Here is a 71,256-nt window from a genome sequence, read left to right as displayed (position 1 = left end):
CTAACAACACCCCAAAGGGTTGCAAATTAAAAATCCTGCATTGATTGTAGATTGGGGAAATGAGTTTTGTTATGGAAGAAGAGGTTCCTCCTTTCATACCTAATTATCTCTGATAAATTTGCACCCTTGTGAACAGGAGATGTAAATTGTTGAGAGTTTATAGCTTTGTGTAATAACCACGAGGTGATAATTTGGCAGATGTGCAGTCCCGATCCCAGAAATGACCAGGGAAGGAGAAAATGTTTCAGGAACAAAAACAGAACACTTGGCTCACACCACGCAGTAAATCATGGTTTTCTTAACTATGGTTTATCAGATGAACTACAGTGGTAGGGCTTCCCATAGCATATTAGGTCATTAATCGTGGCTTACAGGACATAGAGGCTGTGTTTGTAGATCATAAAAAGCTAAATCCCAGCAACTATTAATCCATCAAAATATGCCAAAAGCAGACCATAAACCTAACCCTTGAAAGCAATTGCAGAAATAGAGATGCAATATTAACTTTTGTTTTTTAAATTGCTTTCCTCATTTGCTGGGTGTTTAGCTTCGATCACTTGGCAGTTGGGTTTGACTACAGCTCCCATCACTCTCAGTGAAACCTAGTTTCCATAATAGGGTAATAATAATGATATGGTAAGTACCCAACTCCCATTCAATTATTATGAATGGAGGCAAGTAACAATGCCAAATGACTGTTTTTTGCAGTCGAAGACCAGAGGCCATCTAATAATGAATAGTTTTGACCAGATGCATCATAATGATAAGACGATAAGATAAGATGAAAAGGCTGTCAGGCCTGGAAGCCATCTTTTACTACTGTGAGAAACTGGGAGGGGGGGGGTTGTATGGAGCAGGGGTGATATGTAGTCATAATAGCATTCCTTTCTCAGAGAGTCAAGGACATCTTGCCCTGCACCTGGAGTGATGTGACTGGGAAGCATCTCCAGTTGGGAGGGTGCTTTGATTGGACCATGTGATGGACATTTGGGTGCTGGGCAGGGACATGGACTTCTGGGTTGGGAAAACCTGGAAGCTTTCAGATTCGGGTTTTCCCAGATGTGCCAATATGACATCTCTAATAAAATAGCCTCTCACCGACCAGTATGCTCCCACAGAGAGGGATTCCTCAGGGTGCCGTCGGCCAAACAATGTCGACTGGCGGCCCCCAGGGGGAGAGCCTTCTCTGTGGGGGCTCCTGCCATCTGGAACGAGCTCCCCCCGGAGATACGGAGGATCCTGGATTTGCGCACTTTCCGCCATGCCCTCAAAACATTCTTATTCCAGCAGGCTGGTCTGGCCTAACCTCCCTTTTAAATTGTTTTAAATTTGTTTGATAAATTGGGGTGTTTTAAATTTGTTTGTGGGCCAAAGCATTTAATGTATTTTTAACTGGTTTTTTAACATTTGTACTATCTGTATTTTATCTCTTGGCTGTTCACCGCCCTGAGTCCTTCAGGAGTAGAGAAGAGAAGAGAAGAGAAGAGAAGAGAAGAGAAGAGAAGAGAAGAGAAGAGAAGAGAAGAGAAGAGAAGAGAAGAGAAGAGAAGAGAAGAGAAGAGAAGAGAAGAGAAGATTATTGTCTATTTTTTTTCTGTGAACACATTGGCAGCTATTAAAAAACGAAATTTTGATGCACACCCATGCACATACATATGCTATATATATGCATATGTATATACACGCACACACACATTAATCACAGTCCATTTTGAATGCCTAGTGGAAAAAAGAGTTTTTAGAATTCACAAGGTCGATTCTAGATGGTACAAAGCTATTACAGAATCCAGATGTTCTTCTTTGGATACCGTGATGCCCCCACTTCCCCCAGAAGGTAACAAGGACAGTCAGTCATGGAGAGGATATGTAGCATCGCAGACTATACTCGGGGACCCTGCTCAAGCATTGCTTCTATGCCATGCCCTGGATGGCATAATGCAACTGAATGTCGGGGCAGAAAAGTTTGCAAGCTTCTCAGAGCTTCTCTGGGGCTTTGCTCATCTAACAGAACTTTCCCGGTTCTCTAAGCCTGAAATTTGCAAAACCCTTTCCGAGAGCCCAAGCGTGAATCAGCCCATCAGCAATTCTGATGCATGCCTGTGACAAGCCAAACTTCGGGCAGTTGTAAGCAAACAAGCTACAGGCAGCAGATATTAATTTTTGCAGACATACCAATGGCTGTGAAAGAACCTCAGCCTAGGAGGGGAGAAAAAAAAAATTGGTGCAGACACTGAGCAAATATGGGAATATGCATTTGGAGAAGGAAATAGACCAGCTAGGGATACATAAAGCAATGAAAACCCCCTTGGATATTTTTTCAAGGGGGGAAAAATATCATTATTTAATGCTGAGAGGTAGTAGCCTTGCTCGATTCTTGCCTCTGAGCGAGGGGGAAGTAATTCACGGGGATTCCTGAGAATATTCATCAAGATGCCGAGGAAACGGGCTTTGGGCTTCTGTTTCTTGTTTGCTTGGCAAATACAGCAAGAGCGGCGGTGAGATCCAGGGATCCTTCGTGAAAAAGCAGCCTTAGATTAAAAAGTGGCTCTAATTTTACAAATCTGCCTATTGTCAAGGGGCCTTGGCTTCAACACACAGTGACAGCAGCATGGCCATCAGGAAATGTTCCCCTCTTTATCTCAATAAAAGAAAGGTGGGAAGGGATGGGGCTGGTTGGTGTGTTCCAGGGTTAATTTAATCTGCGTTCGTATTTCCAGAATTCGGCTTGGAGTCCTGCCTTCTCAGGGACTCTCCCCGCCCCTAAATGCTTCGTTTCCCTTTGCAAGCCGAAAGCATCTGTAGGAGGACGAATGCAGAGGCCGACTGTTGGGCCTTTTGCTGCCCTTAATGCAGGAAGCGTTGCCAGCTGTTGGGTCTCCGGAATGGTCTCCTCTGCCTTACCTGTAGACCATCAACAGCCCAGATCTTCTCTGCTGATCATCCTCCAGGTAGCCATGGAAAACGGGTTTCTGACATCTGGAAACCCACTTGCCAGATGGAGGGTCCAGCAGCATCCTTCCCCCCCTCACTCCAAGGGACTCTAACTATGGCCAGGCCAGATAGATAGATAGATAGATAGATAGATAGATAGATAGATAGATAGATAGATAGATAGATAGATAGATAGAAGATGGATAGATAGATAGATAGATAGATAGATAGATAGATAGATAGATAGATAGAAGATGGATGGATAGATAGATAGATAGATAGATAGATAGATAGAAGATGGATAGATAGATAGATAGATAGATAGATAGATAGAAGATGGATGGATGGATAGATAGATAGATAGATAGATAGATAGATAGATAGATAGATAATAGATGGATGGATGGATGGATGGATAGAAAATGGATGGATGGATGGATGGATGGATGGATGGATGGATAGATAGAAAATGGATAGATTGATAGATGGATGGATGGATGGATGGATGAATGGATGGATGGATGGATGGACAGACAGACTTCTTTCTTCTCAACTTTCCATTAATCAGGTTCTGTTTTTCTTCAAAAGCTGATGGGAAAATGCGGATGTTGTTTCCCAAAGTCTTCTGTAGGCCTCCATCGTGCCATCCAGGTAGGAAGGAGACAGATGGCACTTGTGAAAAAACCAACCACAATTATTTCCTAGAGAAACTCTGACCTAGAGAAGTTTTTTTCCCCCCAATTCTGAAGAAAGAAAGCAGGCCGACCGAAAAGTTTTAGTCAGCAGAGCAGTGGGAAAATCAGCACAAAGTGCCCCAGGCGGGAAACCAAAGTTTGCAAATGTAGCATGTCAGCGATTTAATGATACAGCACCTTCGCACCTTACAGCTTCCTTCCTTTCAGGATTATTCAAAGGAATCATTTGCTAGGCAACTGTTACTGTGTGTGTGTGTGTGTAAGTCTGCATTTGTGTGCTCAGGTATTGGTGAAGGAGGTCCAAATAGACCAGGATTTTCCAATCTTGGCAATGTCCAGGTATATGGACTTCACCTCCCAGAATTCCATACTCAGCATAGCCATTACTGAGAATTCTGGGAATTGAAGTCCACTCACCTTCAATTTATGAGGTCGGGAAACTCTGAAACAGACCAATCCTTGACTCATGGCCAAATAAGAGGATAGACAGTTTACTTATCTATGCTATGATTAGTATTAAACAGAGATGGGAAAACTCATTGTGTCTCATCACTATAGATTTTGAGATCTCCAGTTTTAGAATTCCTTTTCTTTTACTTCGTATTTTAATAACACAACCATAACTGCCCAATGCCCAACGTGACTCTGGGGGCAAAATGCCCCAAAGCATCAGGGCCACCACAAAGAAAGTCCACGCTCTGAGTTCTAAGTTCCTTCATCTCTTGGTGGTTGGAACTATAAGCAGTAATTTGATGATCTCACATCACGGGGAGAAGCACTGTGAAGGAGATAGCCATTCAAACACTACGATGTGGCACTAGATGGATTATGGTTTGGTTATTTTGTGTCCTAGCATGTTGTTAGGATATGGTTTGAGCCTAACAAGTTGTCCAGGCAATATATGTATAACTTTAATATGTATATGTATTTTGTGACTTAAAGTTTTCCTGCTGATTCATTGTAATGCTGAGTCATACTGTAATTAATTGTGAACGTATTTAAGGAAGGTACTGTAAAGTATTCAGTTGATGATAAGCTACCATTGTGTGAGGAGTTGCCATGATAAGCTACCATTGTGTGTGGAGTTGCATTGTGCTATCATCATTGGATGGATCTGCTACCATCGTGGTTTGTGAACCAGAGTGAGTTTGTTATTCTTACCAACTACTGTTTGTTTGGTAAGAAGCTTTTTGTATCACTGGACTGATTTAACTGGCAAAGACTTGGATTGATTTAAAGACTATGAGATTGTTTTTTTCACTATAAAGTAAACTTTTGATAAACCAGTTTGCACATCTCTTATTCATTGCTCTCAGCAACGTTTCTCTGTGCTCTACACTCTGCTGGTTGGTAACACAACAACAATATCCTTAACACATGTGATGTGAACCTAGCTGTTTAGCATGGGTTTCAGTGTAACACTGAATGGGTTTTAATTGTTTTTAATGTTTTAATGTTTAATGTTTTTATATATGGTTTTTGAATCCATTGTAAGCCGCCTTCAGTCTTCGGAGAAAGGCGGCATACAAGTTGAACAAACAAACAAATAAATAAATAAACACATCAGTCTAAGAAAGAGCCAGTCAGTCAAGGGTTCAATCCTAGGTACACGGCGTCTCTTTGCCCATTGAGTTTTGTAGGGTTCCTCTGAAGGGGTGGTGTGAAATTGATTTGGAGGCAGTCTGTCAAGATTGAATCCCTTTGCTTCTTTCAAACCTTAATGCTTTTCAACTTGCCAATTAACTGAGAGGAGGGAAAGGGGAAACGGAATGTGGAGAATGCATGCAGAGATTATGAGAACGTGGAAATCATCAAGGTCACCGTTGCAGAGAAAGAGACGGACTGTTCCCATAACAAAAGAACATCTCATAACTGGACAGTGTGATCATCTCAAGGTGGAGAGAAGGAGAAAGTATTGTTTAACTTGGCAAGCCCTTGCGCAGGAAACCAGGACTGGTTTTGTTTCTTCAGTACCAACATGGTGCATCCAATAAAGTTTTACTTTTGGGAAGTCAGTTTTCCCAAGACACTTCACTCCCCTTCTGCCCATTTTTAATAGCTTGGTGATAGGCAGGGCTATCTGTGCGAACGAGGGGATGAATTGGTGGTAAAAAAATGGTGAAGTTGCTTTCTGGTCTGAGGGGCTTCCAACTCTAGAATGGACTTCCTGTCGCCGCAGTTCAATAGGGCAGGCTGGACTCAGGGATTGACCCACCGTGGACTTGTCCAAGTTCTAAGCCACGTTGACCTCTGTGGAAAGTCAGCCGCTCTCGTCATGCCGAAATCGGTTCAAAGGGATACTAAATTTGGGAGCCTTAATGAGGAGCTTCTGGCTCTTGAATTGCAACACCTCAAACGCTAACCGTGGGAAGTTGTCATCCAATTTGATCTGGCCACAGATTCCCCAGTAGATTTACCTCCAGATGTATTTTTCTGCTTCTGACAACTTCGTTTTAACTCAGGCTCTGGCAAAAACCCAATGGAAAAAAAATTCAATGAAAACTGTGTTCTAATTGTCATCTGGGCCGGCCCCCCTGAGGATGTGTTCAACAGCTTTTTCTATTGAAAGTTAACTGCTGCAAGCTTCATGTTACTATATTCTCTCTCTCCTCCCCCCCTCTCTCTGTCTCTGTCTCTCTGTCTCTTCCTGTTTCTCTCTGTTTCTCTCTGTCTCTCTCTGTCTCTTCCTGTTTCTCTCTCTCTCTGTTTCTCTCTCTCTGTTTCTCTCTCTCTCTCTCTCTGTCTCTCTCTGTCTCTCTCTGTCTCTTCCTGTTTCTCTCTGTTTCTCTCTGTCTCTCTGTCTCTCTGTCTCTTCCTGTTTCTCTCTGTCTCTCTGTCTCTCTCTGTCTCCGTCTCTCTCTGTCTCTTCCTGTTTCTCTCTGTTTCTCTCTGTCTCTCTCTGTCTCTTCCTGTTTCTCTCTCTCTGTCTCTCTCTCTATCTCTCTGTATGTGTGTCTCTCTCTCTCAGTCTCTCAGTCTCTGTCTCTCTCTGTCTCTCTTTCTGTCTTTTCCTGTTTCTTTCTCTCTCTCTCTCTCTCTCTCTCCCTCCCCCCCTCTCTCTGTCTCTCTATCTCTCTCTCACACACACACACATACAAACACAGTTGTAGAGCACAGAGAGTTTTTTGTTTGCTGAAGCCTCTGGCTAAAACAATCTGTTTTTTGTCAAGGATGGAGGAAGAGGAACTGTTAGTACAGGAACAGAGGCTGTCAATCTCCAACCCCCTCCCCTCCCCTCCCCCCTTGCAGTCAAAATCCTGGGATCTGGGAGATGAGAAGCTGCAAATGAGGCACACAAGGAGCACCAGAATGGATGCACACTCTGAGTAACAACCAAGAATTGCTCATTAGAGTGCTGACTTGCCACACAGCAAGGGCTGCGATGACAAAACATCAACCGGGCATCCAGGACTGGACAGCACTTTTCCCATGCATGGCCAAGTGCACCCATCATGCTAAAGTAGCATTTCAAAAATTAAAACCGAGCCCTGGTTTTCTCACTTAATGCTAAAGGAGCATGGTCAAGAGATGATGAAAAAAATTGAGCATGGTCAAGAGATCACGTCAAAATGAAGCAAGGCGCAGCACAGCTGCACACTGTGTTCACTTATTAACTGCCTCTTCTCAATGGCCATCAGGGAGCCTCAGAACCAACAAGGGAGTTGTGATCGAAGTCCCTCCACACAGAGGAATTTTGTGTTGTACTGAGTCTTTTGATTGCGTACAACATGTTGGAACCTCCTTTCTCTTCCCTAGCTCTCTCTACTCATTACCAGTCTCTGTTTATGGAAGTATTAAGATGCGTTAGGAGCCCTACAATCACTTCTCATTTCCCTCTCCCCACCTCTCCATCCCTCCCCCAGATTTTTTCCCCCCAAGATGGTTGTATTCTGAGGAGGACCAATTTCCCAACCAGCTTTTAAAATTCCATTTAGCAATAAGCTGATTTACCGACTTTTTCCAGCACTTTTCTAATTTGCACTGGGCTGGTACGTAGGTGCAGCTCATAACCAGAACTCCTGATCTTTGCAAAACATTCAAAAGCATAAACTAACATTTCGATTTGCCAAACATGAGTCAGCTCAGGTTGAGAATTCCTCAGGCGAGGATTAGGAACAACTGGAAGAAAAGGAGAGGAAATTCCTCTAGAATTAAATCGGAGCTGGCTGGTTCTTACCGTGCATTTGTTGATTTACAAAAAGCCATAGAACAATTTAAAAATAAATCTGCTTTCCCTTTGGAGAATCGCCTTAAGATTCTCATTAGCAACTCAGGTTTATCCTTAGCCAATCATCTTTGAATTCCCAATGTGAGCAATTTTAAAACTTTGCTATAAGTGAGCAAGGAGGAAAGAATACATCAAAGAGCCTAGGATCTGTATTTAAAGTTGGATCTTTTTGTCAAGTCTTTTAATTGATTTAGAAATAATTTTTCCTTTTCAAAGAGCGGCAGTACAAAGAACCCCGTTTAACTTTCATAACGAAATGGTGAAATGTAGAGCTTTGGAGGGAGACCCAAAACGGCTATTTAGAAGAAGAAATTCAAATATCCTCATCGGATTATCCCCTTATTAGGCAATTCAGAGATCTCACACACCCATTTTGTCTAATCCTAGACCCAGTTCTTGCAACCGTTCTTCATATGTTTCAGCTTAATCATCTTTGTTGCTCTTCTCTGCACTCTTTCCAGAGTCTCAACATCTTTTTGATGTTTGCTTCTTCTTGTTTTTCCCTCCTGGAGGGATGGTCCAGGCTCCTACCTCCTCCTGCGGAGGAAATGTGGCAGATTGGTTCCCTAATAACAATGGGAAAAGATTTGCATTGCAGGGCAGTCAAGTTGGGGATTTATTATGTGAGATAAAGCAGATGTTTATCCACATTTGCCAAGCTAATTACACGAGAAGAACTCGCCTTCCTGGTGGGTATAGAAGGAGGGGATTGTCATAAGCTCTTGATTAGATAAAGCTGGCACTCTAGAGCAAAGGCAGAATACAGCAATTATTTCTGGGAGAATGGAAAGTTTAGATAAATGAAATTGGATTTCCCCCCCCATCCCGTGTTTTTTAATTATTTGGGGATCAAACCTTCTCAATCTTCTGAGCCAGTTTGGCTGGATGGAGGCCTTCTTCACATCCCTTGTGTGACTTGCTTCAACCTGCTGTTCCTTATTCTATGCTGGTTTGGGGATTTGCACAGCTCAAAATCCCATCCACGTGAAGGTACCAATGCAGAGAAAGAAATTCAGTTGAGTTCCTTGTGTTTTGTTCTCAAGATCAGAGAGTAGAAATATGTAGTTTCAGAAAGTCTCCTGACCTTCTATGCTTGCCTTAAGGCACAAAGTCCACAGTTGCTTTGTGCTGGGCTGAGAGCAGAAATAAAGCTTAAGAAATTGCTGTCAAGATTGTAATCCATTTTTCAGCTTTCTTCTCTCCAGAACGGCCCCACAGCCCCTGGAAAACGAGATCCTCTGCTTCTTTAACCCTCCCAGCTATGGGGGAAAAAGAAAGGGACGGTTACTTTTTTCCATGGGTAGGTTCTGGTGGGACATTCCTTTTGTATGATCTCCCCCACTATTGATCCCTTCTTGTATCTGACACTGTCCCTCTGGACCAGTGGGCCAGGAGAAGAACCAACTTACCAGGGTTCCCCCCTCCCAGTGGCTTGCACTGGAAGGCGAAATTGACAGAACTCTTGTCAATTTCACTCTGGAAGAAGAAGTAGTTTCCATTTCACTAGCCTACCAGTGAACCTGTTTTAAAATAAAACCCACTAGTTCACCACTCTTCTCTGAGGATCCATTTTCCCTAACTTTTGGTACACCTATGGCATATGCCAGGGATCTCCAAACTTGGCAACTTTAAAACTTGTGGACTCCCAAAATTCATGGCTAGCTGAGGAATTCTGGGAGTTGAAGTCCACAAGATCGCTAATTTGGGGACCTCTGGCATATGGGAGTAGTGAAATGGTGCTTCAGGGCCTCCCTGATCAGGAATATAGAAGAAAGTGGACTTCTGGTTAACAAAGCAGATAGGAGTCCAGTATTTTCATCCGTTTGATTCTCGCAGATCTATTTGGCGCTATCTAATTCTGATTTAATCAAATTTTGACGGGCAAAACATCAACATTTGAAACTCAATACCGGAGTATCAACAACTCGTTTCAATTGGTTTCTTTAAAAAAACAAAACAATTTGGTTTCACAGTTGTATAATTTTATTGACTTCAACAAATTGTAATCAGCAAAGAAGAGCTGTCATTAAATTGTCCTGTGGATACCTAAATGCAGCCAGCAAGACTGACATGATAACATCGCTACAATTACATTGCATACAGAATTAATCTTCTTCACAATCAGCTGCTCCTCAAGGTATTCTTTTACCATGAGGAAGAGGAGAGTATAATTACAAAATGAACGTCTATTTCACCCCCAAAATGCTGAGCAGCAGTATAGTAACTTCTCTTAGAAAATGTCAGTTCCTCCTCCAATTGTTGCTACATATAAATACATCAGTTGTGGTTCCAAAGTTATAGGCCAGTTCTGTTTAATATTTGTAAAACATGAAGTATTTACCAAAACACTTTGGATTTTATTTTTAAATTGAAAATGTCACTTACTATAACATTTAACATTTGGGAGTTAGTAATGTAACCTTGGCTGAATTTTATTTACAGCTGCCTTCCAGTCTCCAGCGAGGGATTGAAGTTACAACATTCTCAAGATTTGACCAACGTCTTCTTATCTACTGCCATTTAACAAGTCTTGTTCCCAAGTGGTAGTGAGCTGTGTCAGTTTGAGTACTGTAGTTGGAGGCACAATTGTTTGAAGGGAAGTTGTTGAGTGTTCCAGAGTTGAATTCTGAGCATCTGGAATAATAACTGAAATACAAGAATAGTTCCCTTCAGATGTATTAAGATTATGTAGGCAACTGTGAACGAAAAACAATCATAGAAAAACACATTAGAAATGCAGAGTTGGTTGAAGATTTTTTCCTGGATGGGATCCAAAGTTTCTAATGAAGTGCATCTCAGGCATATTAAAATGCTCTGGGTGATTTTGTATATTAATTAGCATTCAGCAATTTATTAATTCTTCATTAGAATATAAACTGTGCCCTGCCGAATGAAACTCCTGATGCATTGAATCTAGCAGTTGTTCTCCCAGGAGCCAACCAACTGCAAAAGGAAGTCCACCTGTTTCTCAGCATGTGATCTTCAGAAGCAGTCCTGCTGCCTCTAGGACAGTGTTTTTCAACCTTGGCACCTTGGAGATGGGTGGACTTCAACTCCCAGAATTCCCCAGCCATCATGGGGAATCAAGTTGCCAAGGTTGAAAACCACAGCTCTAAACTAATAGCTACAGGGTTTTCAGGTTGTCCATGATTTGTTCCAACCTTCTTCTTGCTGGTAGCCTATGCCACAGCTCCTGTTCGCAAACTCCAAAGTTGAATTACTGCATTGTGCAAAACATATAAATCCTGCCGTTATTTCAAGCCTGTATATAGGGAAGCATGATTTTAAACCCATCTGTCAAATGGGATTGACTTCAGGGAGCTGTTCTCAGTAGGACAGCAAGAAACCATTTAAAATAGGAAGATAGTTCATAAATCACATTCAGCCATGATTTATTCAACTGAGGTTTATTCAGTGAATCAGAATTGACTAGATGTATCCATCATGGTTGACAAGCCAAAGTAGCTCGGGTTTGCACCAGGGGTGAAATCCAGCAGGTTCAAACAGGTTCTGGCGAACCGGTAGCAGAAATTTTGAATAGTTCGGAGAACCGGCAAATACCACCTCTGGCTGGCCCCAGAGTGGGGTGGGAATGGAGATTTTGCAATATCCTTCCCCTGCCATGCCCACCAAGTCACGCCCACAGAACCGGTAGGGAAAAAATTTGGATTTCACCCCTGGTTTGTACCACACATGACCAGAAGCTGTAGTAAACATATGAAGGTTTAGCATCAGCCCAATCAAGGCTTGGCAAATCTTGATAATCTCCCACTGTGGGGAAGCTTGAACCCTTGGTTTCCTTCTCAAAACACCAAAGGTTAGACATTATCTCCTCACTGTTCTCTTCTAGCTCTGATTCTTGGACAGTGGAGGCATTCTTCCTTCACAGCATGTCTTGTGACTCTTCTGGGGTTTGAACCAAACCCAGTCAAAGTTCTAATAACCCTTTTGCTGTTTATTCAAAAACAAAACAAAACAAAACAAAAAACCCCACAATGATTAAAGTCCTTAAACTTGGATTTAAAACTTCTTTTGCTAAGGGTGAAGGAAACTCACTCAGTGGTGTAAAACGTGCCAATCCAAAGGTTTGGAAATAATTGAAAAACGATCAACAAGGATTTTAGAAAGGTTATTAGAGAAAGAAGTCTTCAAATCAAGGGTCCTTTGAGACACTGACTACGGCTTGAGCAAAAACATTCCTTCATCTCCCAGAGCTCTAAATCTTAGAATAGAATAACAGAGTTGAAGGGACCTTGGAGGTCTTCTAGTCCAGCCCCCTGCTTAGGCAGGAAACCCTACACCACTTCAGACAAATGGTTATCCAACATCTTCTTAAAAACTTCCAGCATTGGGGCATTTACTGCCTTGCAGTGTCCTCACAAGGAGCAATTGTATGGAGCATTTGTGGGTGATCTCAGTTCCTCTTCTTATCCAGAGAGAAGAATTAAAAACAGCCATTCTATTTGCTGTTCTTTTTATTCTGCTGCAGTTGTCTAAATGCAGAACTGTCTTCAACCGGCTATTTCTCCCCCCCCCAAAATTGCTGAGATTTCATTAAGTCTAGCGCAAAATCTTCCTTAGTTCTCCTCTGTGCTTAGGGACAGCGGGTAGCAAGTTGAAAGGCTTCAAATTAATCAACCTTACTCACCATCTTCACAAGGCAAGGTCCAGGATTTAATTAAACCCAGTCATTTTTCTCTTGCAATTAATTGCGCAAAGCAACGGGAAATACAAGAATAGACAAACAGATTTTTATCTTCCCACAAAGAAAACAGGAGCCCTTTTTGCTGGGAACTTGTTGGTGTTTGGTCACAATTAATTACTAGAAGAATGGAAGGTCTCCAATAGAACATATGCTGAACATCTGCACGAAGGGCGAAACAAAAACTCACAACGCCATTCGAAGGATTGATAGGCAATGCACGGATCTTGGAGGTTTATATTAAGTTGAACGAAGCCTTATGGATGTAGTTGCCAATGCACCGTCTGTTACTGTGAATAAGTTGGGTTGCTACCAGCTGTCACTACAGAATAGCAATGCAGCCCAAATGATGGTTAAATCTGTCATTGCTTGAAGAAAATTAGTATGCCCTATGGAATTATTTTCCTTATTGCAAGAAAAGAAAAGAAGAAGAAACCCAGGTTAATTGGAAGCTTAATGCTTCCACCTTATAGCACCTTCGTGGCTGGTCTTGAGGCTAAAATGTTTCCTGGGTTTATAGGAAGCTAATGAGGTTCGTGGTTTTTCCTAATCGTGAGAGATGGGGAACAGGTGCCCAGTTGCCAAAATGGTCTTGCCAGCAGATGCAGAATTGCAGAGAGTCGGTTAGAGGAGGGCCCGCTCATGTTTCACCAGGATGAGAAATCCTCAGCATTTCCCCTTTGAAAGAAGTTCCTGAAGCAAATTTCCTTTCATCAACCTGGACGGGAACGGGAGCAGTTGATTCAAAGTCAATAAAATAAACATAAAAAGCCATGATTTATTCACAAGGCTTCCTTTTTCTGGAGGTAACAAGAGGAGGGATTTGGAGTTCATCCTACCCTAGGAGTCCCCCCAACCCCACCGCAATGTCTTCTCTGAATATAAACATCAGCTGCCAGCAAACCAAACGTATCTCAGAGTACATACTTCCTGTTCTTCCCAATGGATGCTCTTTTTAACCTTGTTGCTGGTATACTTAAGATTTATATTGACTGTTTTCCTATGACTATCATTAAGTGTTGTACCTTATGATTCTTGACGAGTGTATCTTTTCTTTTATGTACTCGGAGAGCGTATGCATCAAGACAAATTCCTTGTGTGTCCAATCACACTTGGCCAATAAAGAATTCTATTCTATTCTATTCTATTCTATTCTATTCTATTCTATTCTATTCTATTCTATTCTATTCTATTCTATTCTACTCTACTCTACTCTACTCTACTCTACTCTACTCTACTCTACTCTACTCTACTCTACTCTACTCTACTCTACTCTACTCCACTCCACTCCACTCCACTCCACTCCATTCCATTCTATTTTTTTTCCTATTTCTTTATTTGAATCAAATCATTTTTTTCCTAATTTTTACACAACTATGTCCAGATTGGAGGCAAACTTGGAGGCTTTTTCTTCTCACAGTCATTTCTTTCTGGGGGAACCTGTCAAGGAGGCCCCCCTGCCATGCCAGATTTTGGAGCTTTCCTTTCGCACAAGCTGGACAGGTGGTCATCTCCTCCTTTCATGTTTTGGAATTGCTCTTCCAATTGATGGCTTTGATGGAGACCCACACATGGGGACCTATTTTGGTCAGCTGCTATGGTAGTTTGTGAAGTTCCAGCTATGACACGTCCTGACGTTTTGTAAGTATGAAGCACAGACCCTTCTCTCAGCCATAATCTGGTTTCTTGATGTAAGTAGGTTGGAAGGAAGGAAGGAAGGAAGGAAGGAAGGAAGGAAGGAAGGAAGGAAGGAAGGAAGGAAGGAAGGAAGGAAGACCTTTCTCGCTTCACATAAGAAACTGGCAAACGGATTCAAGGCAATACTGTCATGGTGTCAACAGAGGGACAAGAAGACAGTCAATGTGATGCCTAGGAAGAAGAGGAAAGATTTGGGCTAATTTAATTTTTGATGTCCATTTTGCAAACACGAATGGAACTTCTGGCAGTCTTAGAAAGGAGATAACCTCATGGGAGTGAGGCTGTTTCAGTGCTACAGTAATAGGTGAATGCGGAAAACCAGTGGGGCTCAGGCAGTGGCGGGATTCAAATAATTTAACAACCGGTTCTCTGCCCTAATGACTGGCTGGGTGGGCGTGGCCATGGTGGGTGTGGCCAGGGGGCCTCCTGCACCCCCCTGGGAGTAAAAATGGGCTGGGGGGGATATGCGCCGCTCTCCATGCCCCATTTTGGGCCTAGTAGGCCTCCCTGCACTTATGTACCTGGGAGCCAAAATGGGGCGCGTGGGAACTCCTGGAAGAGGCAAGGGGAGGGGCCACCCAGCAATTTAACTACCGGTTCACGTGAACTGGCTGAATCCCACCACTGGGCTCAGGTGAACATTGCTTTGTCCCATCCCTTATCCGTCAAACAAGAACCTCCTCACCTAGCTGAGCCTTGCAACTTTCTTAGACTGTCAGGTTTCGTTGCTATCTTAAATAAACTTCATTCTCAAACGCAAGGTCTCTGATGAATCTTTTTTTTATTTAAGAATAGGAGAACGACATCCCTGAACTCTGGGTGTAGCCAAGACTGGCACCTCCTTCCAAACCTCTCCCTTTCCGTTCTTCAACCCCAATGTCTCATTGGCCATCATGCAGATCCATCTCTTCATCCCAAGCACTTTCTTTTCACAGGAATTTCCCCCCTCCCTCTGTCACCCAGGTAACACTATCTACTGAAGAGCAGGGAACTAGGTAAAAGTTCATCTCAGCATTAAAGCAAAGCTTCTCCCTCTTTCATTCATTCATGTCAGCGCTGAAGGAGAACATAATTTGGAACGCTGACATAGACCTTGTTTCTTCTTGCGATTTGTAGCCACCGAAGGGTCCAGGAAGGCTGGTTTTTCACAAGAGAACAGCCTTTTCCCATTGTTCAGCAAAGCAGCTCTGTGGCTCTCCGTTCTCCAAAAGCGATTGCTGAGTTTTGTGTACTGGGCCATCTCATTTCTCCCGAAGACTCGGACTTTATCTGTCCTGGGAAGACTTGCACAAGGTGAGGAGAACATCCATCTTGCTCGATAGGAAAGCCAGCAGAGATGGGGCTGCTGGTATCTGTTGCCCTTGTTAACATCCAGACGGGCTTTATCACAAGAAGGAAATTAATTCCCATGTTAGATATATGGCCGTGTGCAGCCTGGCGACCCATAAAAGAAAAAGATGGGACCCACCATCCAAAAAGGGGGAGAGAAATGCCCGCTTGGCAACTGACATTTATCACTTTCCACTTGCCCTTGAGGTGGCCCTAAAGAGAAGACCTCAAAGGCAGCCACCGTTTCTGTTAAATTAGTCCAGTTAATTGACCGGGGAAACGCAAAGCACCTGCTTTGGTACAGGAGAATTATTCACAAGGAATAATAAATTGTTCTAAAGCAAGGAGTTATGGATTTAAGGTGGAGGTTTTTTTTTTTTTTAAAGTCTGTACGTAGAATAATGTCAACTTAATTCATCATTAGACGTACCTTCAGGCTGCAGCAGGTAAGTTAACATTATCGATTCCCCCAAAAACCCTCAATTGTTTATAGCAGGAGAATTGAATGTGTATGTTTTATCCTAGTGATGTTAGCAGAAATGCCTGTGTCTGTGAGGAAGGGGATTCTTAATACCTCCCCTCCAGTGGTGGGTTTCAAATTTTTTTTACTAATGGTTCTGTGGGTGTGGTTTGGTGGGCGTGGCATGGCATGGCTTGGTGGGTGTGGCAGGGGAAGGATACTGTAAAATTTCCATTCCCTCCCCACTCCAGGAGAAGGTTACTGTAAAATCTCCATTCCCTCCCCACTCCAGGGGAAGGATACTGTAAAATCTCCATTCCCTCCCCACTCCAGGAGAAGTATACCATAAAATCTCCCTTCCCACCCCACTCCAGGAGAAGGATACCATAAAATCTCCATTCCCTCCCCACTCCAGGAGAAGGATACTGTAAAATCTCCATTCCCTCCCCACTCCAGGAGAAGGGTACTGTAAAATCTCCCTTCTCACCCCACTCCGGGGAAGGTTACTGTAAAATCTCCATTCCCTCCCTACTCCAGGGGAAGGATACAGTAGGGACTTGGGACTTGGGAGGTAGAGAATAGATGGGGGCAGGGCCAGTCAGAATTTTTACTACCGGTTCTCCAAACTACTCAAAATTTCCGCTACCGGTTCTCCAGAACTGGTCAGAACCTGCTGAAATCCACCTCTGCCCCCCCCCTCAAAAAAATCAAGAGGTGTCTGTTGGCGCCTCTGCAACCAAACCGTTTCATTAGGTTTAGATTTTTTGATAAATTTTTGTTAGTCTGAAAAAGCTGCCACCAGACTCCTGATTTTTCTTTTGTTGCAAAAAAATTAACGTGCCTTTCCTCCCACAATGTTATGAAAGCCCAGTAAAGTGTTACAAATTTTGATGCAAATGCAAATTCCAGAAAGTACTGCTTTTCTTTCTTTTCTTTTTTTTTTGTACTATTTGTATTTATTTTTAGGGAAAAAAAATATGCGGTAAGACAGAACAAAAATAAAATAATAAAAAAAGAAAAGCATGTATTAAGAATTTGCAAACTATAAAAATTGCATGAGACTTTACAAGATGTGAACTGAAAACAAAAACAAAAGGTATTATTATTTTTATTATTCTTGTCCCTTGGAATTGGACTTAAAGAGAATCATGTATCGGTTTAGCACATTTAAGAACCAATATTAAACTCATGTTAGCAATAGTCAAGACGGTAAGCTTTCAATCAAATTAATAAGATTATATCAAGGATTAAAAAGGATCTCTAATTAATTTGGAGGAAATCTAATGCTTTAAAACCTTAAAGGAAATTCAAATTTTGAATATGGCTGTAGTCTATGTTTCAAATTACAACACAGGCAGTTCTCGACTTATAACAGTTCAGTTAATGGCCATTCCAAGTTACAGTGGCACTGAAAAAAAGTGAATTATGACCTTTTTTCACACTTACGACCATTGCAACATCCCCACAGTCATGTGATTAGAGTTTGGATGTTTGGCAGCTGACTCATATTTACGACGCTTGAGTGTCCCCAGTGGGTCCTGCAATCCCCATTTGCGTCCTTCTGAAAAGCAAAGTCAGTGAGGAATCCAAATTCACTTAACAATTGTGTTTCTAATATAAGAACTGCAACGATTCACTTAAGAACTGTGGCAAGCAAGGTCGTAAAATGGGACAAAATTCACTTAACAAATGTCTCACTTAGCAACAGACATTTTGGGCTCAATTGCGGTCATAGGTCAAGGACTAACTTTAAATAAATGGTTTCCAACTGAAGTTAAAGTTAGTTTCGGGTTTATTTTGTAGGTGTGAAGTTGCACATGGAAGTCCTACTTTCCTGTTGAATTAAAGATTGACCCATCAACCATGTCTACTAAAAAGTTCTGGAAGTCGGTCAAGATGAAGATCTTCCAGAAAGTCTTTGGGAGTTAGTATAGTGTCAACATCTTAATAATAGTAATAATAAAGATGGTAGTACATATTGTATCCATATATACCCTCTGCTGGTTGCCAGAAAAAGAAAAAAAAAGCTCAGAAACTAGTGAATTGTGATTTCACTGAACTAGGGCTGCATAATATCTTAGTTTATGTAGGTAGAACCTGGCTAAAGAGACATACACATAAAACCTACGAAAAAGAAAGAAAAACAAATATTGTACCTTTACAGGGAGGATACATGAGATGAGGGTGTGGCTAACTGATGAGGCCTTATAAGGCCGAAATAGATCTATCTTTTTTTTTTTTTAATTTGATTTATATGCCGCCCTTCTCCAGAGACTCAGGGCGGCTTACAATGCATTAAGCAATAGCCTTCATCCTTTTGTATATTTTTACAAAGTCAGCTTATTGCCCCCACAAACTGGGTCCTCAATTTGCCTGCCTTAGAAAGGATGGAAGGCTGAGTCAACCTTGAGCCTGGCAAGATTCGAACTTACTAATTGCAGACAGCTGGAGTTAAATTACAATGCATTAGTCTGCTGAGCTATCCAGGCTCCTATCTTAGTCTCCCAATGGGCAGCAAAGGGTCTGTTGGCTGCCAGAAAAAGAAAACAAAGCCCAGAAACTAGTGGCTTGGCTTGGAAGACCTTAGAAGACCAGGTCACAGAGAAAAATCACCTATCTATCTGGTTAATAAGAGCCAACAATGACTTGAAGGCACACAATTAATCAATCACAGTTTATGGCTTAGCATTATCTGCCAATGAAGTCCCCCGAGGCTTGTTCAAAAGCCCCGATGAGAAAATGTGGGCTTATGCATTCTGTGGGAAGACCCTGCTCTCTAAATATTCAAGTTGCCGTCTATTTTGAGTCGTTCTACTTGGTCTTGTCCCCATTCCTGGTTCTCCAGTGCAAAATCCGAGGACCTTGGTGGTGCCGCTTTGATCGATCTTTAGATGGAGGAACTGAAATCTTTGGACTGTACCAACTGCTCCCTTTTGGGCATGACATTTCCATCAATACAGCTGCAACTAGAACTAGGTCAGTGGGCAATCAGAAGCTTTGAGAAGGCTGCAAATTGTAAGTGCACGAATTCCCCAGTTAACAGCAGTAAATTCATCTGCTCACCCAGAACTCTCGGCTTCAGTCTGCCTAGAGATGGGGCTGATGGTGGGCCAGGAATGCTCATCCCGAACATCTGGAGGACAGCAAGCATGGAAAGGCGAGTACTTCCATCTTCTGGAAAAGCAGGATGGGAAAGCAGAGGCTTGGCCCCGGCATCCCAACTTTAAAAGTCCTCCTTAGCCAGAATGCTCTCTTTTGGTGGCCACTGGCCAGATTAAAAGTCTTCACTTCACCTCAACATTAAAAAAAGTAAAATAAAAACCTTTAGGAGTTGCTTGGGTGTTTATACCCCTAATTTTATTACAGTTAATTTTTATTGAATCGAATGTAGATGCGGTGCATACGTTCTGAAATTCCCCTCTGTGTGTGTGCGTGTGTGTGCATGTATGTGCGTGCATGTGAGTTTAAATGAAAGTGCAGCCTACACACTTTAAAAATAATAATGATAAAAGAAAATTCTCCCCCACTGTTTGCCTTTCTCAGCAACTATCTCTGTCATGACTAATTAGTCTGTTGCTTTGCCTCATTCTTTTTAAAGGAGAGATTTTTAAAAATACGAGCATCTCACCCCAATAATTGAGTCTACAAATAGAGCAGCCCAACACAGGAACCCTTTGCTTCTTTAAATCTCAGCCTCAGTGCCATAATTAGATTCTCTCCCATCATCTATGGAAATTGAGCTTCCCCCATCTGGATCCTCTTCTGCTCGGGAGCTGGTCCACGTGGACGAAACAGGTCGCTGGTCTCCCTTGTTTTCGATGCAAGCCCCTCGGGGAACTGGCCAGATCGCAATCCATTCCATCCAAAGACCCAGATGATTGCTCCTAACGAGAGAGGAAAAAAATCGGATGAGAGCCAATATAAATAAGGCTATTAAGGGCGGGCAACTCCACACCTCCCTTGCATTAGGAAAGCTTGTAAATCAAAAGAGTCATATTGACTTGAGTGTCTTGGCACACGAGAACAAATCAATTGCAAGACAAACCACCTTCCTGGGCCGCACGGTTTTTGCCTCTGCCTCACCCCTTTGTTTTTCTTCTCAAAAAGCAGTTTTTCTTTTCTGGCTCTCCCTCTTTTACTCCAGGACTTAGAATGCAAATCAGGGAGATGCTAAAGGTTTCTGTGGTCTAAAATAATTAGGTTGATTTTTCTGAGCTTATGAGAAGCTGAAGAATCTGAAAGCAACAATTGTACCGTGCACAGCTGATTGCTCACTGGAAAAAAAAATTATGCATTTCCTTTGTCATGAAGCAGAAAAGGATATAATGTTCCAGATATTATTATTTTTTTTAAATAGAATAAGGGTTGACCTATAACTATGCAATTTGCTAAGGAAGGCAGATTATCTTAGACAGATGGAAAGGGCAATGGGAAAATGTCTACGCCTGGGAACCTGGACTCAAGTTAAATAAAGCACAGGAGGAGATTTCTCTCTTAGCACATGAAGGGCCCTCTTTCTCCCCACTCCTGTAAACCATGGGAAAATTGCTGCAGGGCTTACAGACTTAACAAAATTTATTTTATTGTGCGAATCAAAGCACAAGGTCATCGTTTAATAACTGTGGTCTTGCTTTCCCAATGCTTCTTTATAACAACCAAAGATCAATCAATTCTGTTGATCGGTTTGGTGACTAAGGTCAAATGGATGAAGTACAGTTGAAAAACCAGTGTGTCTTCTTCACTGTCCTTCACCATTCTCCCAATGCCCTTCCCCCCTCCCACCCCTGTTCTTTAACCGTCTGATGCAACCTGCCATACCTACCCATTTTCCTTGGCAAGTAGAGTCTGTCAACGTGATTGTGTGGCTGAAGAGTATGATTCATTGTCATTATTTTTCTGGTCTTCCTATCAGGGACATTTGGTTCTGCTTGAGTACAGTCCACTATTCCAGCTGGGCACCTAATGACTGGAATTGGCCAGGTGTTAATTGTTTTAATGGTATTTCTTCCATTGAGTTTGAATGTTAAGATCTTCTCCGCTCTTAGGATGTAGTCACTACTAACCTTCTTCTTAGCTTCAGTGTGCTTGATGTTGTCAGCTTGAAGGATGCCCAGGTATTTGTAAGGATTGGCTTCATCCAGATGCTTGAGGTCATTTCCACGGGGCATCTTGATTCTTTCAGTTTTCTCTATTTTTTCCCCATGTTTGATGCTGACCGTGACACATCTGTCCAGTCAAAACTCCATTGCAATGTCTTGGATGTATGTGTGGACAGTGTTGAGCAGTGATTCTATTTCAGATGATGTTTTGCCATACAGCTTCAGATCGTCCATGTAAGTGAGGTGAGATAGCTTGGCAGATGTTTTGATGTTTGATAGCCATGGCCCAAGTTATTCTGTGTTGTTGACAGAGGGATCAATGCACTCACAAACAGTGATGGTGATAGCAAGTGTTCGTGAAGGATCTCTCTCTCTCTCTCTCTCTCTCTCTCTCTCTCTCTCTCTCTCTCTCTCTCTCTCTCTCACTTCTCATCCTGCTTTGCTAGTCCAACTCTTTCTTTCTGTTCCGTGCCATCCTTTCTCCACCTACCTCCTCCTCCTCCTCCTGGCATTTTCTCTGACAAATGCCTTCTGTTCCTATCTGATCCTTTTTTCCCCTTCTGTTTTTGTTCTCTAGAAACATCCCCACCCCCCAAAAATTCTTGACTGAACAATTCAGGATGTACCCATGCTACTGGCAGAGGTTTCATCATCAGGCCTGATTGATTCTATCTTGACATCCCTTGGCATTTGTCCAGGGTCTGAATTGGGATCCAATCTCTACTCTCAATCTGGTCCCAACCTCTTGCTCCCCACCCCCACCCCCCGACCTTCCGCCTGTCTGGCTTCTGCATCTCCTTCTTCTGTGGTGCACATCTGCCAGACACAGACACCCAAGTCAGCTGCACGGGGATGGGGTGGGGGGTGGCAGGCTCTTCTGCCCGGGGGGTGGGGGTGGGCAGGCGGGTGGAGCAGAGCCAGGCAGCTGCATCCCATAGGAGGCTACTGGCTGGGTATGGTGGGGACAAGAGGGTCAGGGACGGATTTTCACTCGGGAGGCCACTCAGCACCGCGCAATGCAATCCAACCCAGCTGACATCCAACCCAACCCAACCCAACCCAGCCCTTCCCCTCCCTCCCCTCCCTCCCTCGCTCCCTCCCTCGCCTCCGCCCCCTTCGCTGCCTGGCGCCGGCTCTCCCTCCATCCCCGCGGAGCTGTCCTTCCTCTTGGTGCTGAATCGTCTCCCAATCCCGCCGCCAGGACTCGCTCCGGCGACTTAGCTGCTTCGTTCCAAGACCCCCCACTCACGCGCCACCTCCCCCGTGTGCGTGTATTTTAACACTGCTAGAAAATAAAGCGTGCGGGGTGTAGGAGTGGGGGAGTCGGAACAACAGGATGGGCAGAAAGGATTGTCATCCCCATTTGGGCTGAAGACTCCAGGGGAGAATGAACCCTAGTTATTGGACTTTGGCCAGAATCCCCTCCTCCTTTTCTCTTCTTTTAGTTGCTTTTGGAGCGGCGCAGGAGCTTCTGCCCAATCCTTAGACCCATCCTTTTTTGGAGGAGAGGGTGAAACTGGGGAGAAGGGGGGGGCATCTCTTCTCCACGGGGGTTTAATCCATGCTTGGTTGGCAAGACCCAGAGCTGTCCATCTCTCCAAGATCTCGCTCAGAGAACCAGAGACAACGGGAAGTCACTTAATAAGCTCAGAAGAGAAGAACCCGAAAGGCGGAAAGTGATAGTTAGAGGAAGTCTGCAGGAAGCTTCATTCTCCGGACTCTTATGGCTTGAAGGTAAGGGCAAAGAAGGGCAGGGTTTAATTATCAAGTTTTGTGGAGGAGTTTGCATTGCAGAACAGAAAATGTCTAGAGTTTGGGCTGGCTGGCTGGAGAGCAACAGAATATCCGGGATGCATAGATTCCCCCTCCCCTCCCAATATATATATTGTACAATAATTTATCTGCAGACAGCCACTCAATAAATGTCAGATGGAACCATTTCCCAAAATAGGTGGAGAAATGCCAATCTATCAAATTTCAAATTTTAGAATGGCAAACCTCCTGCCTTGTCAAGTCATTTCTTTAACTGTGTGAATAGATGTGAGGATAGATTGGCACCTTGGCTCTGATATTTATAGAATGCTGATGCTTTCACTTGCCTTAGGGTTTCTGTAGTACCGATATAGGAGAGGATCCCAGCTCTTTCTCCCTGTTAGGATTTGTTGCCACTAATCTTTTTGTTTCACGGGAATGAGGTAATATAACCATTGGGCCAGCCCAAACATCTTTAGACAGGCTGAATGCAATCCTATTTAAGCATTTGTGTCTATTCTCATTAAATTTTTATACCTAACAATGCTGCTAGATTTCTCCAAGGTTTTAGCTGTTCAGTTTGCTTTGCTCAATATTCTCCAGAGGTCATTGATCTTTGTTCCCATTCTGCAGAGGGATAACTTTATCACCAACCCATCTCTCTAGTATTTATATCTGCTCTACCGGCTGCTTCTTTCTCTCCAGAAATCAGAAGAAAGTTGATTGCAGTTTTCATCTAGAGGGTAAAATAAGACTGGCCCAAGTGGAGTGCAGAACTCCCTTCGCAAACCAGTCAAAATATTGCAGTCCTTTTGAGGTGGTGTGGGTTTTTTGTTATTCATTGTATTTATTTTTTAAGTAATTCTGCTTCGTGCCACCAGCTTTTGACTTATTCTGGAAAAGCCCACCAGCACAGACAATGTCACCTCTGAGCTGAGTGGCCATGAGACTTTCTAAAGCTGTGTTTGTTGAGAAAGGGCCACCTGATTGCAATGCCATCTGTAAGTCCTGTCCCATTCTTCCAGTAGGGTATTCATCTATGGGGCTGGGAAGATTGCCTGAGGCAGAGTGTAGGATGCCTTAGCCCAGCGACCCTTTTAAAATATTCTGTTATAAGATGAAGTGGAGAAAATGTGCTGGTAGAATTGATGAGTCTAGTTCAGAAGTCACAGAAGTTCTGAGGGGAGTTGCTAATCAGAAGTAACTCTCTTCTTTGCAGACACATAGCCATCTCTGTGGGAACCTCTGTAGGTATCTAATTTTTTCCCCATGTAAATATAATCACCAAAGACTTTTTACAGCATAGCCATCTCCCATTTAAGGACGTTTATGGGCTTCAGACGAATCTTTGTGGGTTGCTACTGGCAACCTAAATTGGTGGTTTTTGTTTTGCCCTTTTGTTCGCAAAAAGGGAAATATTTGAAAAATGTTAGAAAGCCTAAAACAATGATTTCCCTGGAAGGCCGTGGTTTCCTGCACTACATACAGCAAGAGACAAGATTTGTTTCCATACCTGGGTTTTTTTCGTATTATTTTTCATGATGCTTTAAAGGAGTCCTGTCTTAAATACCAACCCAATCAGCTGTTGTTTCACTTAGCAAGTAGCTAAAATTATACAGAACAAAAACATTGGAGCACAGGAGAAAATGGAAAATTGGACTCTTATCGACCTGCTAAAGTTGATCAGTTCTCTAAAAAAACAAAGCTTCACCTTAGCCAACCATGCTATCTGAAAGAATGGCAACTGGGAAAGATGAGATATAATTTGAAGACTCTGATGGGCGCTTTTTGGTGGGGGCTGGATATTTTGACTTCATGAATTCTCGGCTGCCTTCACCCAAGTTAGTCAAAGTAAAACAAGGTTAATTGTGGCACAGCATCTTGTGCATGTTGTGAAACACAGGTATCGTTTTGGCATGTTGAGCAAATAAGGCTATTATGTTAAGCCATAACCGTGTTGATTTGGCTATATTTGGGCAGAAGTGTATTTTATTTACCTGGGCTTAGGTTTTAGCATATTGTGTAAGCCCAGCCTTCAGTTGTGTGGCTTCAGTTTTCTGGGCACCGGCTGACTTGATTTGACAGGACGTGTTTTCTTCCCAAGCAAAGGAAGGAGACGAAACCTTTTGGCCTGTGAAAAAGGACAGCTGATGCGAGTTTCAAAAAAGAAAAGAAATGTCAACTTTTTAAAAAGCCAAAGAAAATGGGAACTCAGATGCCAGGTGACTTAAGGCAAGCAGGCAAACAAGCACCCCCATAAAGAGGATTTAATACGATGATGAAACAATGCGACTCTAGGGTACCAATGCAGAAATGATTGCACGAAGCTGAAAGTCATATAACGTGGCTTATGTAAGGACCAGGAAAAACCAGAAGCTTTCCTTAGCTTTGATGCGATGCTAAAGGCTAAAACTTATAAAGAACGGTTGCTGGAATCAGGTAGGACTAGGAGTGACATGATAGCAGTCTTCCAATATTTAAGGGACTGTCACAAACAAGAGGGGGACACAGTGGCTCAGTGGCTAAGATGCTGAGCTTGTCGATCGAAAGGTCGGCAGTTCAGCGGTTCGAATCCCTAGTGCCACATAACAGGGTGAGCTCCCATTACTTGTCCCAACTTCTGCCAACCTAGCAGTTCGAAAGCAGGTAAAAAATGCAAGTAGAAAAATAGGGACCCCCTTTGGTGGGAAGGGAACAGCGTTCTGTGCGCCTTTGGCGTTTAGTCATGCCGGCCACATGACCACGGAGACGTCTTTGGACAGCGCTGGCTCTTCGGCTTTGAAACAGAGATGAGCACCGCCCCCTAGAGTCAGGAACGACTCGCACATATGTGCGAGGGGAACCTTTACCTTTACCTTTTACACAAACAAGAGAGGGTCAGAAGGAAAGACAAGAAGCAATGAATAGAAACTAATCAAGGAGAGAAGAAACCTAGAACTAAGGAGAATTTTCCTTGTTAGAACAATTAATCCGTGGAAGGACTTGTCTCCAGAAGTTGTAAATGCTCCAACACTGGAAGTTTTTAAGAAGAAGATCAGACAACCATCTGACTAAAATGGTAAAAGGTTTACTGTCTGAGCAGGAGGTTGGACTAGAAGACTTCCAAGGTCCCTTCCAACTCTGTGATTTTATATCTCAGATGACAAAGATTGTGGGTTGCCTTCAGAATCATAGCTAAGGGTAGATAGACCTCCACCTCTGGAAGCTTCAGCATATGACTTTCTTAGAACTCTTTGTCTTTCTGTAGAGTTTCCCTAACACCCTGGCCAAGCACCCAAGCACATGTCTGTCCCCCACATTTCTAGATCCTCCCTACTCAATACTTGTTTCTAGAGGTGCTGGTTGGCATCCGTCTACGCAGTGAAGAGGACTATTGGTCACCATGTAGGATTCTGGTGTCCTCTGTACCTTCTGCTCGAGAAGCTTGTGAAGAGGAACAGATGGCCTTGAGTCAGACTTATTCTCGGTGGCTTACATGGACAAGCCCGTACAGCTTTCGTAGCAATTGTGTGGAAGTTGTCGTTGCCTTCTTACCGGTGATTGCCTGATTTCCCCAGTTTGGCTCACAGCCCTGGTCTCCTGGTGGTGACCCATCCTGTTATCTCCCCTAGGCTCCAGACCAGATAAAAAAATCAAGCTGCAATTAATGAAACGCCACCAAATTAAAAATCAACCCTTGTTCCTATTGATGTGTTTTGAAGAAAGGGGCTGCTCTAAAGGTCTACTTGTCTTTTCACGGAGTTAAAATGAATCTCACCGTAAGTCACACTTCCTCACTTAGCCCCAGAAGCCTCCTTATTACCATAATAATGGTTTCAGGTGCCTACTGATTGCTCTTCAATAATCCAAATACATTATTAATTAAACAAAGGATACAGAACTACTGTACTTAGCCCGTTTTCGGGAGGAATCACCCGCTGGCTGAGGACCTCACTCATAATTGAAATAATTCTAATTTGCCAATTGATTGCTTCCCCTAATACCAGCAACAAAAAGCTGTTAATAAGTTCCTCGGGCAGGTGAAGGAACTGCTGTCGAAGTAAAACAGCTCTGGCTGATAGTTAGTAAATATTTAAAGAGAGCTGTTCTAATAGATCAGGTTTAGCGAAATACAGCAGAAAAAAAATCCACTTCTTGCCCGATAGATGTTAACAGCAGGCTGCTGGAAGAATCAATGGTTGCGTTAGGGAGCTCTACACACAGGAGAATTCGTGGGCACAACTTCGACATCAGGACTCAACAGAATAAGTTGGAAGGGACCTGGGAGGTCTTCTAGTCCAACCCCTTGCCCAGGCAGGAAACCCTCTACCATTTCAGACAAATGGTTGCCCAATCTCTTCTTAAAAAGCTCCAGTGATGGAGAAGGAAGGAAAGAAGGAAGGAAGGAAGGAAGGAAGGAAGGAAGGAAGGAAGGAAGGAAGGAAGGAAGGAAGGAAGGAAAACAGCATAACAGAGTCGGAAGGGACCTTGGAGGTCTTCTAGTCCAACCCCTTGCCCAGGCAGGAAACCCTCTACCATTTCAGACAAATGGTTGTCCAATCTCTTCTTAAAAACTTCCAGACTCAAAACAAGGCCAATGTAACACTATCAAAACACTCTAACTTCCCCAGACACAAAATTATGGATTTTAAAGGAGATGGTTGGGAACAAAGATTATTTTACCAGCGCAGTTGGGTGAGAGAGTACTGATTTTATAGATGTGGGAAGATGTTGTTCTATCTTGGGAAGCCTCAACAAACATAATGGAGTTTTTTAAAAAACTCTTTAAACGGTTAATTAACAAGGTCCTTGTGGCCTGCATGAGCCTATAATCACCCTTCCTGCGGCCCTCGCACTGACCAGCCTTATCCCAATTTAAATCCTAAATCCTTTTAGTCACTCCAGGCTTCTGATGAAGTGAGCTGCGTAGCTTCTGCAAAACCTGACGCCCTTTAAATAAAAGGAGTAATAGTGAATCTGAAAAGATGCTAGCAGGCTCTTAATATTTTTTTCCCCCACATGGCATGGCTCCCCTGCTGCTTTGGCAGAGTCCTAGACCAAGAAAGGATTTGGTCAAGCAATCACCCTTCATTCGTGAATCCCTGAGGCATGTGCACTTGAGATTACTCTCCAGCCTTTGATCTGTGTTGACTGGAGGCCGAGCCTCACGTCTGACACCGCTAAAAAGGCTTTGATGCGACTTGACTGATGGGTCTGTCCAAGGTGGAACGAAGGTTTGAGGCGGCTGGCGAACGTGTGCCAGATTTGGCTGGGCGTCAGGGCCACCGTGCTCACAGAAACCTGTCCCCATTAAGACCCTACAGCAGGAGTGAAATCTACTTTATCTTCCTTACCGGTTCGGAAACGTATGCACCGGGCACACACATACCTTCTGCGCATGTGCAAAACCTTCTGTGCATGTGTAAAAGGTAAAAAAACCCCCATTACTTCCTGGTTAAAACCAGGAAGTAATGACACCTCGGCGGTGATCGCTATTGGATCGCCGAACCACAGGGAAAAATCGCTACCAGTTCGGGCGATTCGGTCTGATCTGGGAGCATTTCTTCCCTGCCCTACAGACAAGAATCCAACGGTACTTACGGGACCGCCTTCTGCTGCCGACAGCCTCCCACCAGCCAGTACACTCCCACAGGGTGGGGCTCCTCGGGGGTGCCATCGGTCAGACAATGTCGACTGGCGACCCCCCGGGGGAGAGCCTTCTCGGTGGGGGCTCCTGCCCTCTGGAACGAGCTGCCCCCGGAGGTACGGAGGATCCCGGACTTGTGCACCTTCTGCCGTGCCCTGAAGACTTTGTTATTCCAGCAAGACGGGCTAGCCTAATTTTAACGGTTTTAAATTTTAAATTGGATTTTAATTGGGATGTTTTTAATCGTGGGCCAAAGTATTTAATTTGGTTTTAAATTGTTTTTTTAACTTTTATATGTATGTATTTGATCTTGGCTCTTCACCGCCCTGAGTCCTTCGGGAGAAGGGCGGTATATAAATATAATAAATAAATAAATAAATAAATAAATAAATAAATAAATAAATAAATAAATAAATAAATAAATAAACAGTCAAGGCCCCCTCACCAAACTCCTTTGCTTCTGGGGCTTCCCTTCTTCTCTTGGGTTGACTTCCATTTATTTATTTTTTTCATCTGTTTGATAAGGAAAGCTACACCTGGATTATTTCACGATGGATGTTGAGGCTGCTTTCTCCCTAGACTCAAAGAGGCTCCCTATAATAAAACAGCCAATATGAAATTGTAAAATAATCCACGATGAAGCTTCTATCACAAAGCCTGCTGCAGGACAGGCTTTGCCGGATACCATTATTCTCCAAATATTTGCCTCCTTAAAATGTTTTCAAAGACTTCAAGAGAGTAGGCAATGGGGACGGTGGGGTGGAGGTGGGGAATCTCATCTTTGGGATCAGAGTTGCATCAGCAAAAGTCCTTTTCACCTCCTGTGGGATCAAGGAGCCTCTCTCTTTACCTGGGCCTTATAATTAGCTATTCAAAAGTGCTTTAGACAGAACCTCCTGCTGTGAAATCAGAGGGCTAGAAGCTTCGTGGGCGAAAGAGCTGCAGGATAAAAGAGAGCAAAGCTGAATGGCCCGAATGGGCCAGCAAATCTTCCCTTAACGATGTTGGTCCAAGCAGCAGAACGGGAGAGAGATAACAAGGTGGCCTCTTTGAAACGGGCTCAAAGGACCTTTGCTTCACCTTTGCCCGGATTGGCCTCATTCAGGCTGCAGATGGCAGACAGCCTGCTGTTTCTAGTGATCCTCCTATCAGATTAAAAAAAAAAACTCCACCTTCCTGCATCTGGGAATCTAGACTGGAAGAATAATGTTCCATTTGCTTGCTTGCTTGGTATATTCAGGTATGTGTGCATAGAGAGCCTTGGTGGCGCAGCAGACTAAAGCACTGTTAAGTAGCACCAGCTGCCTGCAATGACCGCGAGTTCAAATCTCACCAGGCTCAAGGTTGACTCAGCCTTCCATCCTTCCGAGGTAGGTAAAATGAGGACCTGGATTGTGGGGGCAATAAACTGACTTTGTATAAAAAAAGAACACCGCTGGGGGGGGGGCAAAAGCCCTACTAAGCAGGTATATACAAAAAGTATGAAGGCTATTGCTTAATGCATTGTAAGCCTCCCTGAGTCTCCGGAAAAGGGCGGCATATAAATTGAACCAATAAATAAATAAATAAATAAATAAATAAATAAATAAATAAATAAATAAATAAATAAATAAATAAATAAATAAATAAATAAATAAATAAATAAATAAATAAATAAATGTGTGTTTTGTGTGTGAGAGAGAGAAAGAGAGAGAGAGAGAGAGGCATTTAAACTGTGACCCTCGATTTATATACTTATATAATTATACTGAATAGAAAGAACAGAAAAAATTCCCTTCGTTCTTCCAGAGTCAACCCTCCTTGAGAAAGTCTAAAGCAGTTCATCTACTTTCAACTATTCTTGGCACGAATCCCCCTCCCATCCTAATTGTTCCTCTCCATTGTATTTTCTTGGCCTGCCCCCCCCCAAGTGCCTCTTCTTCTCACTCTGTCTGATTCTACCCCCCCACCCTTTGTGTGCGCACACACACGCACACGCACCAAACACAACAGCAGGAGCTGCCAATGCAACAGAGCTCTTTATATGCCTCCCTAATTATTTCCCTCACCTTCTCTCTCTCTCTCTCTCTCTCCCCCCAAAGCAATATTGTATTTTTTTGATTCCCCGGCCTTCTCCTCCTACGCCTTCCATGCACGTGGGAAGTACAAACTTGTGATTAGCCCATTCAGAAAATGTAAATGCCTTCCCCCCCCTTTCAATTCTAGCCTGAGTGGCACGCAGGGGTGGGCTAGAAGAGAGGAACAGAGAGAAAGAGAGACAGGACCCATAAATCAGTCACAGACAGGGAATGTCATTTTTTTTAAACAGCACGGAGTTTAAACAACTGGGATTGCAATGTGCCCAAACCCTTGCAAAAGCTAAAATAATGGAACCAACAACTGATAAGCTGCAGCTTATCATCTTGAATATAATGCAATTCCCCCCCCCCAGCCTTTAGTAACATTGCCTCTCCTGTCGCCCTCATCCGCCTGCCAGCTTTTTTCATTTATCTTGAATCCATTTCCAGAACGATCGTTGGGACACCTTGTTTCCTGAAAGATGCTGGGAACATCCGCAGTTGAGTTGTTGCCGCCTGAACCGTGGATGATTGTCTGTTGCTCAAGGTCGGGTTTGGGTAATCAGAGTTGATTGCTTGCTCAAGGTTTGGTGGAGGGAGTTAGCTAAAATAAACACGGGGTCCTTCATTGAACCAGGAAATGTGGGCAAAAGAATTTGGCAGGTCAACCGGAGGCTACCCAAATGAGCAGTGAGTTGGAACAGTTTCCTTAGAAAGAAAAGAGTGAAATTTGGGCAGAAGACATAGAATGGTGTGCCTTAGTCAAGTATACAGATCAGGCGCAGTTGAACGTTTCCTCCTGGTCTCCTACGATTATCCCTTGCAGCCAGGGGTGAAATCCAGCAGGTTCTGACAGGTTCTGGCGAACCGGTAGCAGAAATTTTGAATAGTTCGGAGAACCAGCAAATACCACCTCTGGCTGGCCCCAGAGTTGGGAGGGAATGGAGATTTTGCAATATCCTTCTCCCAGGAGTGGGGAGGGAACGGGGATTATGCGGTATCCTTCCCCTGCCATGCCCGCCATGCCACACCACGCCCACCAAGCCACGCCCACAGAACCGGTAGTAAAAAAAAATGGATTTCACCACTGCTTGCAGCCATGGAGTGATGGCTACACATCCAATGGCTTCCCTATAGGGAAAAAGAGGGGGGAGGCTAACTTCTAGTGGGGGTAGGGGATAGAACTGTGGATTGTCAGCAGTGTTTCCCCACAGCTCCCCAGGGTTCAGGGAGACCATTTACCAGCCAACCTTGGAGATGCAAAGCAATGTTGAAATCCAAATTCTTTTATTATGGTTCTGCGCGCGTGGCTTGGTGGGCATGGTTTGGTGGATGTAACAGGGGAAGGATACTGCAAAATCCCCATTCCCACCCCACTCCTGGGGGAAGGAAAATGCAAAATCCCCATTCCCACCCCACTCTGGGGCCAGCCAGAGGTGGTATTTGCCGGTTCTCCGAACTATTCAAAATTTCCGCTACCGGTTCTCCAGAACCTGCTGGATTTCACCCCTGATGCAAAGGAAGGCCTTCAATCTGCCCCTTTGACTTTTTATAGCTGAGCTGCTGCTCTTCATCCCTCTGCTAAAAGGACTGGAACAATTCATGAAGGTCTACATGGGTCCTCCCACATCAGGGTAAATCTTTCTCTGAATTCCTATGGTTGGGAGCAGGTGGTCTACCATTCTTACCATCCGCACTCAGCCTCATGTCTTGAGGGCGGCAACAGGACAATCGTCTGATTCATCTCCTGCCCAAAGGGAGGAACTCAGCAAGGTTTTTCTTAGGTCCTCACTGAACGCCCTTGCAGTGGAAGTGAGGAGTCTATCAACTCTGCCACATATAAGCACATACAGAATTCCATTTGTTGTTAGGATTATTTTCCTTCAGAGGCAGGGAAGCAGGGATTATTCAGAGCAGACGGGAAAAAGGAAAACACTGCGTCTTGCATCATAACCTGTGATCTTCGAGCCAGAGATTGTTAAAGATGAAAAGGGCTAATCCAGTGTGGAAAAACAGAAGATCTTTTTAAATGAGCAGCCCAAGGATAAAATCATATCCCCTTTGAGGATATTTTGCTAGATACAGAAAAGGACATTGGGAAGAGTTCTTTTTTCCGGCATGGTGTTCATTTTGATAGGATGCTGTCCGTTGCCCCCTAATCCCAAACAGCTGATCCACAGAAAGGCCATGATCCTAGAAGAGAGGGGCACCCCACCTTTTGGGCCAAGGTGCGCACTACAAGGAGGGGAGGGACCTGGGTAAGGTAACTGTCAGAGCTTGTCCTCAGTCATTTGTGTATTACCTGAGAGATACCAATGTTGGGCATTGACCAAGTCCTCCCCACAGCTTCCTGATGTTGCTCATGGTATCTCAGGACGCCGATGGATATCTTGATGTGGTAAAGAACACTTGTCACACAAGACCTTCTGTTGATCAGTTTCGGGAAGTGGGATCACTGACTACCTTGGGGATGGATTCAGATGCCAACCAGGGAGTCAATCCTTGGTGCTCATTGAGTTTGGTTCTTTTCTTGAAGATGTTTCATGACCAAGTAGGTAGCAACATCAGTGCTAGAAGGGAATGGGGTTTGTGAAAGTGGCGGTGGAGGACAACTGTGGGGTCCTTGATCCTCTCTGAACCTGGTGGTTTTCTTGAAGACATTTCATTACCCAACTAGGTAACATGATCAGTGCCAGAAGGGGTTGGCTTTGTTCTCCGTTTATATGTAGCTATAGAAGGAATTGATAATCATCATTCCCTTCCCTAGCTTCACCGTGTTAGAAACCTGGAGACCATGAGATCTTGTCTGCCTTGGCCATGAAGGTAGTTGGGTGACCTTGGGCCAGTCCCTCTCTCTCAATCCCAAGAAGAAGGCTAGGACAAAGGCAAAAACTTCTAACAATCTGGCCAAGAAACCTGCAGGCAGCCACTAGGAGTTCACACCGACTCAAGGTCCCCAAATTGCTCCATATCTTATGAACGTACGATGTGGCTCTTGAAGTCCCTTTGCCAGAGGAGCAGGTGAGCACTTCCTCCTCCACCTTGAGGTTAAGGACACCTCACAATAACGTGGCTGCCGTGAAGCTGTGGGCCCTTCAGTTCGCAATTAAGCCAAATGGACTGCTTGAAGCTTTTACCTCCTCTCCTTCTCGTAATAACAATTAAAGCTTTTTCAATTAGTTTGGCTCTCAGGGGGCAGCCAGAAGTCAACGTGTTCTTCCCAATGCGAATGAAGGGCTCTGCCAACTGGATAATCCTAATGATTTGCAGCTGCACTGGAGAGCGAAGGCCTGGGCCCACTTTGGTAGCACTTGGGTCTCCAAAATGCGTCTGGAAAAAAAGGCGTAATAAAACTAGTTAGCCAGGATTGCTTTCTATGAGGTCTGTGATGTCATCTTGGAAGGGAAAAAAAGTGTGCAATGCTCTTTCCCCACCCCTTCTTTTTAATGGGAGGAGTTAATATGCAACTGCTTCTTTATTATTTGAGGGCTGCAGTTTTTCTAAACAGCTGTCCGGTTTTACACAATCCCGGCGGAAATTTCTGTGTCTCCCACCTGAACACAGAGCTTGTTACATCCGTTTTCCAGTAAATCAGCTCCAGGTTTTGTTTTCGATCTATATACAGAAGAGAAATCAGAGATAGGAGATATACATATATTCTATGTATACATATACATATACAGAGCCGTGGGGGCGCAGTGGTTAGAGCGCAGTACTGCAGGCTATTTCTGCTGCCTGCTGGCTGCCTGCAATTTGGCAGTTCAAATCTCACCAGGCTCAAGGTTGTCTCAGCCTTCCATCCATCTGAGGTGGGTAAAATGAGGACCCAGATTGTTGGGGGCAAGAGGCTGATTCTGTAAACCAAGCTTCCTTCCTTCCTTCCTTCCTTCCTTCCTTCCTTCCTTCCTTCCTTCCTTCCTTCCTTCCTTCCTTCCTTCCTTCCTTCCTTATCTCTCCTCCCTCCCTCCCTTATCTCTCCTTCTCTCCTTCCTTCCTTATCTCTCCTTCCTTCCTTCTCTCTCCTCCCTCCCTCCTTCCTTCCTCCCTCCCTCCCTCCCTTCCCAGTGGTTAGAATGCAATATTTCAGGCTAATTCTGCCAATTGCCAAGAGTCCGATCCTGACCGGCTCAAGGTTTACTCATCCTTCCATCCTTCCGAGGTCAGTAAAATGAGGACCGAAATTGTTGGGGTCAAGAGGCTGACTCTGTAAACCTCTTAGAGAGGGCTGGAAAGCACTATGAAGCGGTATATAAGTCTAGGTGCTATTGCTAATAGAATGAAAAATGGGTTTCTCAGATTCCCTTTGGTCTTCAGATCTTCCATTTCAGAGAGCTGACTATTGAGGGAACATCTGCTTGGTCATTTGGAGTCAAGAACCCCAGCTTTTGCTCTGCCCTTGTTTCCGCCTTGACCCCATGAAGACGATCCTTTCCTGGCAGCAGAAAAAGTCCCGATCCAGCCAGAACAAGACTCTCCTTCTCCTTTGCAGGCCCCCACCCTCCCCCCTGTGGCTAAGAGCCCACCTAGCCCTCACACTGAGGGGATTCAGCAACGATCCCAGACTGGATCAATGGATATCTGTCACATCCGTTGTGTTTTGACTTGTGGATTTCCACGTGTCATTTACTTCACCTGGTTGGGGTGCCAGAAACATAGCAGGCATCCTCTGTGACTTTAATTAAAACAAGGATCTGTTAATTACATCGGTACCCGAGCTGCAAAGCACTAGCTTCTTTCTCTCTTCAGGTAGCTGACACGTTGTGCTAAAATAGAGGCAGGGACACAAAGAGGAGGCCAAGAGTCTCGGCAACATGTTGTGAGACTCACAAAAGGATGCAAAAAAATCGAAATAGTGAGTCCGGATTTAAAATGAAACCTTAAATCCTTTTACTGTTTTCAAGGCGACTCCTGCTTCCATAATATACGATTGGTAAACCACTATTTAACGTTTTAATTTTCCGAAAATCAGTAGTAGCTGAGGAAAAAAAAAAATCTAGGGGCTGCCCTGAAATCCAGGTGGTCCCATCTCTTTGGGCCAGTCGGATTGACTTTTTTGCTTTCTCAGGCAAATCCTGGGAAGGGGGACTGCAAGAATTAATCAGAGGAATGCCTCTCATGCCATGCAAGAGCAAACCCAGATTGAAAAAAGCAACTGGCGAGATGTTGGTTGCTGACAATATCTCAGGAAAGAAGCAGAAGATTACGGGAAGGAGGGCAACTTGGAGTCTTTGGTGTCCTTCTCTTCTCTTCTCTTCTCTTCTCTTCTCTTCTCTTCTCTTCTCTTCTCTTCTCTTCTCTTCTCTTCTCTCTTGGAGTCCTTGGTGTTCTTCCTTCTTTCCTTTCCTTTCCTTTCCTTTCCTTTCCTTTCCTTTCCTTTCCTTTCCTTTCCTTTCCTTTCCTTTCCTTCTTTCCTTTCCTTTCCTTTCCTTTCCTTTCCTTTTTTCCTTCCTTTCCCTTCCCTTCCATTTTTTCCTTCCCTTTCTTTTTTTCCTTCCCTTCCCTTCCTTTTCTTCCCTTCCCTTTCTTTCCCTTCCCTTTTTCCCTGTCCTTTTTTTCTTTCCCTTCCCTTCTTTTCCTTTTCTTCCCTTCCCTTCCTTTCCCTTTCCCTTTCCCTTTCCCTTTCCTTTCCTTTTTCTTTTCCTTTTTTCCTTTCCTTTCCTTTCCTTTCCTTTCCTTTCCTTTCCTTCCCTTCCCTTCCCTTCCCTTCCCTTCCCTTCCCTGGTCCTCTCCTCTCTTCCCCCTTCTCGTCCCCCCCTTCCCCCCCATGTTAGTCATAAGTTGCAGGTATTGGAGGTTGGAAGGCCTTTATTGAAGTCAGGAGGGTCCTCAGAGTGTGGCCCCAAAAGCCACCATGTTGACCAATGGTGTGCCATGCATAGAAAAATAGGCAGAGCTTCAGTTGCATCATTTGCGGTCACCATCTTGACTTTATCCCAATTGTTACATACCAGATTTTGTGCCTCCAGAAAAAAGGCATCCCTTGAAATATTTTTTTGTAAATTTGTAAATCAAACTGACTCTTCTCTCAACCCAAGACCATCTGATCTGAGTTTAGTTGCATTCTAGAATAAACCAATTTGGGTTCAAAGGGAATGGGAAGAATGGAGAGGGAGTAGCTCCTGTCCGAGGGGGTTGTGTAAACCTTTCAAACCACATTCCTTGCAGGCATTCACAAGCTTGTTAGCCTCTTTTCTGGACTCTGCTTAGTGAATTGTGTGAAGCTCGTTTCCTATTTCTGCAGAGTTTTTCTAATTTACTCCATACCTAGTCCCTGTGTGTGTCCCCATTGAGTGAAGTACGCATAACATTTTGCGCAATTGGATTTGAATTCCTGAGCCAGAGTTTTTGTCTTGAATTTGACATTGTTTGGAGTTAATGGCGTTTTTGTGTGATTTTCTAATGGATTGAAAATCCTTGGTCATTTGAGACCCACCTAAGCAAGGCGTTGCATATTCAGAGCACGGAGCTTTGCTAGACATTCATTCCTCATTTTTCCTTCCCACTCCTCTTCAGATTTGCAAAGAATAAATAAACTCGAAGAAGCCAGTTAACCCTGCTTTGAAGAGTGAAAATCATCAGACGACAATAGAGTAGCTGGATTGTCACAATGAAGACAGGCACACACAACTGATGCCTGAGACAATGGTCCTTTGTGAGCTTCCCCCCTCATTGTTGCCAGGAGAGCTTTTCTTTTTTGACCCATCACGGAAGAGCAATTGGAACATAAATGAAGGTTTCTGTCGGCATGTCACGTTAGCAATAACTCAAGAATTTTGTCCGCCTCTCTTTGTAATCAAAACAACATTTTTGACAGCCAAGAAGAACAGAATAACAGAATCGGAAGGGACCTTGGAGCTTTTCTAGTCCAACCCCCTGCTTAAACAGGAGACCTTATACCCCTGGGGGCGAACCTATGGCATGCGTGCCAGAAGCGGCACATAGAACCCTCTTTGTGGAATGCATGCCGTCACCCCAGCCCAACTCCATCGGGTTTCTCCAGGGAAAGAAAGCAAAAGAAAGAGAGAGATGGAGGGAGAGAGAGAGAAAGAGAAAGAGAAAGAGAGGGGGGAAGAGAGAGGGAGGGAGGGAGGGAAAGAGAAATGATATTACCAAAGTTTTTCTTTTTTATTGTTGTTAAACATAATATTTCAAAAGCAGGAAAAAAATGAAGGGGCATAAAAGTGCACTTATCACATTTTTCTTAGAACAATTAGCTGAACTCTGCCTCGCTTATCAATATTTTAGGTAGTAAAACCTCAGTATTCAGGTTAAATTGCTGTGTTGGCACTTTGCGATAAATAAGTATGTTTTGGGTTGAAGTTTGGTCTCTAAAAGGTTCACCATCACTGCCCTAATACCATTTTAGACAAATGGTTGTCCGGCCTCTTCTTAAAAACCCCCAGTGATGAAGCACCCACAACTTCTGCAGGGAAGTCGTTCCACTGATTCATTGTTCTCACTGTCAGGAAATTCCTCCTTAGATCTAGGTTGCTTCTCTCCTTGATTCGTTTCCACCCGTTGCTTCTTGTTCTACCCTCAGGTGCTTTGCAGAATAGCTTGATCCCCTGCTTCTTTGTGGCAGCCCCTCAAAAATGAGAGCATTGCTATCATGTCACCCCTGGTCCTTCTTTTCATTAAACTAGACACTTACCTGTCCATCTGAGAATAGCGTGCTTCCCAAAATATAATCTGATTAATTAGGATACTTGGCATTATAAAATGCACTGTCAGCTCTTTGAATGGGAATTAACAGTAGATTCTGAGCTTTAAAGGTCCAGCAAAACACCTGGGAACTGCCTATGCAAGGAGAAAGATTATTTCAGGTCTGATATGAATTAAAATGGAGTTTAAGAAAAAAATGGAAAACGTAACGACATAAGGCAGTCAATAAACTCCTAGACTGAGCCCTCTCAGTGACCATCTCATGTTTCAAGACCGATCTCCCCACTCAAAATCCTTTAGGCAGAAAAAGTGACCATTGACAGAAATTGTGTTTCTCCTTTGCGTAATTGTCCTTAACGCAAAACCGTAATGAAGTTGGCATGATCTCTTCATTGAGTTCCTCTCATCCAGAATGCCCAACTTCTTCCCCTCAAGCTCTCACCTCCATTACACTCATACCCCTAATCCACCTCCCGTAATTAAAAACATTAATGTTCCAGGTGACATCTGCGTATGAAAGATTATACTTCCCCCCCAAATAATGGGATGGAAACTTTCAATGAATATATAGAAGCTCATTATGGACTTTTTGGAATTAAGTGAAGAGAGAGCCGGTTTCCATCTCTTGACGGGAGGGAGACGGAGATGGGGGGCAGAGTTCCATTGCTTGAATCCTTCCGCACAGTGTTAGCTTCACATCCTCAAGGTACTAATTTGGAATTAATCAGTGTAATGGTTGGCTCTTTCTCTCGTTCCACCGCTTGAAAATGAATGGTTGCTGACAGCAAAGACTCCGTAATTATTTGTTTTTAAAAGGCTTATTGAGAATTGGAGAAGAAAAAAGTTGTTTTGATGAGGCAATAAAACCGGTTGGGCTACAGTCACTCCGATTCTCCTGCTGACCAGGGACAATTTGCACTGAGGGGTACTGCCCCATTAAAATGCAAAATTAAGCCCCTCCCTGGCTGGGTAGAAGCATAATTTCAGAATTCAGTATAGACTTCATCGCATGTTTGCACAAATGGATGCGCGCACCAGATGCTGGCGTCCTGCTTCCATTTCATGGCCATTATGTTTGAATTGATGTTGGCACCACTGTGTGTGACAATTATGGAATGAGAGTTTTCAGATGTTAGGTTTGTATGGAAATGCGTATATTGTCCTTAAGGTGAAATTGCAGCCTTTTATGATTTAAATATACACGGTGTGGAATGTGTGTAGATCAAGGACGTCGAGTAGGCAGCTCTTTGGATGTTGGTCAATGGAAGCGCTCAGCATTTCCCATCATTAGCCAGGTTGGTTAGGAAGTGTCATGGATTCCCACTTATGGCCAGGGTTAACATCATACATCAGCTTATTCAGAGAGAGATTACCATACCTTCTTATGAATTCATGGCACGTCATCTAATTCAATCACACATCTTCCATGTCTACTCAAACTGGATGGCAGGAGAGCATAAAAAGCATCTGGTCATGCAATTAGAAGATACCGACTGATTTCTACAATGATTCCTTAACGTGCTACATGGACAGCTTTAAAAGGTGGTTGGATGAGCCAGAAAGAAGATGGTGTATTTTGGGGGTGGTGAGGTTGTGGAACTTCAGAGGTGTTTAGTAAACCGGAAGAGTTAATGTGATTTTCTTTCAGCAGCTCTTCCGTCATGGCATCTTTCCTGCAAGAGGGTCCACCTTCGGTCCCTACTGCTTGTAGCAGTGGTGAAATCCAAATTTTTTTGACTACAGGTTCTGTGGGTGTGGCTTGGTGGGCGTGGCTTGGTGGGCGTTTCAGGGGAAGGATACTGCAAAATCTCCATTCCCACCCCACTCCAGGGGAAGGATATTGCAAAATCTCCATTCCCACCCCTCTCATGGGGGAAGGATACTGCAAAATCTCCATTCCCACCCCACTCCAGGGGAAGGATACTGCAAAATCTCCATTCCCACCCTACTCTGGGACCAGCCAGAGATGGTATTTTCTGGTTCTCTGAACTCTCAAAATTTCCGCTACCAGTTCTCCAGAACCTGTCAGAACCTGCTGGATTTCACCCCTGGTTGTAGGTGGGGTTGGTCTCTGGGACCATAAAGGTCACAATGCATCCTTTTGAGATCTTTCCAATACTCAGTCTCATTCACAAGACTTTGGCTTTATTACAAAAATCTGAAATGTTTTTATTGAATCCCACAAACTGGGATTCTTCACTGCTTTGGTACTGCCACATCCGAGGTAGGATTAGTTGGGCTTGACTCAAAATCCTTCCAGCTCTGATGGCCTTATATAATTTCACTGGTTGTTGGAAAAGCAGCATTGAGAGTATGCCGTGCTGACAACTTTCTGAAGTTTTCCCTAATTTCCTGAGAGCCTGAAAATGGAGGAGCTACAGCTTAAGGGCAAGAGGATGTGCTTTGCACGCAAAAGATCCCATTTCAAGCCCCAGAAGGGCTGTGGGACTACTCAGATTCCATTTCAAAAAGAAGCTTTGGAATGCACACCTGTCTGCAAGATCTCAAAAGCATGGCCAGGTCTTCTCCACTGCCTCTCTCTCCTTGACAGGATGAAAGAGTAGAAGATGGGAAAGACAGTTTTTATTCTCCCTAAATGGGACCAGAATCTCAATTTGATCTGATTTCCTTTACAGTGAAATGAGTAACCATTAGTTGTTTGACAAAGATTGATCTCTAGTCATGTATTTCATAATTTTCCTTTTCCGGCACTTCAAAAATGATCATCTGGAACAAAAACCCTTGTGTTCTACTTAAGCAGTGTGGTGGAAACACAAAACAGGGCTGGCTTTTCTGACTCTGGCAACTCCATAGTATGGAAAGCTAGACCTGATGGATATCTTTTATGTAGATTCTATACGCTTCCAACTTACAGAAAGTGCTAGAAGAGGGAGTCAACCTCTTCTCCAAAGCACCTGAAGGCAGGAGAAGAAGCAATGGGTGGAAACTAATCAAGGAGAGAAGCAACCTAGAACTAAGGAGAAATTTCATAACAATGAGAACAATTAATCAGTGGAACAACTTGCCTTCAGAAGTTGTGAATGCTGCAACATTGGAGGTTTTTAAGAAGAGATTGGGGAGTTTTTTGTTTGAAATGCTACAGGGACTCCTGATCGGCAGGGGGTTGGAGCAGAAGACCTCCATGGTCCCTTCCAACTCTGTTATCCTGTTATTCTTTCTGTTATATGTTAGAAGTATGTAGGGGTAAATTCTTCAAAGAGCCTAGCCCATCTCTCCTTCAAGGAAGGTCCATTGTTGAAGTCCTCCCTGGGAAACCTAACAGGGCACTGCAGCTAAATTGCTTTTATCATCCTTCGGTGGGGTGAATTATGCTATAAAATTGGTGGCTAGGGAGATGGTTGTTAGGATACAGCTAGCCCATGAATCTTAATTGCACTTTCTTGTCCTAATGAGGTAAACAAACAGAAGGATGAGCCAAGTTTATTCCCTTCAGCTCTCACCAAGACGTGAATTTCCTCGAAATCTGAGCAGATATGAACCAGGGAGGTCCCCCTCTTTCAGCCTGGGCAGGAAGGAGAAGAGGGTTCTCAAGGTATGAGAATAATTTTGAAGATGAATTTGGAATTACAAGTGGGAGGCGGGGATATCCGTAATCACATGATATTGGGGAAGTGGCAACAGTCGTAAGTATGAGGAACGATCATTAGTCACTTTTTTTAGCGCTATTGTAACTTTGTACCGTCGCTAAATGATTGGTTGTAGATTGAGAACTTTTTGTATAACAATTTGCAGAAGACCATAATTATTTGTACCTCAAGGAATGTACTAATGCTCTTCAGTTGCAAGAAAGAAGGGAAAAACCTGCTGATTTACTGCATCCTTTCCTCAAAACAGAATCTCTTGAAATCTGGACTATAACTCCCAGAATTCCCGGAGTCCTGGAATGGCAGAGTTACAGTTTTAAGTTGAAAAGACAGAATCTCTTGAAGGCCTTTGGACTTTTTTTAAGGATTTGGACAAAGATTTTAAACAGGACTTTAGTTCCGAAATCTTGATGATTCATATGGCTTTGAAAATGTGGCAACTTCTCTTCTCTTCATAGACTTTACAGATGTTCAGTAGATTAAAAAAAACAACAACCCATCACTCTACATTTGACTCTAATGATAGTCCAAAACACAATATTTTGTGAGGGAAACATTGCATCAGATGCAAGACCTCATCCTGGCTGGGGAATTCTGGGAATTGAAGTCCACACATCTTCAAGTTGCCAAGATTGAGAAACATTGTTCTGGTGAGATGCCCTTCTAGCTGGTTTCTGGTCAATGGATGAGGACTTGTGCTTGGCGGAGATGTTGGCTGTCCTCCTGTCCTTTAATTTATGCAAATTTTGGACAAAGTCTGAAGTTGGTATTAAAAAGCACCCTCCTTCCTTTTGTCTAATGGAGCTGTCTTAGCTTGCTGGTAGGACATTCCTCACTGGAGGACTCACTGGAGAAGAGCCTAATGCTGGGAACGATTGAGGGCAAAAGAAGAAGGGGACTTCAGAGAACGAGGTGGCTGGAGGGAGTCACTGAAGCAGTCGGCGTGAGCTTAAATGGACTCCAGAGGATGGTAGAGGACAGGAAGGCCTGGAGGAACGTTGTCCATGGGGTCGCGATGGGTTGGACACGACTTCGCAACTAACAACAACAAAGAACATTCCTTCAGTGGTTTGCTTCCCTGAAGGATCTCTGGATGTTCACATCTGACCTAATTGGGCTACTGAATCCAAAGTAGCCAGACTCTGAGTCTCCTTAGGTCATCCCTCCTTTCTGACCTTTTGAAGATTTGTTCTGTAGGCACCTAGAGTTTGACATGAGTTCAAGATCTCCACTTAGTCTGAAAATGGCCCACTAAGGGTGTTTCTCTTCTAGTTTTCTTGTACTTTTTGGAACATGGTGGGTTGGGCTCTGGAGAACTCTTTCTGATGACACCCGGAAGGTTTCTCATCCCCGAACAGTAGACAGCAGGGCCCTTTGAGTGGACCAAAGCTTACATATACAACATTTTCCCAATCATTTCCTATAACCTTTCAGTGCTTCCTTTCTAGGAAATGAACTTGTATTATGGAACAAGACTTCCTTGCTGCAAATGATTGCAATTATCCAGCAATGAACTGCTGGAGCTGGCTAAATATTGTGCCATTCGTTAAACTGAGTTATGAAAAGTGTTCCTAAGCATCTCGTCTTCCTCAGAGACTAGCAATAATAATCTTTCTTACATTTTACTTGCTACTCAGCTGTTTGGGGGCTGGGCACTCTCTATTGCACCCTAGACCAATGAGAAAAAAAAGCAGGGTTTTAAGTAAAAAAGAGCTAAGATAACTTTTGCAGAGCTAGCTGGTCTAAAGACGGCACCCCAAAATTGTTGGGAACATCAAGGTTCCCCCCCCCCTATTTCAAATGACAGTAACATTTCCTTGTTTGATTGATTGACTGATTGCAAAGCTGCCTGTCAGAAGACTCGAGGGGACAAACAAGACACCACCGCACTATGACAATAAAAGAAAAATCAAATAGGAAGCAACCATCTGGGGATTATAAAAATGAAAAACAGTCATAATGTTCTCTTTGGCCTGATTAGAGAGAGCGGCACCTTTTAAGTTCTCTTTGATGTGAGAAATGCATCTTCTTGGATCAACGCACCCAGCATCGTTAAATGATTTTGCTTCAAGGGCAATTAGATGGGATTTCTGAATTGATGGAGCTTTCTGAATTAAATTGGAATGTTGATTCAAACAATCCAACTCCCCGTTAATTCCATGCACAGAAATGGCTTTTTTCTTGTCGGTTCAGAAATTCGAATGGAAGGCCTTGACTCAAACATCCAAATCCTGATTCGTACACATGCCTAGCTCCGTTGGGCCAAAACCCATTCTCTTGGGAAGCTCACTGGCCCAACAGAAGCCCAATAAACACACACACCCCCCAATGAGTTGTGTCCAACTGAACCTTTTCCTTGAGCATGAAGGACATCTAATCTTCTTAGTTCAAATGAATAAAACCCAGAGCCTTCCCTTCAAGAGAACCAAACCTTTATATTTTGTTGGCCATGACTGTAGATGCCCCTCAAGGACTCAGGCTAGGGTCCTTCTCCATCATAGGTCTATGGAGACACGGTACGTACCCAGCCCCAAATTTAAATGTAGCACCCTCTAAAAGTTGCCCCTGAACTGCCACATTTCTGATTTTCGCTTCTCAGCCAAATATTTTTTTTTCTGTGGTGGGAAGGAGGAACAGTCATACTTTGCAGAGAAATCCTATTAATCATTTTAATGCAAAAAAACCCACAAACAAACCCCACTCTACTCAGCTACTGATCTACTCCCCCGTCCCCAAAAAGGCAAAGCTCATCTTTCTTGTTGGCATGGCTTTGTTGTTGATTACTCCTATTTTGGCCAAGCAGTTCTGAGAAGTAGGTGGATAACAGAGGGGAAGCTACCCCATCCGCTTCTTCCCCCCCCCCCCCCACAGTCCTGGTTCTCTTCCTTGGTGGCAGATTTGCTACTTAGAAAGGGAGCCCAGAGAGTCTGCAGGTGTATACGGCTGTTGCACCACACAGGGCTTCAATCCAAGATCTGGTTACCATCTTGGCTTCTTCAAATGCATATAAGAACACTGACCAGGAGTGGGTTCTACTTACCTTTACTACTGGTTCGCAACGGGATCGTGCATGTGCGCTCGCTTCACTCATGCGCCAAGCTTCTGCACAAGCACAGATCGTCTATGATGACATCCGGGTGGGTGGGCGGAGCTTCCTCCCGGTTTTACTACCGGTTCGCAAGAACCGGACTGAACCGGGGGCAACCCACCACTGACACAGACACAGCTATTGTGTTGCTACTTAAAGAGAGGGAGGGAGTGTTGGAAGAAAAAAAAATCCAGATCCAGTTCTAAACTGGGAATATAATGGAAAGTTGGTTTATTGAGAACGACCAAAAGCACTGGTGTGATTCTGAGACAGCTGACAAAATGGAGTTGAGAGTATGTGGGTTTTATACTTATTGGATCCCTATGGAGCAGTGGTGAAATCCAATTTTTTTTACTACCAGTTCTTTGGGCATGGCTTGGTGGGCGTGGCTTGGTGGGTGTGGCAGGGGGAAAATCTCCATTCCCTCCCCACTCCTGGGGGAAAGATATTGCAAAATCTCCACTCCCACCCCACTCTGGGGCCAGCCAGAGGTGGTATTTGTCGGTTCTCAGAACTACTCAAAATTTCCCTACCAGTTCTCCAAACTGTTCAAAATTTCTGCTACCGATTCTCCAGAACCTGTCAGAACCTGCTGGATTTCACCCCTGCTATGGAGCCATGTAGGGATCATGGCTGGCTCTATAGGCAAGAGGGGAAATGCAAATCCTAGGTGTTCATCTGAGCTAATCTTGTCAATCTTTTGTTTGTTGCTTATCTGGAATTTCTGTCTGACCCAGTCTTTCTGAATGGATTACTGCATTTCTAAAAGCTGGCCTCCTCAGTTTCTGCTTGGGGCAGGGAGACTGGTGATGGTTTCTGCCTCCGTTAAGATTTTTGTTTTTTTCATTTCTCTTTTAGGGGATATATTCTATCCTGCCTTTTTAATATTCCCCAAAAATATTTCATTCTCTTGGAGGGTGGGTGGGTGCTGACTTTCTACAGGAGGGAGAGGCAGGAGGGTCTACAGGGGGACGTCAAAAAAAAATCAAAATGTTTCTATGTCTGTTGCAGTGCAGAGGAGTTGAATCCTATGGTTGTGTGGCCCTAATCTTGGCTTTTTCACACAGACATCTACGTACCCAGAGACACACCCAGCCAGACACACAGAGAGTGCCCCATGGAAATCTCTGGGAAGGGAGAATCTGCCCTTGAAGCACCCACTTTTCCAACATGGTCTGCAGAAATAGTCCCTGCTCCCAAGAGGTCTCGCCCCCCCACCCACCCACGCCCCCTCATGCCATCTGTCTCCTGGAGGCATGAAATAATCCAGCAGCTTTTGGAAGCTCAGATGGACTCGCCATGTGAGAAAGGCGAGAACCCAGCTGGTATTTAACAGCAATCTTTCCTTATTTAAGCACCCACAGTGTCTAAATGTCAGCGCCGACCCTGGTCCGCCTTTGGTCCGATCAAATAAAAAGGGGCTTTGAGTCCAACGGCTTAAGTTAAGAAGCTGCGTCTTATAACCTTTTGCCTACCATTAATTCCTCTCTGAGTCGGGGGAGGGGGAAGGAAGAGGCAAAGAAGGGGAAGCAGCAGAAGAAGTCAGGATCTGCCTCCGAATTCTACCCACTCCCCAATTCCTGCATTGGCCTATAGCCTTCTCTAAAATAATTTTTTGAGGTTGGGAACACCGTATCAGGATACGCATCCTTTTCCAGTAGAAGTGGAACGTGTTTGTGGGCCTTTTTTTAGGTACCTAGAAGCCATTTCAGATAGGAGGAAGATAAAGTGATATCATTGTGTGTGTTGTGACCTAGGCTCACTTAGTGATTACACGACACAATTTAGTCTTAAACAAACCTATTTTATTATAACAGCTGGGAATTACTTCATTCCCAGCTTAGTCCAAATTAATTCCAAAACAAGTCCTTCCGAAAACGTCCTTCGGCTTATCACAAACCTTTATCTTCTTTGGCACCCTGCCAAAGGCCTTTCTTGGCAAAGCCCCACGAAGTTCAGAAACAAGAGATGCTGACTGGAAACAAATGTAGCAACGTTGCTTTCCTACAAAGAGCCCAAGAGCCTTTGCTGCTCTTTTAAGCCTTATGGGAGGGGCCAATCATCTCCTGGCCTTACTTCTGAGTTGTCCTTTTTGCTTTAGCTGCTCTGGAAGCTCTGCGCATGCGTGCTCTAGGAACAGGCTCCTCCTGTTCCCCTGCCTCTCTGCTGTCAGCCTCTGGAGGCTCCGGAGTCCGCACATCGCTCCCAGATGGCCCTGGCCCCATCTCTGCCTCTGATGCAGAGCCCTCATCTGGGCCTCCCCCAGACTCCAGGACTGGCTCATGGTCCTCCCCAGCCTCCTCACTGTCTGATTCCGCTGCTAGCTCCACGGGCTGCTGGCGGACCACAACAGTGTAACTAATGATGAAGGATGAAAGAATTTACATCCTTTCTTTCATTTGCATGATGGTATCATGACAAGGAAGGTGTCATCCAAGCCTTTGAGGTTATCACTTCAGTCTTGCTGGACAACAAGTTGCTTTGTGATGAGATAATAGGTCATAAGGGGGTGGGGGGTGGGGAAGAGAATTTTGGACGTTGTATTTTAAACCTATGGCCTAACCCCAAAGAGTGAATTTGCAGAGGAAGCCTCCGGTCTGGGCTGACTCTTCCATGCACAATCTGGGAGGAAGAAGGTATCTCTTGAGGTCTGCTTGAGTAGAAAACTGATTTCCAGCATTGCAGAACTTTCTTTTTCGAAAACCCATCTCCCCACCCTCACCTCGGCCCCCGAGAGGCTCCGTTAGTAATTGATTTGGATGTATCTTGGTGCCAGAAAGCAGAGAAATCCTGCTGTTTAGCTAATCACGCGTATCAGTTATGCCTCAGCAGGAACTGCTTGAGAGGCAGCTCCTCTTTCTCTTTCCCCTCTCAGCCTCTCCTCTCTGTTGCATTGGAGAAAAATCCGGATTGGAGTGGAGAAGTCCCTGAAAAGCATTGCTTATATCCGGCATTCTCTTCTAGTCTGAGGTACCCACTTCCCCCTTTCAGAAGGATTCAGACAAACAGGATTAGGCTCCAAGAAAGGAGACAAGGTCAGGGATCAGGAGCCTTCATTGAAGCCTGACTAGGTGGCTCAGTGGCTAAGACACTGAGCTTGTCGATCAGAAAGGTTGGCAGTTCGGCAGTTCGAATCCCTAGTACAGATCTACTGCGTGAGCACAGGGCTGGACGAGTTGACCTCCAAGGTCCCTTCCAACTCTGTTACTGTTAGGAGACGGAGGATATAGCCTCCCTGGAGGAAGTTTGAGCCTTGGGAAAAGGTGACGGTTGCCCTTTTCAGTGATCTGAAAGTAGAAACCAAGTTCTGTTTTCTAGGTCTCTCAAGTGCCCTCAAATAATGGTTATAGGGAAGCAGGTTCCCTTGCTGGCTGAGGAATTCTGGGAGTTGAAGTCCACGAGTCTTCAAATTGCCTCCTTGCATTTCCCCCTCCTCATCCACAGCAACCCAGCTTTTGATCGCTGTACAGTGAAAATCAGCAGCTGAACCTGACCAGGGCTGGGGGTGGAGAAAAGGATCAACCAGCTGTAGCAACGAGCTGGCCTGTGGATGTTTGGCCAGCTTACCACAGCTGGAGGTGCCATGAGCTGGAAAGAAAAGTGTGTGCACGCGCACACACACATACACACACACACACAAATGGTGCATTTCTTGCTTTTCCTTTGAAGGGATCAGTCTTTCATATCCAAAAACACAGGTATGTTTGGGATTTGGGATGAGAGGGGTGAAGAATGTCAGCCATGAAGGTCTCTGAGCTTCAGGGCCCCCCCAGGACGTGGGAGATGGGTGGAGTTGTTTCCGTTGATGGCAGAATAACACGGAAGAGGAAGAAAATGGTAGAGAAATCAATTTAGGAGTTTGGACTGCTCATCCTTGCTTAACCCATTCTATCGTTGATGGAGAGTTACTTTTATTTTACTCTTCCTCACTCGAGTGGAAAAAAGTACAATGTCTAAAGCAGAGAGTTCTGTCTTTGGTCTCCATGATTATGGACATTTTCAGCACAGTTCCTCTAATATTGGCACTTTGCAGCTTGGGTGAGTTTGTGCTTCAACTGTAAATTGATCCCAAGGCAAGGTTCGGAAAGTAGAACCAATATTGAAAGTGTCAGCTGGATGCCAAAGTTCAAACTCAGCCTTCCAGTACAAGGTAGCTTCGCCTGCTTCTCACCTTCCTGCTTTTTCTCCATTGGTCAATTTCTACCCATCGTTCTCCCAATTTTCCAATCTCCTTGGCAATCATTGCTGGGGGTGCGGGGGAGGAAATGAAGTTTATTTGAACCTTCCTTTTCCATGTCCCTCGTCCTGGTGGATTTTCCTGCAGATTTGGGAGCTTGTTCAAAAGACCTCGAAACTCACCAGAGTTACAGAGTCCCAAAATATCCCAGCGGAGATAAACAATTTGGTTTTCCATTCTGGTCTTCCTTCCTTCCTTCCTTCCTTCCTTCCTTCCTTCCTTCCTTCCTTCCTTCCTTCCTTCCTTCCTTCCCTCCCTCCCTCCCTCCCTCCCTCCCTCCCCCTCCTTTCTTTCCCTTTTTTCTTTCTTTCTTTCTTTCTTTCTTTCTTTCTTTCTTTCTTTCTTTCTTTCTTTCTTTCACTTTCTTTTTTAAAAAAATAAATTTTATTAAATTTTCCAGGTTAAAATCAACATAAGACAAAACCATTGCTTATACATAACAACAAAAAACATACATTCCCCTCCCTCCCTCCCCCATTCATAACACTAGATATACAAACACATCCCTCCCGGCAGATAATATTCCTGCCCTTCCTTCCTTCCTTCCTTCCTTCCTTCCTTCCTTCCTTCCTTCCTTCCTTCCTTCCTTCCTTCCTTCCTTCCTTCCTTCCTTCCTTTCTTTCTTTCTTTCTTTCTTTCTTTCATCACTTTCTATTGCATGCTATTATCCCTCAGTTCTGCTTTAACTCTTGGAATTTCCAGAAGTAATTTCAGGTCAGGGTTATAAACAGTTTGCTGCAACTTTAATTAGCATTTTGTACGTGCGTTGGGTGTTGGAAACACACGTTTATATAAAACACCAGGGGTGAAGAAAATACTGCTTTGATTTCATCGTAGATAAGATCACTAATGTGTGTGTGTGTGAGTGCTCTGACCAATCACCATTGGATTAGTCGTGAAAGTGACTGAAAGAGTTGATGGAATCATACAGAAAATCATCGGAACGTTGCATTTTCTTCTAGTGTTGGCCATTTGTGCATTTATCGGGAGAAAAGACGTCAGTGGACTGATGGAACCGAACGTGACACTAAACTCGATGCGCTCAAGCCACCTGGCCCCAATTCCGAAATGAAAAAAGAAAAGCAAGCATGTTTCAAATACTCAATTTCCATTTTGGAAAGGGAAGCTGACTAATTTAGACTTGCACTGAGAGCATTTTGGAAGAAATCTGAATGCAGAAGGCAGAATAGCATCTCTCCTCTAACCGTTGATTTTGACCTCTGGAACGAAAACCGTTTTATTTCTTTCCTTGCTGAGTACAAGTATCCTCAACATTTCGGGAAACAATTCTCCCTTTGGGATCTGGCAGGGGGGGAGGGAGAGAGAAGCTATCCCACCCCTCAAGTCAGCAATGTCTTAAGCCGCAAGCAGAAAGCCGTGTCTTCAGCTGCAAGCCACTTTCAGCACCAGCGATATAAATAGGAGGGATTTTTCCCCCTCTCTGCGTTGCACTGAAGCTCTTTCATGCTCGTTCGTGCATTTGTTGGTGGAGCTTTGCTGAATCCACCCTGGTGGACAGCATCCTCCTAGCTACATCCTTCCCTACAGTGAGAATTGCTTTTAACTGGGGTTTAAATTTGCACAGGTGGGTTGACACTGTGAGTTTCTCCACTCTGGGAATCAGGAGAAGATTCCTCTGGTGGGCTTCTGCCTCATTCCTGGAGACACCAGACCCCAACCCTTAACACTGGGGCATGCTAGCAAGGCACCTGTCCAGAAAAGGTACACCAATGTTCACATGTCTGGTAAGAACTAGTTAATCTTGCTATTTCTGGGATTAACTTGCATTCCACTGCACAGCCCTAACTTCATGGATGCACTGTTGATTGGCATTTCACAAATTGGCCCTTGACTCCTACTGAAATAGACCTAACCAAGTTGGCCACTTGTCTAAACCAGTGTCTCTCAACCTTAGCCATTTGAAGACGTGTGAATTTCAACTCCTAGAATTCAACGTGGCTGGCCGGGGAATTCTGGGAGCTGAAGTCCACACATTTTCAAGTAGCCAAGATTGAGAAATGCTGATCGAAAAGACAATCGAACCATGGTGAATCCATCTCCCGATGCCCAGCCTCTCCTCTTTCCATAGCTCTGCTTCCCTTCTGCAACAACTCCAGAGAGGCCAACTTTAGAATGGAGGCCCATGGGGCTGTGTGCCCTCATGGCATCTGCTTTCACAACCTCCAGATGTGGAATCGGGGAGGGGACACGGTGTGGGTGCAACACCTCTGGATCTCTCTGCTCCAAGGGTAAAGCAAATGCGGCATCTTCTCTCGGCATTCGGTTCCCCTATCCCGCCCTCGGTGCACTGAATCATCCGAGCTAACATTTAATTAATTTGTGACACTTTGACAGATGGCAAGGAGATTAGGAACTCTGTCATGGAAAATACAATCGAGCAAAGCTTTTTGGAAGTTATCAGCAGTTAACAACTTACACACCACGTCGTTTCTAAAAGGTGGTGCCAGAGCTACCCAAAAGCACTTCAGAGACCCCCTTATTACGAACGGTAGAGTTTGATATTTCCAAATGTTTTGCTATCTATACCATCTGCCCACCCCTTTTAAAATGTGTGCATGTGCTATGTATGTGTGCTTCATTTTTATTGATTTATTTTTTTGCCGAAAAGGGAGATGAAATTTAGATTATGTATTCCAGTTCCTAAGTGTAGATAAATACCTTGATTCTTCTTTGGCATTTGGCCATTCTCAGTCATCTGCATGGACTTCACTGCAGTACCTGAGATCATTGAATCCTAGAGCTGGAAGGTCTTCCATCCAACCCATTGGCCAAGGCAGGAGGACTCATAATCCCAGATAAATAACTGTCCAATCTTTTCTTGAAAACCTCCAACAATGGAGCAACCACAACTCTGGGAGCCAAGATGTTCCACTGATTAATAGTTCTCACTGTCAGGAAGTTTCTCCTTAGTTCCAGGTTGCTTCTCTCCTTGATTAGTTTCCACCCATTGCTTCTTCTCCTGCCTTCTTTGGTGCTTTGGAGAATAAACGGAGCCCCTCTTCCTTCTGTCAGACCTTCAATTATTGGATTCTATCAGGTGTCCCCTAAGCCATAAGCTAGAAATAACTAGTTCCCTTAGCCATTCATCATACAATTTAGCCTCTAGAGCCCTGGTCATCTTAGTTGCTCTTCTATATGCTCTTTCTAGGACCTCAGCATTTTAATTTTAATTTTTTTTATTTTAATCATGGTGACCAGAACTGGATGAAGCCTTCTGAGTGTGGCCTCACTAGTGTAGTAGGTGCTGACTCTGTAAACCGCTTAGAGAGGGCCATGAAGCATTGTCAAGTGGTATATAAGTGCTATTGCTACTCTACAGATGTTACTAGCTATCTCTGCTTGGCCAAACCAAAATCATTGCTGTCAAAACTCCTGTTTCCAAACAATAACTTTGCCAGCCCCCAGCCAGGGCACAAAACTCAAGATCATCTTTTGGATCCTTTCCAGTGGTGGGTTTCAAATTTTTTTACTACCAGTTCTGTGGGTGTGGCTTGGTGGGTGTGGCTTGGTGGGCATGGCAGGGGAAGAATACTGTAAAATCTCCATTCCCACCCCACTCCAGGGGAAGTTTACTGCAAAATCCCCATTTCCTCCTGATCAGCTGGGACTTGGGAGGCAGAGAATAGATGGGGGTGAGGCCAGTCAGAATTTTTACTACTGGTTCTCCGAACTACTCAAAATTTCCACTACCGGTTCTCCAGAACTGGTCAGAACTTGCTGAAACCCACCTCTGAACCTTTCCAATATCTTGGAAATGTTCTTCAACCATTGGTGGTCTTAATTCGAAAGACTGCCAACTTCTTGTTAGAAGGCAGAAAGTCCCAATTACAGAGATCGGTTCCTTCAAAAGCCTTCCTCGGAGTAATTCTTTTCATCCCCTTTGATTCTTAACCCCAGCAGGAAAAGATCAGCCACAGCTCTGTCTGTGCTTTTGCAGGATAAATACATTCCACTTACTCCCGTTTTGCTGAAGTTGGAGGAAAATGCTAAACAGTACGTCGTGTTCTAAATTATTCAGAATTCTTTCCCCAAGACTTTTGGTAACACTTCCCTCTTGATGTTTGCAACCATTCTTTCCTTATTCTGTCGTGCTATTTCTTTACTAGTTTATTTATTCACAAACATTTCTGTCGTGATCTGTTCCCAATGCTTCAGAATAGCATATGCCAGGGAAAGAAAAAGAGCAGAAGATTAAAAATAACAATGATAACAGGATGCATTAGAATAACATTGACCGTAAGAACATCTGCTGGAAGTTTTTTTTAAAAAATGAGATAAGATCATATCTGCAAAATTGCAATCAAAAACACACCTCTTTTTACATGTGCTACCTGTGTAAAAAGTGTGTGGCTTCAGTAGTGTGATCATAGTCATTGCTTTGAACTTAGCACTTAGACTTGTATACCACTTCACCGTGCTTTTACAGCCCTCTCTAAGCAGTTTACAGAGTCAGCCTCTGGCCCCCAACAATTTGTGTTTTCACTTTACCGACCTCGGAAGGATTGAAGGCTGAGTCAATCTTGAGCCTGGTGAGATTCGAACTGCCCAATTGCAGGCAGCCAACAGTCAGCAGAAATAGTCTGCAGTGCTGCATTCTAACCATTGCACCACCGAGGCTCTTAACAATACATACAGACCGCCTGGTGGTTTGGGAGGTGCAACTGATGTCCCTCAACCTCCTACCAGTATGCATTTCTACTACCAAGAGAGTAGCCATTGCTCTTTCCTTGTCCTGTTGTTATCTTTAAGGTGTCAACTCGCAAAGCATCCCTGGCCTGCTCTTGAGTTGCCCTAGACAAGGGGGATGAGAAACAGACAAAGTAGCATGGCAGCCAAGAACAGAAGCACATTCCAGACATATATCTCTCAAGGCTGTCTCCCAGGGTTATCCACAGCGGCCGGAAGGGAGTGATCTCTACAACCTGCAAAATTGCTCCGTTGGCGAATGTGATTGATGACACATCCCGTGGCGGGGGGGAGGGAGGAAACAGGGTCATGATTGGGCATAAATTACATGGGGTCAGAGTTGGCTTCACTTGGAACGTGCTGATATGAAGCTCCTAATAAATAACTGGATTTCTTTTGAACTTTGGCTCAAGACTCATGATTTCATTAGGGGCATCCATCGGAACCCTGACATAAGGTTCAGTGAGGACATGTCAGAATTGCTCACAAAGTCTAGTTTTGGTTTAAAGCAAAAGACCACCTTGGCAGTTTTCTGACGTTGGGATGAAGTTTTACAAGTACTGGAATTTGGCCCACATTTTAACAATTGCTAGTCAACACCGAAACATTTGTTTTTCTCCACGTAGAATGAAGGAGACATTTTTCTGTTGGCTTGTTGGCAGGCACCCGAAGAGAGATCCTGTGTCAGGTTTTGGTGTTATCTCAAATAAACTTCATTCTCAAACGCAAAGTCTTTGATGAATCTTTTCTTTATTTGAGAATAAACTACGTCATTCCTGAACTCTTCGTGCAGCCAGAACTGGCATCTCCTTCCAATCCCTCCCTTTCCGTTCTTTATTCCCCAATGTCTCATTGGCCATCGTGCAGATCCATCTCTCCGTCCCAAGCACTTTCCATTCACAGGAATTCCCCCCTCCCTCTATCACCTAAGTAACGTTATCTACCAAGGAGCAGGAAACTAAGTGAAAGTTCATCTCAGCATTAAAGCAAGGCTTCTCTCTCTCTCATTCATGTCAGCGCTGGGGAAAATCATAAATTGGAACGCTGACATCCTGAACAGCTGTTGACTGTCAAATGTTTGTGATCTGTGCGTCTAATCTCTGATCAATGAACTAGTCTTCCCGTTGTGACTGGAGATGTTGTACATTCCTACAAATGGAGCTCAACTCATGGTGGCTTCATGGACCAGTTAGACCATCCATCTAGCTCTTATAGCAGCTGTAGAGAGCAGCAGTTAAAGTTTGAAGGGACTTGAGAGAAGGTGATCTTACCAGTTAACGAGAATGTTTGTAGCTCAAGGTTGAACTGTGGGATCCTTGACGTTCTCTAAGCTTGGTTGTTTGTTTGTAGACATTTCATTACCCGACTAGGTAATATCATCAGTGCTAGGTGGTTAAGTTATCTGCCTCCAGTTTTAGTGGCTTCCCCTAAGCCAGGGGTCTTAATCACTCAAAGAGCCATTTGGACCCGTTTCCCACAGAAAAGAAAACACCGGGAGCCACAAAACCTGGGTGGGCGTGGCCAACTCGACATCACTCACTTCCATCAGTCACATGACACCCCCCCTAGCCACGCCTACCCAGCCGGTCATTAGGACAGAGAACCGGTTATTAAAAAACACCACAAAGCCCTTTTGACATCTCTCTCTCCCACTCTCCCCATCTCTCTCTCTGTATCTCTCTGTCTCTGCCCCGGCCACTTCTCCATCACCTGCTGTCACCCTTACCTTCTCAGGCCAGGTGAGCAGTGACTGGGAGGGCAAGGGGCGGGGCCAGCCAGTGGTGGGATCACCCGACAGGGAGCCACAGCAGAGGGCCCAAAGAGCCATATGCGGCTCCAGAGCCACAGGTTGCTGACCCCTGCCCTAGGACAGACTACAGATCATAAACTTCGCAGACTGTCCCCCTCCTGCCAGATTCATTCTTCCCAATGTTAAGATGTTCTAGACCTCTTTTTATATCTTCCTTCTCATGACAGCCTTCTCTAATCCTGACATTTTATCAGCAAAGATCTTTTTCAAGCACCCCTTTGTTTTTTAATTCTCTTTGCATTGCAAAACACTGCTTTATTATTTTAAATTGCTTAGGTATTGTTGGTGATGAGAAGTGCTGTACAAACGCTTCCATCAAACAAACAAGGAAATAATACAATTTTTATCTCCCACAGTTTAGACGTTTGATCAGCCATTTCTTACCGACAGTGACCATTTCTTCATAGAGAAGAGCTCCTCGTAGATTTGCAGGAGGTCTAGGGTTAAGTGCTTAGCGTAACTTCAGAAACATAAAAATTACATCCAATTGTTATCTGGCTATCCGATCCTTTGTTTCGCAGCCTGCCCAGCTCTTCATATGCCAGCTCCCTTGACAATTGAACTTGGAGCAGAGATGCAATTAGATTGCTAAGGAGATGTGAAAAGCAGCACAATTTATTAATTCAAGAGAAAGTTAAGAGCCGTCTGGATAAGAGGACGATTTCAAAGGAAGGTTGATCATGCATCCGTCTATTATTTATGCAATATTTTGAAAGGCCAGCTGAAGAAGGGAATGGGGTTGTAAACGGACTGGAAGACATCTTTAGCAAGGATGAGGAAAGGGACACCCTTCATCTAGTGCAGAGGTCTTCAAACTTGGCAGCTTTAAAACTGGTGGACTTCAACTCCCAGAATTCTCCAGCTGGGATAATTCTGGGAGTTGAAGTCCGCCAGTCTTAAAGCTGCCAAGTTTGAAGACCTCTGATCTAATGGGACTCTCCCCCCCGAATTCTGGCACTGGGTCCAGAAGTGATCCAAGTTGCTTTCCTTCAAGGAAGATCTAATCCCATTTGGAGCAAAATGAACAGAGATGGGCTTTCCCAATCTGATCAATCTGCCTGGAATTTCTCTTTGCCATATTTTGGGTATTTTCTACCTATCTGCCCGAAGTCACTCCAGAAGCTTCCATGCAGAGGTGAAATCCAGCAGGTTCTGACAGGTTCTGGAGAACTGGTAGCAGAAATTTTGAGTAGTTCGGAGAACCGGCAAATACCACCTCTGGCTGGCCCCAGAGTGGGGAGGGAATGGAGATTTTGCAATATCCTTATCCCAGGAGTGGGGAGGAAATGGGGATAGAATGGGGGTCTCCTCATCCAACACCTTGACCATTGCACCATACTGCCTCTCAAAACTTCTTCTGAGTTATTAACCCAACAACCTTTTTTCATACTATGGGAAGATCTTAATTGCTATGCCTTTATAGCAGGATGGGGTATTTTAATTTTTTTAATTATTTCTTTTCTTTTTCTTTCTTTTCTTTTACTATCCCTGTCCTGAAGTAGTGTACGGATTGTTTTTTTTAAAAAAAATAACTGTACCAAACGGAGTTGATTGTTAGTGCTTCTCTGTTCTCAAATGGATGTTTGCCTAAAGACTAACGGATTTGTCATGCCTCCTGATTAACTGGACTGGGGTGGGTGCAGAAAAATAAACAGAGTTTGCCACCGTTTGTGGGGCTGTGATCCTACCCCTTTCTCAACCGAAGCCGTAGAATTGCAAATAAGAAAACATAATCCCTTCCCCCCACCATTATTACGTCTTATAATTATGTGAAGGCGTTGAGTGTCATAGAGTCAACCTTTGGAAAACAATTTTGTTTAATGACTAGTGCTTAATTAGTGCTTGAACTTATCAAAAGCGAACGAGATCAAGACAGCATCAAATTTGGGTGGCAACATTTTTTTGGCCATTATGTCAGCTTCTTAAACTCTTGGGAAGGGGATCTGCTTTTCTGAACAGAAAGAAAACTTTTTTAAAAAAAGTTTCAATACTTCTTTCTTTCTGACAAGACAGGATTGGAGCATTTGTTCAATAAATGCAAAAGTATTCCCTAAAGTCTGGTTTCATGCAACAATATAAACTTGCAAAGTAGTTCCAAAGGTGCTTTTTTGGGTTTTTTTCTTTTGAAGACGTTTCGCTTCTCATCCAAGAAGCTTCTTCAGCTCTGACTGAATGGTGGGGAATGGAAGGATTTATATTCCTTGCAGACAGCTGGTCATTTGCATCCTTTTGGAAGGTTGTTGAAGTTACCTGGAGGTTTATCGGTGTCCTCAGGGTCACCTGAGGGGTGCTCCCAGTTCATCTAGTCTGCAATTTTTTCTTCTAGAAATCCACTCCTACTTCTATACCATTCCAAGGGGGTTCGTCCTAAATTGTGCAGCTAAAAGGTTTTGCTTTTGTAAAGAAGTATCGAGATTTAACAGATTTCCTAGCTCACACCAACAGTAGTAGGAGTAGGAGTAATAGTAGTAGTAATAATAGATGTGTGTGTGTATCAGTGTCTCCTATGACTTCACCGGTCTCAACACTCAAAGAAAAGTCCCTTGGAACTGAAATTAATGAGACTTACTCCCGCCCACTCTCTAGTAATAAATTAATGCAGTGCATTAAAACCATAGTTCACAACTTAACAAGATTGGGTAAAGCTTAAAGGCTGCTTTTCACACAGCTTTTATTAACTCACATGAAGTGAGTCTGTCCAGTTGTGTTGATGGTTTAGTAGTGGCTTGTACACATCCAGAAAACGGATTCAGTAACCCGCTTCAGGGCTACATGAATGCAACAAATGTAGAAATACATGTAATAAAGGTTATTATTATGGTAGTCACACAGTCAGCCAGATGTTCAGACTGGATTTGGCATTATCCACCTACTGAGACCTTCCCAAGGACCCAGGATAGGCCGACGTTGTTATCTGATGGTGTTAGACATATTATCGGAGGATGTCAGCTGTTCCAAGTCAAGCTGCCTTTTGTAATTGACCGATGGGGATTTTGTCAATGCTGCTGGTGTTCAAATGGCACTCCAGATGTTTGGGGATTATTATTTTGGTTCGTTGCACAGTCAGCAGATGTTCAGACTGGATTTGGCATTTTTTTAATATTTATTTATTTTATTTATTTATTTTATTCAATTTGTATACCGCCCTTCTCCTAGTGGACTCAGGGCGGTGCACAGCCAGAACTAAAACACATACCAAATACAAAATTTAAATTTTTTTAAAAGAATTACATGACTTTGGCCCAAAATTTAAAACATTCAAACTAAAACCCATTGACAATTTAAAAAGCTAATTTAAAAAGCTAAAATCCATCCATGGAGTCCTTCCCAAGGATTTGGGATAGGCGAATGTGGATGTTTGACGGTGTTACAGATATCATCGCAGGATGTAAGTAGTCATGCACGATCATTACGAGCCTTGGTACTACAGTGGTTTAAAGCACCCTGTTATTAACACAGCTGCCTGCAATTTACTGCTGGTTCGAATCTCTCCAAGGCTCAAGGTTGACTCAGCCTTCCATCCTTTCTAAGGTAGGTTAAATGAGGACCCAGTTTGTGGGGGCAATAAGCTGACTTTGTATAAATATACAAAAGTATGAAGGCTATTGCTTAACGCACTGTAAGCCACCCTGAGTCTCCGGAGAAGGGCGGCATATAAATCAAATTAAAAAATAAAAAAAAAAAATTACAACCTGGAACCTGAGAAAGGTGGAGGCTGTGTTTGGTCTTGAATAAGAAACCTGTCCAGTTACCCAAACACACCTTGACTTATTCCTTCATCTCAAGCAGGTGTCCAAACTGAGGGCGCTTCTTCTCCATGGATTTCCCAAATATCTCCTGGTACAACGACAGCTATGAAAACAGGACTCTCAACAGCTCCAGCCTGGAGCAGAAGCCCACTCACTACAACTACTATGCCATGCTGCTCACTCTCCTCATCTTTGTCATCGTCTTCGGCAACGTGCTGGTCTGCATGGCCGTGTCCAAGGAAAAAGCCTTGCAGACTACGACCAACTACCTGATTGTCAGCCTTGCTGTGGCTGACCTGCTCGTGGCTACTCTGGTGATGCCATGGGTGGTCTACATGGAGGTAAGAAGGCCACGGTTGCAACCTCAGGTCTTCTGGAGGCCTGGCAGATGTCCATTGTAGGCATTCCATGAAGGTTCCCCCGGAAGCAGGAAATTCCGTAGAGAAAATTTGGGCAACCAAGAGAAATATAAGGGTGATGTAAAATGTCTCTTGAAGGCTGTCAATTAAGTGTCAGGTCTGTATCCATGGAAGTTCTCTCCTTGGGAGAGAAAGACTAGCTCCAGAGATCAGGTTCCTTCAAACTGAGCAGAACCTCTGGTGAATTCAGGAAAACAACAGGACCTTTCTCGACAGGAATACATGATGTAATTTTTTGGGGCTTCCCAATCTAGCAAGCAGTTGGGATTTCCCTGGGACAGTAACCAGTCTTCGAAGGCTAACCCTATTTAGCTTCCAAGACCAGGCCAGGTTTCCTGGCTTTCCTCCACCTGCTGAGACGAATAAACCATCCATACCCCAAGCCCACTCACAACTATTCCGCAGAGGGCTGTACATTTTCAACCATCGTTGTTCCTTATCAGGGAAATGCATTCTGGGATCCGCTTACTTGCATTCATGAAGCATAGTGAACATTTTTTAAAAAAATTAGATTTATATACCGCCCTTCTCCGGAGACTCAGGGCGGCTTACAATGCGTTAAGCAATAGCCTTCATACTTTTGTATATTTTATACAAAGTCAGCTTATTGCCCCCACAAACTGGGTCCTCAATTTACCTATCTTAGAAAGGATGGAAGGCTGAGTCAACCTTGAGCCTTGGAGAGATTCGAACATGCAATAATTGCAGACAGCTGAATGTTAATAACAGGCTTTTAGTCTGTTGAGCTATCCAGGCTCCTGGATGGATGGATATGGTTACGTGATTAGGAATGCGTTTGTTGGCGACAGGCAGGGAGAGAAAACAACAGGGTTCGTTGCCATAAACAATTGATATTCTGCTTTTCTGCATTTCAAAAGACCAGGTTTACAAGCCATATTTGCAAATCAGTTTTTTAATGAGAGCCTGAAGCTCTGAAACAGGGAGTGGGATGGCTTACATTTTTTGATGCCTTATCTCAGGGGTGGGCAATTGTGGCTCTTTTACAACCTGTGGACTTCAACTCCCAGAATTCCTGAGACAGCCTGTCTCAGGAATTCTGGGAGTTGAAGTCCACAGGTTGTAAAAGAGCCACAATTGCCCACCCCTGCCTTATCTCCATGACGTTGCTGGTGAGGGAGGATGGGCTTCCAGAGATGGCAATGCTGATCAAAGTCAAAGGTATCCCATGAACCAAAATGCCCCTTTCTCTGGAGACATGGGCAGAAGGCAGGTCAGTGGGAGGGGACTTTGGGAGGGTGGGGGGCTTGAGGAGGTCCTGGACCCTCATCACATTCATTTCCAGTGACCGTTAAGAGTTGCAGAGCAGAAAACTCTTTCCTTCCAGCCAGTGCTGATAAAATATTTGCCAATCTGGCATGACTGGCAGATTGCAGCCGAAGCCAGAATAAAAGATTCAGCAAAAGAGAATGAATCTCACACTTTTGCACTGATGCGGGCATGCACGCCCATGCTTGACCTATGCTCACCCTCCATGAACTTTGACCTGACGGTGCTCCTTTGTTCCTTTCTCCTCTCTTTCCAGGTGGTGGGCGAATGGCGCTTCAGCCGCATCCACTGTGACATCTTTGTCACCCTGGATGTGATGATGTGCACAGCCAGCATTCTTAATCTCTGTGCCATCAGCATTGACAGGTGAGATATGCCCTCTGGGTCTGCCAGGCCTCCAACTTCCCCCCACTCTTTTTTTTTCTCTCTCTCCATGTCCTTGCCAACTCTGGACCCACGTCTCGGAGAAAAGGTCTTCTCTCTTGCTTGTTTTCAAGAGATGGGATGTGCTCCCCATGTCCCCCTCTGTTGTTGTTGTGTCTTTTCCCACAGGTACACTGCTGTGGCCATGCCCATGCTGTACAACACCCGCTACAGCTCCAAGCGCAGAGTCACTGGGATGATAGCGGTGGTATGGATCCTCTCCTTCGCCATCTCCTGCCCTCTGATGTTTGGGCTGAACAACACAGGTATGCAAGAGGGCAGGATACTCTCTTGGGGTTGAAATAAAGTTCCCCCTTTTGCCAGTGGTGAAATCCAAATCTTTTTACTTCCGGTTCTATGGGTGTGGCTTGGTGGGCGTGGTGTGGCTTGGGGGCATGGCTTGGTAGGCATGACAGGGGAAGGATACTGCAAAAACTCCATTCCCTCCCCACTCCTGGGGGAAGGATGCTACAAAATCCCCATTCCCACCACCCCACTCTGGGGCCAGCCAGAGGTGGTATTTGCTGGTTCTCCAAACTACTCAAAATTTTCGCTACCGGTTCTCCAGAACCTGTCAGAACCTATTGGATTTTACCCCTGCCTTTAGCGGTTCCGGTCTCTGTCCTGATTATTGCATGCTTTTCTCACCGAACCAAGAAAAGAAATGTGCAGAGATGAAATCCCCAGACACGCAGAGCAGAGCCAGGAAAAAAATCAAGACTCCTTGCAAGGGTGGCCAGTAGTTCTTCTGAGTCTTTTGGTCACACCGAGCTGATAACTGCCAAACTCCCTGGTGTCCCCTGCCAGGCCCCTTGTTCCACCACTTGCCCTCTCAAGTTGAAAATGCAGCTTGATCCAGTCTAAGATGTTCTTATTCTAGGTTTACGTTTGGTTCATATCAATGTAAATGATGAGGTGGAGGTGGGGAAGGGACACTTTCCCTTGTCCATCCATGGAAGTGTTGGGAAACTGCCAGCCAGGCTGGAAGGAGGAGTCAAACGAGGATCTAGTTTGGAGTCCTTGCGTAGCTGCAAGTGGCATAGGCTTCTTCTTCCCCATGAAGCCTTATCTGGATGTTCCCAGGGGAAAGCAAGCAGTCTGGTGGGGTTCTTGTAATATAGGTGGTAGGCAATAAAGTTGCTGATTTTATTTTTGTTGTCCACAAGTGGCTCTGGTTGCTTGCATCTGACAGAAGGTGATGGGCTCAAAACCTGGAGTATCTCGCTACCCCTTAAAAAGCCTTATTTGTGAGTTGAGGAAGCTTTCACCCCCTTCCCCAATTCACCATTGCTCTTTATTTAAACCTGAGTAAAAGCCTTCGCTGTTCCTCAGTTCTCTCCCTCAAATGGAAAATCTCACCCTCAGAAGGGTCCGTTCCACAGAACGAAAGGTTGAAGATGGGATTCCATCTCAAAAGGAACCTCTGTTGCCCTTCTTGCACCCACAGCTCTCTGGACACCCAGGCTGACTGTAGCTCCTAATGGCTGGGGCAACATTCCTGCCCTCTCTTGTGTCTTCCAGAGAAGAATGAGTGTATCATTGCCAACCCTGCCTTTGTTGTGTATTCTTCTATCGTCTCCTTCTACGTTCCTTTCATTGTCACCCTGCTGGTGTACGTGCAGATCTATATAGTGTTGCGGAAACGCAGAAAACGGGTCAACACGAAACGCATCGCCAGCCACGTGGGTCTGGACGCCGACACGCAGGCCCCGTTGAAGGTAACCCCGGCTGTCTCTTCCCAATCTCCGTCTTCTCTGCCCCACTTCCCCAGTTACGGTTTCCACCCTATGATTTCCTCACTTCTCGGTCTCTTCCCCAATCAGCGGTGTTTCATGCGAAGGTGGCTGCAAGGAGATGGTTCTCCAAGGCAGGGGTCTCCAACCTTGGGAACTTTAAGCTTGGTGGACTTCAACTCCCAGAATTCCCCAGCAAGCTGGCTCGGGAATTCTGGGAGTTGAAGTCCGCCAGGCTTAAAGTTGCCGAGGTTGGAGATCCCTGCTCCAGGGCACAGCAACAGGCAGCAGTCATGCATGGAAATATTGGCTTCAGGAATCAATGGGGTGCTTTGCCGGACTGATTAGTTGTCTTATCTTTAGCATTGTTTCTCCCTTGTGGGGGAGATAGAACTCTTCTCCGTCCATGGCCTTGTCCCAAAGATGCTTTTTCAGGAGGCAATTGGACTTCCTTGTTTTTTCTTTTGAAGACAATTCGCCTCTCATCCAAGAAGCTTCTTCAGCTCTGACAGGATAGTGGGGGAATGGAAGGATTTATATTCCTTACAGACAGCTGGTCGTTTGCATCCTTTTAGAGGGTCGTAGATAGAAGCACTTGGGGGTTTATCTGTGTCCTCAGGGTCACCTGAGTGGTACTCCTGGTTCCTGTAGTCTGCATTTTTTTCCCTCTGGAAATCCATTCCTTTGTCTTCAGAAACATCTTCCAAAAAAAAGAAAGAAAGAAAGAAAGAAAGGAAGGAAGGAAGGAAGGAAGGAAGGAAGAAGGGAAGGAAGGAAGGAAGGAAGGAAGAAAGAAAGAAAGAAAGAAGGAAAGAAGGAAGGAAGGAAAGAAATAAGGAAGGAAAAAAAGAAAGAAAGAAAGGAAGGAAGGAAGGAAGGAAGAAAGAAAGAAAGAAAGAAAGAAAGAAAGAAAGAAAGAAAGAAAGAAAGAAAGAAAGAAAGAAAGTTCAGTTGCCTCCTGAAAAAGCACCTCTGGGACAACCATGACCTGGATGACTGAGAAGCTCTACAGACTTGTTCATGGCCTCCCCTTTCTCCTTGGTTCTATTCTGGATAGTTGCTGTCTTATGCCAACCACCCTCCTTCTTCTTTCTTCTTCTCTCTTTCTCCTTCCTCTTCTTCTTCAGGAGAAATGCACTCATCCAGGAGATGTCAGGCTCTGCTCGCTCCTTGTGAAGAGCAACGGGAGCTTCCCTGTCCACAAGGGCAAAGTGGTGAGTTTCCATGCCAAGCACCCCAAGTCTACACAGATGCTGACTTATAGGCACCCTTGGCTTTGAATGCTTTATAAGAGTCTCAAAGTACCAACCACAAAATAGGAGCTGGTGCAGTGGTGAAATACTTCACAGGTTGCCATCAGTTCGCTGCCTGCTGCCTGCATGCTGCATGCATGTACATGAGCAGTGTGTGCCAAACACACACTTTGTGTGGAAAAAGGAGCCGTTTGAAGGTAAGTAGAACAGCGAGGGGGGTGGAACCGCTGTGCCGCATGATTTAGATCTTCTAGAAAGCAAGGTTTCCTGCTTTCTAGTGAATATACTGTATTTTTCGGAGTATAAGATGCACCTTTTTCCCCCCTAAAAGGGGGTGAAAATTTAGGTGCGTCTTATACACTGAGCATAGCCCCGCCCACCCACTGGCCCACACCCTTTGGCCTCTGCCTCCCAGCAGGTTACCTCCTTGTAGCAAGCAGCAAGAAGAAACAGCTCGTTTCAGCTTCAGCACAACCTCATTAGCACAAGTTGATTGGATCGGCCTCCCGACTCTCAGCCGATTTGCTCTCAGCTGTTTTGTGCAGGGCTCTGCTGTTTGCTGCAAGGAGGTAAATTGCTGGCAGCAGATTTTTCTTTTTCCTTGTGCTAATCAAGCTATGGTGAAAACGAAAATGAAAGTAAAGCAGGCTGTTTGCTGTTTGCTGCAAGGAGGCAAAATTGCTGGGAGGCAGAGGCAGATTTCTTTTTCTTGTTTTCTTCACCAAAAAAGGTACGTGCGTCTTATACTCTGAAAAATGTGGTAAATCGTGTGGCACAGTTGATTGTCAGAAATACTGGTTCAGATGAACCAGTAGCTTTGATTACTACCGGTTTGCCTGAACCGGTGCGAACCGGTAGCATTTCACTCCTAAACTGGTGGCATATCGATATGTATACACAAATGTAACAAGCCTTCAACTTGTATCAGAACTTTGTGCCCTACCCATGACAAACCACAGTTTCTTCCCACAATCATTGGTGATTTCTCTATGTTCCCCAAAATCTGTTTGCTTTTCTGGAACCCAATACAGAAAAGAAGATAGCTAATCTTTCTCCCTGCTGTGTCTTTTGGTGGCTTTCTTTCATTCAGAGTGAAACCCCATAGAAAGACTCCATGGAGATGACCCCAAACTCAAACTATTGTGCTGCCCTTCAATCTCCTTTTTTGCCTGAGTGCAGGAGAAACTGAATTCTCTAGAGTTTTTTTTTTTTTAATTTGGGTCCCGCAAAATACAGGGAGGCATTGGTTCCAGGTTGTTCAAAAGCTCTCCGGTTCTGCTACTAATATTTTTAATCCCAGAAGTCACAGACCCTCACTGCTGTCATTGAAGATGGAACTTCCAACAGGGTTTGACTCTGCTTTATTTATTTGAACAGGGATCACCTTTGTGACTGGCATGCTCTCAAGGGGTCCATTGAATTGGCACCGTTTTGCTGCTACATTTCCACTGTTATTCCTTTCTATTAGCCACGTTCCACTTTGCAGCTTAGTAAAAGAGATTTTCGGTTCATTGGCTAACTTGAAGGAGATTTTCTCTGAACATACTTTTCTTTTCCTTGTCTCAGTATTTGTTTGGTTGTTTGATTAAAGAGCCTGATGTTTCTTATCATTATACAGGAGGCCATGGATCATATGGAGGAGATGGAGATGGCTACCAGTACCAGTCCACCAAAGAATAATGTTCGGCCACCTCTGCCAAGTGAAATGGAACCAGCTGAGCCAGCTGCTTCCATCCCCTGTGCCAATTTAACTCCGCCGTCCCCTGAAAACAGCCCCCTCGAAGTGCAGAAGAATGGGCATACCATAGACAATTCCAAAACAGCCAAGATCTTTGAGATTCAGACGATGCCCAATGGCAAAACCAGGACTTCCCTCAAAACTATGAGCAGAAGGAAATTTTCACAACAGAAGGAAAAGAAAGCCACTCAAATGCTTGCCATTGTGCTTGGTAAGAGTTTGGTCCAACCTCCCTTGTGGAAGCTACAGCTTCGGCATTTCGCTGGATTTATAGACTGGCAAATTAAAAATCTGGGACAGGGAGGAGGAAGAGTTTCCTACTCCATAGCATAAACAAAGAACTTCATTGCTAGTTGTTACACGGGATACTTGTTCAACAAAAGTGCCAATTTCCAATCCCAAATCATTGGCTATTGTTGCCTGTTGTAGCTGTGATGACTCCAAGTAGGAGATACATGTATTCAACAGTTGTGTCAGGCTTGTCCCAGCTTGGGGCCTTAGGAAAGAAAGACCCTTGATTCCATTTGTAGCAAAAGCTATACTTTTACTAAAGCTAAGTGGTTACAGTGTAAAAAAAAAGGTGGATCTGACTATTCCCACATAAAACCATGATTTTTCCTCTTCTCCCAGATCCTCCCCCGCTTGACCAGTTTGTAAGTGTCCAATTGTACTCAAAGTAGGTGTTTTGGTAACAGTCTTAAGGTTTGGCGCCTCTTTGGTAGACTTTTGCATTGACACTTCTGGTTCCTGTCATCCAGTCAACCCCACTCCTGGCATTTATGTCAGGATGCCAGTGAAGCGAAGCAGGCTCAAGTAATTACGAGGGCAGACCTGACAGGTTACACTGTTAACACGGCCTCTTTTCTTGGTCCTCCTGCAGGTGTTTTCATCATCTGTTGGCTCCCTTTCTTCATCACCCACATTCTGAACATGCACTGCAACTGTAAAATCCCACAGATCATGTACAGTGCCTTCACGTGGCTCGGATACGTGAACAGCGCAGTCAATCCCATCATTTACACGACCTTCAACATTGAGTTCCGGAAAGCTTTTATGAAGATCCTTCATTGCTAACCTCTGCCTGAGGATCAGTTGTCTGAATCCCCTGGCCGGATTAAGGCTGTGTGTTGGAGCACCCAGTTTGAGAGTGCCATGCCAAATATATTTTTACAACTGGAGTACCACAGCTGTCACGGTCCAAGTTTGCCTTGCGCTCAAGGAAGTATTGAAACTTGGGGAAGACTCGGATGGGAGAGTTTGCTTCAAAGGCAACCTTCTGTTGAAAGGAGAAAGCCAGCAAGCCAACTCTCACCACCAACAGTTGCATGGGATCAAGATGATCTCCATGAGAGTCATCACCAATTTTAGCTGAGCTCAAGAAGGAGAGACCATGACTTACTCACGCCTTGCTCTTATGGTCCATTTCTCACCAAAGACGCACCCATTCTTGTCCGCTTCGCACCAGGAGGAGGACTTCTTCTTCGAGGAAGAAACAGCTTTCCCAGGAATTGTCTCCGTTGGCCTTCAGACTTCAGGGACACTGTGGGGTCCATCAAACTGCCGAGGCCAACTCATGCAGCTGCTGTCAAGGCTTAGAGTAGTCGCAACACCATTGCTACCAGACACGTAAAAGGAAAGGGGAGGAGGAGGAGGTTGTGAGAGAATGAAATCTCAGGGCGGAGGGGAGGAGAAGCGAAATTGTTTATTTATACGATGCCAATGTACATACAATTACACAGAATGAACTGAGCAGAAGCCCAAGCCAAAAAAAAAAACCCAGAAAAGTGATAACCAATCAATCTTGTTTTGCATGAAATGCATTGTAATTAAAAAGCCATCGCTGCTCACGTACACCAGCATAATGTGGTTGACAGCAACTTCTCCGATTCCAGGAATGAATTTCGTGGAGTACAAATCAGTTCTGACAGGAAGGGAAGGAAGGAAGGAAGGAAGGATGGATGGATGGACGGCAAGATATGGACTACAAGGCCTTTGTCAGGCACTTAATACTGAATTAACGTCTGGAGAAATCTCAACCAAGCCAAAGTGTTAGCTCAAAGGTAGACTATGTGGTTTGCATACATGCATAAGACTCCTGTTTAACCCCAAGTTAAAACCCCGTGGATGTAAAAGAATCAGTTAAAATATGGAGAAGGAATTCCAATGAAATTCCTCGCAGTAAGAGAAGGAGATCTTGGCTCTTTAAGTGTAAGGTAGACCAATTAGACAATAAGCCATCTTTTGAATCACCTGTGATTAGAAGGAATGCAAAGGATGGACTTTACTTTCTCTCCTGGGTTAGGCTTACCTTATCTGGGCTGTAAAAACCTTCCAGATGACAATAAAGTGAGTTTCCTGGTTTTTTGTTTTTTTTACACACCAGATATGGTTCTCTTTGTTCAGCCCAGTTAGATCTGGCCTGCAGGGCCGCCCTAGAAACAGCAAAGGACTGTTTCCGACTGTGACAGAGGAGGCCATCACGGCCGAAAACAAAACCTGGGAGGGCTGTGTGCGGCCCTCCCGAGCTCTGTTCTCGCTGGCAGAGGGCTGCAGAAGGATCCCAGAGCCCCACCCGGGCCACCACAGGTGCCCCTGATACGAGTGATGTCGAGCTGGCCATGCCAACCCTGGCCCCCCGAGGTCAAACACAACCCTGATGCAGCCCTCAAATAAATTAAGTTTGACTCCCTTGTTCTAGACCCGTGATGGTAAACCTATGCCACCCGTGGGACCGGTGGTTTGCAAATGTTTTCGGCCTCCAGAGGGCCTCCGGGGGGTGGGGTGGGGTGGGGAAGGCTGTTTTTGCCCTCCCCAGACTCCTAGAAAGGCTCTGGAGGCTGGGGAGAACAAAAAACGAGCCTACCGTGCCATCGCGTGCCAGGAGCAGGAGGGAGGGTTGTGCGCACATGCGCGGGGGCAGGGCGCATAGAATTATGGGTGTGGGCACACATGCGCTCAATACACACACACGCTCCTGGCACGCGATGGCAAAAAGGTTAACCATCACTGTTCTAGATTATTCTAGACTGTCCTAGATGTCCTGGGGAATTTGTAGGCAGGAAGAATAGAAGGGGTGACACAGATGGAGAGACCTGGTCCCCAATGATATAATGTACCCTACATCTCTCGGATGATCAGAAAAGCTCTAGCTCGCATCATCTGCACTGCTTGGTGGGCTCACCTGTTGAGACAGGTGACACACTGAGAGGTTTCTGGATTCCATCTGCGTTGTTCCCAACAAAGTCAACCCACGCAGGAGAAAAAAGTCATTGGAAAGGTTATTTTGATGAAGCTGCATCAGACACAATTTTTGTCTGGTGTGCTGGCTTCACTTCTGTCAAGATCGTATTTCCCTTAAAGCAGAACATCTGGGCCTTGGTCTTTTCAAGACGTTTTTCAGGGGTGAAAAATTGAGACTCGTTTTCTTCAGGGCAGCAAAATCTATATAACACAGTTCCAGGTTGAAGGAATTTTATTTTGTTTTGGTTTTTCTTTTTCCCCCCTCTCTCCCAGATCTTCTGTTAAATTTTAAAAAGTATTGACATCCTTCTTTGACTTTCCTGAAATATACTTCTGACAATTTCTTAGGGAAACCAAATCAAATCCACATAGATCATCTTCCTCGTGTTTCTATCTTGAATGCTCATGCGATAGCCAGGTCTCCTTAGATGTCTTACCTTTTCTCTACAAAAAATGGTGACGGACAGTTAGGAGCGAGTAATTCCAGACTGTCTCTGGTCAGTTAGCTCTGGTTGGGGTGGTGGGAGAACCACTTACTGCTGAAACCTTTTCAACCTCTCCCTCTAGGAAAAAAATAAACCATCGTCAAGTCATCAGCGAAAATGGTCAACCCATCCGTGGCCAATGCTGTTATTGTTACCCTCTACCAAATTCACAGTATTTTTGTAAGATGCTGCAGAAACTGTACAAGCCAACTAATAAAATGACATGGAAATGGTTTTTTTTCCCTGGGATTTCATTTGTGAACATGAGGGGTGAGTAAGAGCGGAGTCTAGCCATGGCTGTCTCTCTTAGGAAGAACAAACTTGAAGGCTCATGTGCAACCTTCTCCATTTTCCAGGTTACTCATAGTAACGTAGAATCCAAGCTGTGGTTGACCTTTCTCAGATGGCTCTCTCTCCTCTTCGACCTTCAGAACCTCTTTGTACTGACGGTTCCTCCATTATACTTAATGGTCTCGATGGGTTAGAGCACTTCTGAATAGGGCGGTCACAAGATATGGTTTGTTGGATCCAGGTAGTTCTACCTCGGGTTGTTACTTTCAAAAGCAAATGGCTCAGGCATGGCCAGAATCAAGTCAACTCCACCCAATCATTGGTGTTGTGGGATCACTTACATTTCCCAGTTTTCCAAGAAAAAGTCTGGACAGAACAAGCACTTCCAAAGCCACCTTAGAGAAGGTGGGACTGAGATGGCCACCAAGAACACATCTCTCAAATCCTGGTGAAGTGCAACGGAGAAGCCATGCCCCCTGCCTTTGCCTGGACAATGAGAAGGGCCAAAGATACTCCAAAGTTTTACCATGACATTCCTGGTGGAAGCATCCAGGCACCTGAGTGAGGACTCTCCAAAATGATTGATTCTTGACTCTAAAAGTGATTGTGTGCTGCCAAAACCATGAATCGGGAGATTAGATTAGTTAATAGGCTGGCTGAACTCAGTCTGTTATGGGAATAGGCCCACATTCTGAATGTGAATTCAGAAACTCAAACCTTTCTCTAGGCTGCCCCGCTTTGATTCTGTTCCCGTAGCAAATCTGGAGAGGGGATGTTGTGTGGCAAATTTGAGAAAGTTATAGACCCATCCTCATTTCCTTTGAGAAATATTGAAAGGTCTACATTTAAGAGTTTTGAAAAGTTCTGAAAATAGTGTGCCAACCACTTGGAGAACTGGGAAAGTTTTAACAGAATAACATAGTTGGAAGGGACCTTGGAGGTCTTCTAGTCT

General features: G+C 44.3%; 1 protein-coding gene and 1 long non-coding RNA gene across 3 annotated transcripts; one reads left to right on the top strand and one right to left on the bottom strand.

Annotated features, from left to right (window-relative positions):
• Nucleotides 1-19,697: 19,697 nt before the first annotated feature.
• Nucleotides 19,698-21,536, bottom strand: LOC117670166 (uncharacterized). Its single transcript, XR_015729314.1, has 2 exons — nt 20,866-21,536; nt 19,698-19,927 (listed from the first exon to the last, which is right to left on the bottom strand). It is a non-coding gene; the product is annotated as an uncharacterized LOC117670166 (long non-coding RNA).
• Nucleotides 21,537-22,126: 590 nt separating this feature from the next.
• On the top strand, nt 22,127-68,663 carry DRD2 (dopamine receptor D2). 2 transcript variants are annotated; one of them, XM_034425242.3, is made up of 8 exons: nt 22,127-22,876; nt 59,476-59,776; nt 61,398-61,507; nt 61,694-61,830; nt 63,086-63,282; nt 64,425-64,511; nt 66,169-66,499; nt 67,169-68,663. In XM_034425242.3, the coding sequence occupies exons 2-8, from the start codon at nt 59,504-59,506 to the stop codon at nt 67,360-67,362; spliced, it is 1,329 nt and encodes a 442-aa protein (XP_034281133.2). In that variant the 5' UTR covers nt 22,127-22,876; nt 59,476-59,503; the 3' UTR covers nt 67,363-68,663. The 2 variants fall into 2 exon arrangements, with proteins under 2 accessions (XP_034281133.2, XP_034281134.2); XM_034425243.3 differs by having other exon boundaries at nt 22,793-22,876; nt 59,473-59,776; nt 67,169-67,496.
• The last annotated feature ends 2,593 nt before the right edge of the window (nt 68,664-71,256 follow it).

The sequence above is a fragment of the Pantherophis guttatus genome, chromosome 9, assembly GCF_059756535.1.
Source record: "Pantherophis guttatus breed Tessera chromosome 9, ASM5975653v1, whole genome shotgun sequence".
Lineage (NCBI taxonomy): Eukaryota > Metazoa > Chordata > Lepidosauria > Squamata > Colubridae > Pantherophis > Pantherophis guttatus.
This window is presented reverse-complemented; position numbering and strand designations above follow the sequence as displayed.

Bases quoted from the DNA above. Each gene is read 5' to 3' on its own strand.
- DRD2 (XM_034425242.3), top strand. From the start codon at position 59,504: ATGGATTTCCCAAATATCTCCTGGTACAACGACAGCTATGAAAACAGG. The intron at 59,777-61,397 runs GTAAGAAGGCCA...CTCTCTTTCCAG, and splicing joins CATGGGTGGTCTACATGGAG to GTGGTGGGCGAATGGCGCTT. The intron at 64,512-66,168 runs GTGAGTTTCCAT...ATCATTATACAG, and splicing joins CTGTCCACAAGGGCAAAGTG to GAGGCCATGGATCATATGGA.